The 69,357-nt window shown below is 42.5% G+C and overlaps 2 protein-coding genes across 5 annotated transcripts; one reads left to right on the top strand and one right to left on the bottom strand.

The window, feature by feature from the left end:
- Window positions 1–16,298: 16,298 nt before the first annotated feature.
- Window positions 16,299–48,646, top strand: rnf10 (ring finger protein 10). Of its 4 annotated transcripts, none has more exons than XM_080208453.1 (17): window positions 16,299–16,739; window positions 23,383–23,573; window positions 26,058–26,266; window positions 26,867–26,957; window positions 28,131–28,315; window positions 31,617–31,750; window positions 34,568–34,728; window positions 35,289–35,429; window positions 36,112–36,346; window positions 37,092–37,225; window positions 39,463–39,580; window positions 39,670–39,771; window positions 39,871–40,041; window positions 44,474–44,574; window positions 46,447–46,504; window positions 46,618–46,773; window positions 47,807–48,646. In XM_080208453.1, exons 1-17 carry the CDS (start codon window positions 16,646–16,648, stop codon window positions 47,878–47,880), a joined length of 2,355 nt encoding a protein of 784 aa, XP_080064579.1. In that variant the 5' UTR covers window positions 16,299–16,645; the 3' UTR covers window positions 47,881–48,646. The 4 variants fall into 4 exon arrangements, with proteins under 4 accessions (XP_080064579.1, XP_080064578.1, XP_080064577.1 ...); XM_080208452.1 differs by having other exon boundaries at window positions 46,615–46,773; XM_080208451.1 differs by having other exon boundaries at window positions 34,565–34,728.
- A 1,254-nt stretch (window positions 48,647–49,900) lies between these two features.
- pop5 (POP5 homolog, ribonuclease P/MRP subunit) lies at window positions 49,901–59,440 on the bottom strand. The gene is made up of 5 exons (XM_080208708.1): window positions 59,371–59,440; window positions 55,683–55,825; window positions 52,817–52,966; window positions 52,542–52,625; window positions 49,901–51,367 (listed from the first exon to the last, which is right to left on the bottom strand). Exons 1-5 carry the CDS (start codon window positions 59,388–59,390, stop codon window positions 51,297–51,299), a joined length of 468 nt encoding a protein of 155 aa, XP_080064834.1. The 5' UTR covers window positions 59,391–59,440; the 3' UTR covers window positions 49,901–51,296.
- Between the last annotated feature and the right edge of the window lie 9,917 nt (window positions 59,441–69,357).

The following is a 69,357-nucleotide window of genomic DNA, read 5'->3' as shown; positions in this document are numbered from 1 at the left end:
AGCAGAAAGTATAGACAGCGTCAATGGTTGGGAGTTCAGTGTGCTTGATGGACTGGGCTTTGTAGTTTCTTGCGGTTTTGGACAGAGCAGGAACCATACCAAGCTGTGGTACAACTGGAAAGAATGCCTTCTGTGGTGCATCTGTAAAAGTAGGTGACAGCGTAGCAGCGATGCCAAATTTCCTTAGCCTCCTGAGAAATTATCTTTTTATTATTGAGTGAAATACAGCAAAATGTATAATTCAAAGTGACTATGAGTAAACTCAGTAGGTCTTATTTACATTAGTTTGATATTTCTATTTTTTTTGTTAGTTTTTGGTAGGCTAAATGCAGAAACTGCTATAAATATTTGCCTGGTCTGGCAACAACAGTTTCTCCTGAGAGAAACGGAATTAATATTTCAGGTCAACAAACCTTGAAAGGTGATAACCTTTCATGTTAAATTTGTTTCTCCTATGACCCCAGACTTGCCGAGTGCATTTTCTGTTACATTTCAGATTTCCAGCCTCTGCCATACTTAGCATCCGGGCCTTGGGTAGAGATGGTGTCGGAATGTCAGGTTCTAACATGTTGCGCTGGCAACAGGCTACACACATTGCATGGTGCAGAATTCTGGGTGTGCTGTTGATGCCACACCGAAGCTCTGAAAGACATCTGAGGTCCATCAGAAGAATTTGATGGTAAGAGAAAATCACAGATAACATTATGCTGTACTCAACTAGCATGAAGAGCACCTTCCAGAAATTTCAAATTTGATGGGCGGACCATGTCTCCTGCATGGACTACGACAGAATCCTCAAGCAGATCTTTTATGGCACGATGGCACAGTGGTTAGCATTGCTGTCTCACAGTGCCTGGGACCCAGATTCAATTCCTGGCTTGGGTCACTGACTGTATGGAGTCTGCGCATTCTGCCCGTGTCTGCGTAGGTTTCCATCCTGGTGCTCCAGTTTCCTCCCACAGTCCAAAAGACTGGTTGGGTGCATTGGCTGTGCTAAATTCTCCCTCAGTGTACCCGAACAGGCGCTGGAGTGTGGCAACTAGGGGACTTTCACAGTAACTTCATTGCAGTGTAAGCCTACTTGTGACTAATAACTAAACTTTAACTTTGAAAGGTAACTGTCTCAGGGCAATTTTTAAAAAATTCATTTGTGGGACGTGGGTGTCGCTGGCTGACCAGCATTTATTGCCCATCCCTAGTTGTCCTTGAGAAGGTGATGGTCAGCTGCCTTCTTGAAACACTGCAGTCCATGTGCTTTGGGTTAACCCACAATGCTGTTAGGGAGGGAATTCTTTGCAACTGCAACAGAACGGTGATATATTTGCAAGTCAAGATGGTGAGTGGCTTGGAAGGGAATTTGCAGGTGGTGATATTCTCATGTATCTGCTGCCCTTGTCCTTCTATATGGAAGTGGTCGTGGGTTTGGAAAGGTGCTGTCTAAGGATCTTTGGTGAATTGTTGCAGTGCATCTTGTAGATAGTACATACTGCTGCTACTGAGTGTAGGTGCTGGAAGGAATGGATTTTTGCAAATGTGATGCCAGCCAAGCAGGCTACTTTGTCTTGGATGGCGTCAAGTTCCTTGAGTGTTGTTGGAGCTGCACCCATCCAGACAAGTGGGGAGTATTCCATCATACACTTGACTTGTGCCTTGTAGATGGCGGATGGGCTTTGGGGAGTCAGGAGGTGAGTTTCTTGCTTCAGTATTCCTACTCTGACCTGCTTTGGTAGCCACTGTGTTTATGTGGTGAGTTCAGCTGAGTTTCTGAAATCAAGACTCTCTAAAAAAGAGTCTTACAAACTTCTGCATTGCAGACCACCTCCCCTGGGAAATCATTGCACCATCTAGCCCATATGGGGGCAAGCACTGAAACTTGTTTGTACATGTTTCAAAGACCATCAATGCAAACTCATAACATCTGATGTGGATGGCCAGAGGTGGCACACCTCTGAAATTCCTTCAAGCACCAACAACGACAACACAAACTGCAAATTGTGGATGTCCCTTGCCAATCTTGCATCACACTGCTCCTGTCTACATCAATGGAGATGAAGTACAAATGGTTGAGAGCTTCAAGTTTTTAGGTGTCCAGGTCACCAACAACCTGTCCTGCTCCCTTCATGTGGACGCTTTAGTTACCAAGGCCCACTGATGCCTCTACTTTCTCAGAAGGCTAAGGAAATTTGACATGTCCACTACAATTCTCATCAACTTCTACAGATGCACCATAGAAAGCATTCTTTCCAATTGTGTCATAGGTTAATATGGCTCCTGCTCTGTCTAAGACCACAAAAACTACAAAGGGTTGTGAACAAAGCCCAGTCCATTATTCAAACCATTGACACTGTCTACACTTCCCGCTGCCTCGGAAAAGCAGCCAGCATAATCAAGGACCTCGCGTATCCCGGACATACTCTCTTCCATCTTGTCCTATTGGGAAAAAGATACAAAAATCTGAGGACACCTATCAACCAACTCAAGGACAACTTCTTCCCTGCTGCCATCAGATTTTTGACTGGACCAACCTCACATTAAGTTGATCTTTCTCTACACCCTAGCTATGACTGTAACACTACATTCTTCATTCTGTCCTTTCCTTACCTATGATGTGGAGATGCTGGCATTGGACTGGGATAAACACAGTAAGAAGTCTCACAACACCGGGTTAGAGTCCAACAGATTTATTTGGAATCATAAGCTTTTGGAGCCCTCTCCTTCACCTGATGAAGGAGCAGCACTCTGACAGCTCATGATTTCAAATAAGCCTGTTGGGCTTTAACCTGGTGTTGTGATACTTCTTACTGTCCCATCCCAATGTGTGGTATGTTTTGTCTGTTTTGCGCACAGGAAACAATACTTTTTACTGTATACCAATACATGTGACAATAGTAAATCAAATCACTCGTTGGTTATTGGAGAACAAAGAAAAGCAAATAAATCACTTGCAGCTTGGACAAACTCAAACAACGAGGAGAGTCTACCACAATGGGGCTACATCCCACACTTTTTGATATAGATGTGAGAGTGCTCCCAACTGAATTAATTTGGTAGAAAAATTGATCAAATCTAACAGGACGAACTGAGTACTTGTTGGCCAGGGAAGGAATTTTGTAAAATGTTCCCAATTGGTTGGCTTTTATTGGTCAGCATATAGGGATGAGCCAAATGGTAGGACTGAATGTTCTGTCCCTTGACCCTCTATCTTTTTTGCAAACATAAAATGGGCCTTTGAGCACCCCACTCTGGAAGATTGTGTACCCGCGAGATAGAAGATCAGCTTTGTCTTTGCCAGTGGAAATCCGGAGATATTCAGGTGACCACTAAAATGTTGAGACTCATGTTGGCAATGATGACCCACTTTTTCAGAGTCTTATGAAGTACCAGTGGATCCAATGGTTCGATTTCTGCCTGCCATCTGATGGAGAAAGCAAACAATGGGTAGTGACGCCAGGAAGCTACTGTAGACTGCTATTAAACTGAATGTGTTAAGTAATTCTGCGTACCATTTATGCTGCAAAAAAATCAATAATGTGGCCTCATATTATTTCAATAAGTAAGTCTAAGGACTTGCTCTTTTGAAGCCAAAGGATTGCCATCCTATTACCTTCCCTTAACAGAGATGAGAAAAATGATGCTGAGGTATATTTTCTGGAGTAAATAGCTTTCAAACTAACTTTGATTTTTTGACTTTGTGATCATTTAAGGATGCTGTCAATAGATGATACATTAGAAAGAGAAAAAATGTGTATTTACATAGTGCCTTTCTAACCTCAGGACCTTCCTCAACACTTTACATCCAAAAGCATGAATTAATTTCAAAAACATTTGAAATTAAGTCATAGCTGTAATGAGAAATGCTGTAGATTATTTGTGCGTAGTAATGTGTGGCAAATTTATCAGATAAATGACCAGATAATTTGGTTTATTAAGGTAAGTTGAGGAATAATTTTTGGGTAAACTCTAATGCAAAATCAATATACTGCGGTTGCTGGAAATCTGAATTAAAAACAGACAATTTCTCAAATACTCTGCAGGTCGGACAGTACCTGTGAAGACAGAAACAGAGTTAATGTGGTCACCAACCTATCATCAGGTTCTGAAGTCAGATTATTGACCTGAAACATGAGCTGTGTTTCTCTACTAAAACTTTCTCTATTTATTTTCTTTAATTAGTGCCATGGGATCTTTTGCATCCACTGGTGAGGTCATATGGGGGCTTGGTTTAATGTCTCATCTGAAAGATGGCCCCTCTGGCAATTTGACTCAGAGGTGACCAAGGCAGCATTGAAAATAAAGTACCAGCTTGCCAGACAATTGGATTGCTAATGTTGATAATATACTATTTCTTAAGGAAGGACTTGAAAACTCTAAATGGCTTTGAAAGTTTTTAGAAACTCCTAAACATAACAGTTTTAGCACCAGTGGGAATTCAGAGAAATTATAAATTAATTCCTATGCACTATGCCCTTGTTTTGGATAGGCGAGCTGAAAAGAAATTGATAAGGAGATTGCAGACTGTACTTTTATAAATTACTTTATCAATTCCTGAAGGTTCCAATGTGTGGTTGATAACCACATGTGGAGCTGTTGATGGCGCATTACTGGGCCGAGACCATATGTTTACATGGAGATAGGAGTGTGCCAACATACAACGTATGCAGAAAATATATGCTAGGTCATTCAGGGTGTGCAAAGAGAAAATACAAGCTAACTTTAAGGTCTTCAGGACTCGCAGTTTTTTCACTTCGGCACAGTGGTTAACACTGCTGCCTCACAGTGCCAGGTACCCATGTTCGATTCCTGGCTTGGGTCACTGTGTAGAGTCTGCATGTTCTCCCTGTGTCTGGGTTATCAACAAGACCAGGCAGCGGGTGATCGACGGGGTCATCCATCCTTGCTGTCTGCCCCTCTACCGTGGCTATATTTGCAGCCAAGTGTCCCTGGAGAGAGAGCATGTGGTGTCCATGGGCACAGTTGACGCCTTCTGCGTCCACTGGGCACCACAGGGGCTGGGGTGCATTATAAACCCCAACAATCACATTTGATTTGATGTTTTAAGTTTCCTTTGCACTTTGTTTCTGTTTGGGCTGTTCCCCCTCCTTTTGGGAGCCTGCCCCTTTTATTTTATTCCTGAGTTAATTTGAGTTGGTTTATTTGGTTCGCCTGAAAGAGGAAAGATATCCATGCATCTGGGTTTCCTTTGGGTACTCCGGTTTCCTCCCACAGTCTGAAAGAAGAGCTGGTTACATGTATTGGCTATGTTAAATTTTCCCTCAGTGTACCTGAACAGGCACCAGAGTGTGGTGATAAGAGGATTTTCACAATAACTTCATTACATGGTTAATGTAAATCTACTTGTGACTATAATAAATAAACTTTAAGGTGGGCACAGTGGTTAGCACTGCTGCCTCACAGTGTCAGGGATCTGGGTTTGATTCCCAGCTTGGGTCACTTTCTGTGGAGTCTGCACATTCTCCCCATGTCTGTGTGGGTTTCCTCCAGGTGCTCTGGTTTCCTTCCAGAGTCCAAAGATGTGCAGGTTAGTTGGATTGGCTATGCTTAAATGTTAAGGGTTAAATCCATAAGACTATGAGGATAGGCACTGGGTGGGGTAGTGGTCGGTGCAGACTCGGTAGGCTAACTGGCCTCCTTCTGCACTGTAGGGATTCTATGATTAGCTATGTAATTTGCTTATTATGATATAAATGTAAGAAGTCCTTGATATGTATGTCCCTGTCAGGCAAGGAGGAAATGGTCGAGCTAGGGAACCGTGGTGCACTAAAAAAGTTGATTCGCTGGTTAAAAGGAAAAAGGAGGCTTATGTCCGGATGAGACTTGAGGGCTCAGGTAGTGCACTAGAAAGCTTTAGATTGGCTAGGAGGGAGTTAAAGAGTGAGTTAAGAAGGGCTAAAAGAGGACATGAGAAGACTTTGGCTGATAGGATTAAGGAGAATCCTAAGGCGTTCTATAGAAATGTTAAGAACAGAAGATTGGTTAGGGCAAGATTAGGGCCAGTTAGAGACAGCAGTGGGAAGTTATGTGTGGAACCGGAAGAGATTGGAGAGGCATTGAACCAATATTTCTCTTCGGTATTCACGCAGGGGGACATAAATGTAGCTGTGGAGAACACTGGATTACAGGGTTGTAAGCTGGACAGTATTGCAGTTGATAAGGAGGATGTGCTTGATATTCTTGAGGGTTTGAAAATAGATAAGTCCCCTGGGCCGGACGGGATTTACCCTAGGATTCTCTGGGAGGCAAGAGAGGCGGTTGCAGAGCCTCTGGCTCTGATCTTCAGGTCGTCGTTGGTCACAGGTATAGTGCCAGAAGATTGGAGGATAGCGAATGTTGTCCCATTGTTTAAGAAGGGGAACAGAGACTTCCCCGGGAATTATAGACCGGTGAGTCTTACTTCTGTTGTGGGCAAGGTTTTAGAAAAAATTATTAGGGATAGGATTTATAGTTATTTAGAGAGTAATGAATTGATTGGAGATAGTCAGCATGGTTTTGTGGAGGGTAGGTCGTGCCTTACTAACCTTATTGAGTTTTTTGAGAAAGTGACCAAAGAGGTGGATGGGGGTAAGGCAGTTGACGTGGTATATATGGACTTTAGTAAGGCGTTTGATAAGGTTCACCATGGAAGGCTTCTGCAGAAAATGCAGATGTATGGGATTGAGGGTGATTTAGGTAATTGGATCAGGAATTGGCTAGCAGATAGGAGACAGAGGGTGGTGGTTGATGGTAAGTATTCGTCATGGAGTTCAGTTACAAGTGGTGTGCCTCAGGGATCTGTTTTGGGGCCACTGCTGTTTGTAATTTTTATAAATGATCTGGATGAGGGTATAGTTGGGTGGGTTAGTAAATTTGCTGATGACACCAAAGTGGGAGGTGTGGTAGATAGTGAGGAAGGGTGTCATTGTTTACAGAGAGACTTGGACAAGTTGCAGAGCTGGGCCGAGAGGTGGCGGATGGAGTTTAATGCGGAAAAGTGTGAGGTAATTCACTTTGGCAGGAATAATAGATGTGTAGAGTATAGGGCTAACGGTAGGACTCTGAATAGTGTGGATGAACAGAGGGATCTAGGTGTATGTGTACATAGATCCCTGAAAGTTGGGAATCAAGTAGATAAGGTTGTTAGGAAGGCATACGGTGTCTTGGCGTTTATTGGTAGGGGGATTGAATTTAGGAGTCGCAGCGTCATGTTGCAACTGTACAAAACTCTGGTGCGTCCGCACTTGGAGTATTGTGTGCAGTTCTGGTCCCCACATTATAGGAAGGATGTGGAGGCTTTGGAGAGGGTGCAGAGGAGGTTTACCAGGATGTTGCCTGGTATGGAGGGGAGGTCCTATGAGGAGAGACTGAGGGATTTGAGGTTGTTTTTGTTAGAAAGAAGGCGGCTAAGAGGGGACCTTATTGAAACATATAAGATGATTAGAGGTTTAGATAGGGTGGACAGTGATAGCCTTTTTCCTTGGATGGAGAAAGCTTGCACGAGGGGGCATAGCTCTAAATTAAGGGGTGGTAGTTATAGGACGGATGTCAGAGGTAGGTTCTTTACCCAGAGGGTGGTGAGGGATTGGAATGCCCTGCCTGCTGCAGTTGTAAATGCGCCTAGTTTGGGGGGGTTTAAGAGATCCGTGGATAGGTTTATGGATGGAAAGGGATTGGTTTAGGTTAGAGGGTCATTGCTTTTTAATTGGTCAGCACAACATCGTGGGCCGAAGGGCCTGTTCTGCGCTGTAATGTTCTATGTTCTAAGTCTCACAACACCAGGTTAAAGTCCAACAGGTTTACTTGGTGGCAAACACCACTAGCTTTCGGAGCGCTGGTCCTTCATCACCTGATGGGCGCAGTTGAAGCCGTTTGCGTCTGCTGGGCACTGCAGAGGCAGGGGTGCATTATAAACCCTGAAAATCACATTATGATTTAATGTTTTAAGTTTCCTTTTGTCTTTGTCAGGTGACAAAGGAGCAGCACTCCGAAAGCTAGTGGCGTTTGCTACCAAATAAACCTGTTGGACTTTAATCTGGTGTTGTGAGACTTCTTACTGTATATATCTGTACACCAGTCCTTGGTCTATTGTTAATGTGAGCAATAGGTAAAGATGTTGTTAACACATATATTTGTAGAGCATAGAGAAATAGCTTGAAGTTAAATAGATTGGATATAGTTAGGCATATTGATAACCCACTTTATGGAAACAACTGTGAGTTTAGTCACAAACATAGGACATAGGGTTCGATGCTGCTAACACAGCAATAATTAGGGATAATAAAAAGACTGCCTGTAATGTAGAGATAACATCAGAGATGTGATGTGCAGTGAAGCATACACCACATCCTGCAGGAATGTAAGAGGCCCACGTTATAAAAAGCAAATGGTCTGCAAGATGTGTTGTTTCTACAACTAAGCATAAAAGGGGAAAAGGTCACTGAGATGGTTGGGACAGCAGTGATTAAGTTGGCAAAGGATTGATTACCGCCAATCTGAACTGGACATGTAACAGTATTGGATAAGATGGATGAGTTTGCTAATGCACTCTTGTGATAACAGGAGACATTGTTAGATGGGATAGGAACTTAGGGCACCTCGAGCCAATAGGAGAATGTCAACACATAGATGGGACAGGGACCACCAATTAGGAGAGAACATCACATTGCAAAGCCATCACAATGCTTGTAAAAAAGGTATAAAATGTGCTGTAAATCTATGTGAGGTGTGCCTATTTCGCTAGACACCCGGTCTTGCAAGAACGTCAAATAAAATCTTGCTCCTTCAGAACTTGACTTGACTAAATTGTTTAACTGTGAGCTGTGTTTCTCACAATTGGGGGCTCGTCCGGGATCCTAACATCCCTGGTAGGGAGGTTGCCGGTGGCAACTGGGAAGACGCGTCCCGTTCCAAATTGAACGGTCCCAGGTGCTCATCGGTGGGCTTCTCTGCCACTGACTGTTAAGAATCCTAGGAAAGTTGTTCTGAACGAGTAAGTGGGATACGATAGGCACCGTCGTGTGGTCGGGCAACGCTGTGCACGGACCAAGGTAAGAAAAGTGACTTTTAAGTATTGCCTTGGCGACCGGGTCGTGGTCGGTAAACCATGGAAAAATGGGGGTAGTTGGAAGAAGTCCCCCGGGAAAGGTGTCAGGATTGGGGCCCCAGGTAACATCCCTCCAGAAAGTCCGTTGGGAAGGATGTTGGAAGGTTGGAGCACTAGTAGCTGTACTAGGGATAAAAACAAGACGACAATGAGAGGATATTGTTGTCTTGTTTGGGTGAAAGAAGCAATCCGGAGTCCGTCTGTCTTCTGGCCAAAGTACGGATCGGAGGAGGATTGGGTTTGTCATATTCTTAATGAATATGTGAGATAGAAGCAGCCGGTGTCCCAGAAAGGAATTGACTATGCAAGTTGCTGGATAATGTTAATTTCGGGGCTGCGGGGGAGGTTATGTGATGAGGAAGCAGAAAGAGTAGAGAGAAGTATGTCAGTGGAACTGGGAACCCTGACATAGGCTTTTACTGAGGTGCGGGGTGAACGCTAATAGCAGTTATGTATTTGGAATTGTGCATGACTATATGACTGTTTGAGAGAGAAGGGGATTTGTCACGGCATGGGGCACCCAAATCAAACAGGTCAAATTTATTAGAGGCCAGTGAGCTCCCACCAGTAAAGGGTTAAAAAAAGAGACAAGCAGGCTGACTCTGTATGGTACAGAGAGAGAGAGAGAGAGAGGGTGTAACTGTGTAATTGAGACCCTCAGGTGATGTAATAGATATAGCCAATCAAAGTGAATTGCTTTAAGTTTAATAAATTAGGTAGGGATCAGACAGAGATTTGAATTCTGCCAAGTGGGAAAGGTGGCATTATATTGCATCTTAAAGTTGTGAGGAGAGATAACCATTTAGGCAAACAGTAGATTTGATTTTGTACTTGCCTGTGTTGGTTACAAAGGCAGAGCTGTAGAAATAATTAAACATGTAGATTGCACATTAGAATGCTTTCAGTATTTCTTCGTGCATCTGTGTTCCAAGTGATGTTTTGTTTTATTGTACCAGAATTGTAAGAATGTGCAAGGGTCTTGATTTAGTGAGGATATTTAAAGGTGATAAAAATAAATCTTATTTTGGATTTTCTGAATCAGGCTTTTGTTAAATAAACTGCTGTACTTTGACTCACAATTGGATTCAGAGGTATCTTTACCTACAAGAATTGGTGCTGAAACCTGGGATCTGTTTACGGGTCCGGTTGAATGGCCACAACCGGAGCTCCGGAATAGATTACCGAATTTAAGGGAGTGAATCAAAGTACAGTAGGTGCTCATCTGTGATGAAAGAGTGTGAGTGTGTGAGAGGTCTGAGCTGAGCACGTGCAGATAAGGAGGTGTCTGTCTTTACACCCAGCCTTAGACCAGTTGTTAAGAGGGGTAGCCCCCTATGCGAAGCTCAGAAGTTTGAAGTGAGTGTAAAGGCTAGAAAAGGATGCCTGGGATGTGATGTTCAGATGAGAGTAAGAAAGAATCTGTCTGAGAGATCGCCGGAGTAGAAGGGAAAGCCGGCTTAATAGTGTGAGCTTAAGGGTGTAAGCCCACGAGTGTAAGCGGTGGTACGGAGGGGACTGATCACCCCTGATAGGTATCACCGGACTGTGATAAGAGCGACCTAGGGGTGGGATCCATTTCACCCACTAGATCAACAATGGAAATGATTGGGAAAAAAAAGGACGGAACTAAGATAATTGGAATTCTCTTAGTTTGAATTAATTAAACAGGTTTAAACTGGATTAATTGAACACATCTCAGTCTTGGGTAAAAAATTGGGCTGACGACAAGGAGAGAATTGAAACGTCAGAATCACAGATTAGAGAGTTAGAAAAGAGAAACCAAACAAAGAAAATAGCAGTATTGTTAATACATCAGTTAGCTGGACTAATTGAACAAGTAGTCACTTCCACTAAGAAGTGGAGTGGGGATAAAAAAAAATTCAGAAAATAGAAGGGTGGAGTGAGAAGCCACTTGATGAATTGTTAAGAGAAGCACAGAAGGTATTTGTGAAGAGAGATAATGAGACAGAGAAACAGAATGCAAAGATAATGGTAGCGACCGTAGATGAGATTGTGAGAAAGAGGGTAAATCCCCTAACTGAGGAAAGGACACGAGGGTATCAGTATGTTGAACGGAAGGTGCGCGGAAGTAGAAAAGGTGGGGCACTAAAAGGTGGGGTAACACAAAAAACCCAAAAGGGGTGTTATCACTGTGGAATGGTTGGACATTTTAGAAGACAGTGCCCTGAATTACAAAGAGAAGAGAGGGTAGTGCCTCTCATGAGTATGGATGAAGATTAGGGAGGTCAGGGGTTCCTACCCCCGGGAATCCACCGGGAACCCTTGATAAATCTGCAGGTGGGTCCCCAACAAGAAGATGCGGTGTTTCTGGTGGATACGGGGGCCACTAGATCCTCTCTGAATTATATACCGAGAGGAATAAAGTTAATCGATAAAAAATTAATGGTATCAGGAGTGAAAGGGGAAGGTTTTACAGTCCCCATGTTTGAACCGATTATGCTTAAATATCAGACTGAGCGGATAGAGGGTCAACTCTTATACATACCAGCAGTTGGCAGTAATTTATTAGGCAGAGACTTAATAATTAAATTGGGTTTGGCAATTGGAGTAGAAAAGAACCAATTAACAGTAACCATTGGCAGTATTAACAGACGAACAGGAACAGCAAATAGACCCGATAGTCTGGGCAGGGGAGGAAAACCGAGGGGGATTAGACGTTCCTCCTCTGCAAATAAATTTAAAACAAAAGGAGAGACGGTGTGTGTTAAGCAATACCCTATACCTTTGCAAGGAAAACAAAGATTACAGCCAGTAATTGAAGGATTGGTTAGAGATGGACTGTTAGAACCCTGCATGTCCCCTTATAATACCCCTATATTGCCTGTAAAGAAGCCTGATGGAACGTACCGCCTGGTACAAGACCTAAGGGCCCTGAATCAGATAGTGCAGACACGACACCCCGTTGTCCCTAATCCTTATACTTTATTAAGCAAGATTCCTCCTGATCATGGATGGTTCAGTGTAGTAGACCTAAAAGATGCATTTTGGATATGCCCACTGGTGGAAGAAAGTCGAGACTTATTTGCTTTTGAGTGGGAAAATCCTATCACAGGACGGAAACAACAGTTCAGGTGGACAGTGCTCCCACAGGGGTTCACAGAGTCCCCAAATCTTTTCGGTCAAGTCTTAAAGCAGGTGTTAGAAAGATTTAAAAAGCCTGATGAAATCACGTTACTACAATATGTAGATGACCTACTAGTAACAGGAGGAGGAAAGGAAAAGGTAATAGAAACCACAAATAGCTTATTGAATTTTCTGGGACAACAGGGATTCAGGGTGTCAAAGAAAAAGCTGCAGTACGTAGAGAAGGAAGTTAAATACCTTGGACACCTAATCAGTGAGGGAAGGAGAAGAATAGATCCAGAAAGAATACAAGGAATCCTAGATCTAAATATACTACGGACTAAAAAAGAACTTAGGAGGTTCTTGGGATTAGTAGGATACTGTAGATTGTGGATCAAAGGGTACGCACAGAAAACTAAACAACTATATTTGAAACTGTTAGAAGAAGAACCTAATGTTTTAGAGTGGACAGAGGATCTAAGCTGATAATAGAAACGAAACTCCCTTGGACTAAGTGCTTACCAATAGCGCTTTTGCGTATTTGTACACCTCCTCGAAAGGATTTGGGTTTATCCCCCTATGAAATGCTATTTGGACTGCCTTATATGGGGACAGTCGGGGAGTTACCGGTTCCTGAAATGAATGATCAATTTGTAAAGAAATATATACTGGGCCTGTCCTCCTCGATATCTTCCCTTAGGAAACAAGGATTATTGTCGCAGACTCCAGCCCTCGACTTCACGGTACATACAATTCGACCGGGAGATTGGGTCCTGGTAAAGTCATGGAAAGAAACTAAGCTGCAACTGGAATGGGAGGAACCATATCAAGCACTCCTAACAACTGAGACAGCAAGCAGGACTGCTGAAAAGGGGTGGACACATCATACTAGAATCAAAAGGACTGGTAAAACCTCCAGATAATTCCGACACATGGAAGGTCGAACCAACTGAAGAACCTTTAAAGCTGAAATTTAAAAGACTCTAAATAATCAATTTCTAGTAGCGGCGTGAGCGCGGGAAAGAAACTGTTTTGAATAAGTTCTCTCTTAAAAGGTAACGAGAAAGGGATAGAATGGAAGGGGTAACCTGGATAATGCTTTCCTTCCTCTTGTCTCAGAAAGTACTTACAAGTATGGGATATAATTCAGATAAATTAGAAAAGGAAAGGAAAAATACTATAAGCTCAATTACGATTCTGGATCTCCCTACAACACAGGTGGTAGAAACTGACCTATGTTCTTTGGTAGTGTGTGGAGATCTGGTGAGCCAGCGAAAATATTCGGTAGAATCCTTACAATTTTATGCTGATGGAAAATATCCTTGGGGTGGACACCCTTCCATAATATCCCTTCATCAGAAAAATATGCAGTCCAGATCAGAATGCTTAGATAAGAAATGCAATCCTATATATATAAAACAATAAAAGGGACCAAATGGACCGAAAAAAAAATAAACGGTCCAGTTCTAGATCCTAAAAACCTCTCCCGGTACTCCATAGCTGGTGGACCCTTCCTTACGGTTAATTGGACCAGAGACTATCAACTGCACCAGGCAGTATTTAGAATCAGGGTAAAGGAGGGAGGAAAAGACAGCAAATTGAAATGCTGTTTCCGAATCTATGTAGATAAAAATTTGAAAACACCCGACCGAAATGATCAGGTTCCCCAAAATGACCCAAGGGCAGTAAGAATGGTAGAAGTAAACAACCTAAAACAAACCCTTGAAATAGAGACTGGGTATGAGGAGACCAATGCCTGGGTAGAATGGATCAAATACACTGTAAAAAGCTTAAATAAAAGCAATTGCTATGCCTGTGCGTCTGGGAGGCCAGTGGCTCAAATAGTACCCTTCCCTCTGGGATGGAAACGCGACAGAAGAGGTGTGGAGTGCATGTTAGCCCTGTATCAAGAAAAGGAAGCATGGGGCAATCCGAACTGCACATCCCTATCCCTGATGTTCCCTCCCGTGGAAGCAAAGAACTTAAAAACTCCCCCTCAGTTTCTCACTGCTGTTGTGAATCACACTTCATGTGTGAACCGACAAGGGGCAGAGTTAACTCATAATATGGGGGAGTTAGAATCATGCTCAGAGATCAGGAGCATTACAGAGAACGGAATGGGAGGGAACTATTCATCATTGAAAATCCCCAGAGCAGATATATGGTGGTATTGTGGAGGAAGGGTACTGAGGCCAACTCTACCCCCCCAGTGGAAAGGTACATGTGCAATTGTCCAATTGGCTATACCATTTACCCTGGCATTTGAAGAATCGAAAAAGATAAGGAAAAATAAGAGATCAGTGATAGGAATTTCTTTTGATGAAAAGATATATCTAGATCCCATAGGAGTGCCTCGGGGAGTCCCGGATGAATTTAAAGCTCGAAATCAAATTACAGCTGGGTTTGAATCCTTGTTTTGGTGGGTGACAATAAATAAGAACGTAGATTGGATAAATTATATATACTATAACCAACAGAGATTCATTAACTAAACCAGGGATGCTGTCAAGGAGTTGGCGGAACAACTAGACGCCACTAGTAGAATGGCGTGGGAAAATAGGATAGCCTTAGATATGACGTTAGCAGAAAAAGGAGGTGTATGTGTAATGTTGGGGGGAAAGTGTTGTACCTTTATCCCAAATAATACGGCTCCTGATGGCTCTATAACCCGAGCCTTACGAGGACTAACAACCTTAGCAGAGGAAATAGCAGAAAACTCTGGGGTAAACAACGTATTCACTGTCTGGTTAGAATCCTGGTTTGGAAAATGGAAAGGAATGGTGGTGTCAGTACTAACTTCCTTAATAATAATGGCGAGGATATTGATAACCGTGGGATGTTGCATAATCCCCTGTGTAAGGGGACTTGTCCAAAGGCTTATTGAAACAACACTAACAAAGAAAATGTCTACGGTAGATCATGGAGAGAGAATGAATTTATTGAAAATTGGAAATGAACTGGATGATGAAGTAAATAAAATAGCAGAACAAATGCTCCAGGAATTTGAAATGTGAAGATGGATGGATGTGTCAACAACAAATTAAAAAGAAAAGGGGGGAATTGTGAGCAATAGGTAAAGATGTTGTTAACACATATATTTGTAGAGCATAGAGAAATAGCTTGAAGTTAAATAGATTGGATATAGTTAGGCATATTGATAACCCACTTTATGGAAACAACTGTGAGTTTAGTCACAAACATAGGACATAGGGTTCGATGCTGCTAACACAGCAATAATTAGGGATAATAAAAAGACTGCCTGTAATGTAGAGATAACATCAGAGATGTGATATGCAGTGAAGCATACACCACATCCTGCAGGAATGTAAGAGGCCCACGTTATAAAAAGCAAATGGTCTGCAAGATGTGTTGTTTCTACAACTAAGCATAAAAGGGGAAAAGGTCACTGAGATGGTTGGGACAGCAGTGATTAAGTTGGCAAAGGATTGATTACCGCCAATCTGAACTGGACATGTAACAGTATTGGATAAGATGGATGAGTTTGCTAATGCACTCTTGTGATAACAGGAGACATTGTTAGATGGGATAGGAACTTAGGGCACCTCGAGCCAATAGGAGAATGTCAACACATAGATGGGACAGGGACCACCAATTAGGAGAGAACATCACATTGCAAAGCCATCACAATGCTTGTAAAAAAGGTATAAAATGTGCTGTAAATCTATGTGAGGTGTGCCTATTTCGCTAGACACCCGGTCTTGCAAGAACGTCAAATAAAATCTTGCTCCTTCAGAACTTGACTTGACTAAATTGTTTAACTGTGAGCTGTGTTTCTCACATTAATATTACGAAAAGTCACTGCAGTGCATTTGTGATGTGTCTATACCCCGGCCTTGCTCCCACTCCCATAACTAGCAATGCTCTGTAATGTTGGGTCACCAGTGTAAGAAGGGGGCTGACTGTGACGGATATCATCACGTGATCAGCGAAAGCTGCCTGTCCATTGGCTGCCCGGGGGGGCAAACGACTCGCTTTGGGCTGCGGGTGGGTGGAATAAAACTACATTTCCCGGCGTGCCGCGTGGCAAGTGCGCACGCGCCGAACCTGTCACCAGCCTCTATAAAAGCCGCTTCGATCCGGGTCTCGAGCTTACTCACTGGCGACTCGTCGCCATTTCGGAGCGGCGTTAGGAACAGGCGGGCTCGGCCTTAACCAAACCGTCAGGGGCGCGGCGCGGGGGTGGGGGCCAAGTGATAGAGCTGGACCCTCTCCAACTCCACTTCAACCGGCTTGTTTCAAGCCAGCTTCGTCCCCCACCCCTTCCCGCACACACACACACACACACTCCCTCCTCCACCCGTCTTCACTTTCGCCATCTTTAGATTGGTCACAATGCAGAGGTCGCCATGATGAAGATTAAAGTTAGGCCCAGTTACGCGATGCCCTGTGGAAAATCGGTTGGCCCAACCAGCCCCGTCGTTCCCATCGAGCTGCTGGAAGCTGATGCTGGAAGATCCAGACATGGAGAAGAAGTCTGCTCGCTCAGCTTCGGCCGGACCCGCCAAGGCGCCGCCCTCCGACAGTAAAGCCAAGCAAGGTAAGGAAGGGTACTATTTACACTGAGTGTTTACATGGCGAATCAAAGACGCACCGAACTCTCCATTCTCCCCCCCCGCCCCCCAACCATGAACTATCACTCTGGGTAGGATATTGGCGCTTTGTTGTATGTTGCCAGATGGATCACACGCTCATCTTGTTGTCATAAGCTCTATTTTCAAAATACACCCAATTTGTTATGTCAACTCATTATAGTAGCAGTTTATGAGGGGTAGATCGTTAAACTGTTATAATTTCACTAAGATCGAGCCAACCCATCAGCTGTCTCTGCTTTTCCCTGCGTGTCTTCCTTTCTACTAGCCCACTTCACCAAATTCCCTTTAATGTTCCTCCCCTTACTACCCTAGCCCTGAAGTTGCATCTTTCTCTTTCTTTGTCCTCTTATCCACTCAACTTGCCCAGGAGAGGGTGGCACAGTGGTTAGCACTGCTGCCTCACAGTACCAGAGACCTGGTTCGATTCCTGGCTTGGGTCACTGTCTGCACGGAGTCTGCATGTTCTCTCCTTGTCTGCATGGGTTTTCTCTGGGTGCTCCGGTTTCCTCCCACAATCCAAAAGATGGGCTGGTTAGGTGTATTGGCCGTACTAAATTCTCCCTCCGTATACCTGAACAGGCATCAAAGTGTAGTGGCTAGGGGATTTTCACAACTTCATTGCCGTATTAAGAACGTAAGAAGTAGGAGCAGGAGTAGGCCATCTAGCCCTTCGAGCCTGCCCCGCCATTCAATAAGTTCATGGCTGATCTGAAGTGGATCTGTTCCACTTTCTCCCCATAATCCTTAATTCCCTTGTTGATCAGAAATCTACCTACTTGTGACTTAATATATTCAATGAGGTAGTCTCCACCACTTCAATGGGCAGAGATTCACCACCCTTTGACTGACGAAGTTCCTCCTCAACTTTGTTCTAAACTGCCCACCCTGCTATTTTGAGGCTGTGCCCTCTAGTTCTGTTTTCCTTTCTAAGCAGAAAGATTCTCTCTACCTCTACCCTATCTAGCCCCTTCTTATCTTGTAAGCCTCTATAAGATCCCCCCTCAGCCTTCTAAACTCTAACAAGTACAGGCCCAGTCTATTCAATCTCTCCTCATAAGCTAACCCCCTCATCTCTGGTGTCAGCCTGGTGAACCTTCTCTATATGCCCTCCAAGGCCAATATATCCTTTCGCAAATAAGGGGACCAAAACTGCACACAGTATTCTAGTTGCGGCCTCACCAGTGCCTTGTACAGTTGCGGCAAGACCGCCCTGCTTTTATATTCTATTCCCCTCGCTATAAAGGCCAACATTCCATTCACCTTGATCACCTGCTTCACCTGCAGACTGAGTTTTTGCGATTCGTGCACAAGGACCCCCAGGTCCCTCTGCACTGTAGCATGCTGCAGCTTTTCACCTTTAAATAATAATCTCTCCTACTATTATTTCTGCAAAAGTGGATAACCTCACATTTGCTAACGTTATACTCCGTCTGCCTAATGTAAGCCTACTTGCGACCAATAAATAAACTTAAAACTTTAAAAGGTGACCTCTGTGCCCTCGGTCCTATTCCCACTGAACTGTTGACCATCTTTTCTTTGTCTAGTTTTGTGAATGATCTCTTCAGGGACTGTTGTAAAATCTGCCACTATTATTGCTTTTGTCACTTACAGCCCTCCCACCTCCAAAAAAAACCATGATTTCTCCACCTTTGCAAGCTACAGTCCCATCATGAACCTCTCTTCTGGCTCCAAAGTCCTTAAGTGTTGCTTTCCAAATCTGTTCCAATGTTGATTGGAACTTGTGTCTGAATCCTTGTGATCATGTTTCCACCTCTGCTGAAATGCAGAAGTGGCTTTTACCAAAGTCACGTATGTCATCTTGTGTATTATAATTCAAGTCAGAAGTTCCAAATATATTTTGAAGTCCACCTGGGTAACTTTGCAATTTGAATTTGGCTAGGATTAGCACGAGATGTTTCACTTCAGATATTCAAATGGCCCACTTGACAGCTTTAATCAAACAAAATTTATTTAAGAATACAGTTGACAGTTAGCAATGACTCTTATCAATTATAGACAAAAACCAACCATGATATTTTATAAACATTAACTATTTGAAATGTTCCAAGCAAACCTCCTTAAAGCACACTCTTGCCATAGGTTTAAGAACATAAGAAATAGGAGCAGGAGTAGGCCATCCAGCCCTTCGAGCCTGCCCCGCCATTCAATAAGATCATGGCTGATCTGTCGCTGCTCAGTTCCACTTTCCCGCCCTCTCCCCATAACCCTTAATCCCCTCTCCTATCAAAAACCCATCAACCCGCGTCTTAAAAATATTTAGCGAGGCAGCCTCCACCACTTCAATGGGCAGAGAATTCCAGAGATTCACCACCCTTTGAGTGAAGAAGTTCCTCCTCAACTCCGTTTTAAACTGCCCCCCTTTTTATCTTGAGGCTGTGCCCCCTAGTCCTATTGTCCTATTTTTTGAGCGGGAAGAGTCTTTCCACCTCTATCCTATCCATCCCATTCATCATCTTATACGTCTCAATGAGATCTCCTCTCATTCTTCTAAACTCTAACGAGTACAAGCCCAGTTTATTCAGCCTCTCCTCATATGTTTAACACATAAGAATGCTCACATGCTGCTGGAACTTAGTCCTTTGGTTGGAGAATTGAAACTCTGACGTCCCAGCCTAGTAACTTGTAGCAGCCTGCGATAAGAGGTAATGCTGCTGCTGGGTTTTAGCCAGCAAGCCGCTTCAAGAGACAGAATTCTCACTCCAGGAAGGCAAGAAGACCGGCTTCCAGCTAGTCAACAGAATTTGTAATACCAGGGAGAGCGAGAACCTGCCTGCAACTTGAAAACCAGGCAGCTTCTGACTCTGAACCAAAACGGAAAGCGAATCCTTGGATTCTTTGACTTGTCAATCAATCTTCCCCCTTAAAAATTCAAAAGGTTGTAAAAATCCGGACATTGCATGAAGCCCAGAGTAAGAAAAACAAAATCCCATTTAAACCAACAATAAAAGGACTGCTAAGTAGGCAGCTGGTGCCACAACGAGAGGCTCACATTCTGCAGAGAACATGGTTTTTAAAAAACATTTCTTACAGGCGCACTAGTGTCATGTGTGACAGTGATAAAGATGAACTTTCCCTTGTCCTCCTCAACCTGTCAACATGGTTGACCAGCATCCTTCACCAACATGGTATCACTGTTATCTAGCTGAGGAGGACTGCTCTCGAGTGATTGCAGTTTTATCTTAGCCAGAGAACCACTTGCAACTGTTTTTTTTTCAGTCTCCTGCACTGTTATCCTTGTTCCTTCAGGATCTATTCTCTGCCCTCTTGTTTCTCTTATACTGCTGCCCCTTGGTGACATCAGTTGAAGGCAGTGTTAAGTTTTCACCTTTGTGCTGATCAACACTCAGCTCTCCTTGCCACCACTTCTCTCAACTTTATTGCTGTTAAATTATTAAAATGATTATTTAAAATAAGTAGATAATGAGCAGAAATTTTCTGCGATCAAATATTGGGAAGAGTGAAACCTTTATTTTTGGCACCTTTCCAAGCCTGCTACCTAGCTGCTGACAGCATCTCGCTCCCTGGCAGCAGTCTGAGATTAAGCCAATCTGTTCACTACCTTGGTCACAATTAATCCTGAGTTGAACTTGTGATCTTTTATTTATGCCATCACTAATATACTTTTTCCTGTAAACTTGAGTATTCCAACACTTTTGGCTGATCTCTGAAATTCTGCCCTCTAAGCTTGTGGTCACTAACTCTCTGCTCATGACTTAGTTTGCAGCAATCCATTCCCCTCTTGGCACTGTGCTTGCTTAACCTGAACTTGCTCTGGGTGAAGAAGTATTTTGATTTTAAGTTCCTCCCATTTTTGAATCCCTCATTAACCTTGCTCAATAATCCCCTACAATCTTCTGAGACATCTATCCTCTAATTCGGGTCTCTTGCGCATCCCAATTGTAATTGCCTTTCCATTGGTGGCTGTGCCATCAGTTGCCTTAGTGCCAAGCTCTAATTTTCCTCCCTTTACACCTCTGCCTCAACTTCGGTTTCTTCCTTAAAATCTATATCTTTGACCAAGCTTTTGGTCATCTGACCTAATGTCTTCTGATGTGACTCAGTGTTATTTTGTTTATAATGCTGCTGCAAAGCATTTTGAGATATTGGATTACATTAATGGTGCTATGTAAATAGTTTTGTTTGAACTTGTTTGTGTGCTGCAGGTTGTGCATATTTCTGCTTGCACCATGTTCCAACACGCGTTGAAATGATTTGAGAAGTGTTGGAGTGATAAGAATTAGTTAAGAGTGCTTTTGCGTGATCAGAGCAGGTGAATATCAATAATGCATTGTCAGAAAACTAAATATGTTGGGTAATGGCTTGTTTTCTAAATCCTCCTTTATTTCAGTTGGTTGACGTTGGGTTTTGTTACCCTTGTTCATTTGGATTTGTCAATACAAGGCTGTTACAGGTTTGAATCCTTCAGGGACTTTTCACTTGAGGAGAAACACCATTCTTCAAGTGCAACATTGCAAAGGGGAAGAGAAAAAGCAGGTGGACTTGAATTTTGTTTAACCCAGTCCTCAAATTTCAATATTACATCAACATTTTGTATGGACTCTTCTCCATTCTTTTCTGCTGGTGTTAAAATTAGCAACTTTTTTTCAAGCTAACAGTTAAATTGCATGATGCCGATTTCTTGTTCACTTTTTATTCTCCACCTGTTGCAACTCATTGATATTAATACTGATATTCTTGGGTTTGGGTGTGACCCACTTCTGTTTTGGTACATTTCGGTTGACCTGATAATTGGAGATGTAGATGAAAGGATGTTGGATTAATCTGGTGCTTTCCAGATGCTGGAAAAGAGTTGATGTGAGCTCCAGGTAATATTTTGACCATTTCCTTTGAGAGGTGAATATTTTTTAGTTTTAAGCACTCAAATTACAAAGGAATCTGGTTCATGGAATCTTCAACACAGTAGCTGTCAAATCTTTGTCTACCTAATACTGCTTCTCAATGCAGTATAAGGCATTGAATTTGTGAATATCATTGACACACAGAACCTGTTAACTTTTGGAGCCGTGTTAATGAGAATGACAGTAAATGGAGTTTGAGAAGCTTATTTGAGTGCTGTTATACTGGAGCTCCTCTTGGTGAAAATTTCATGTTGTGCTAAACTCATTTAAATTGTCAGGAATTAAAAGTGTAAATGTATTCCATATTGCAGCTGAAGGACAGACCAGTGTATGCTATTTAAGCCCCTTAACTTGTTTGGCCATTTGATGACATGGCTGGTTTGCAGCCCAACTCTACACTTGCATTTGCTCTATATCCATTATACTTAGCCTACTGAAAGGCTGTCAGTCTTTAAGATTAGCAACTGATCTGTCATCATCTGCACTTGCCCTTGAGTTCTAAAAGCTTACTACCCTTTGTGTCTTGTGTTACAGAATTTCACTCCTTAAGACACCTATCTCTAAATTTTGAATGTCCCCTAAAACTATACTCCTTAACTAGCATGGATAGGGTAGATTGGGACAAAATACCAGTTCTGCTAAATATATTAAACTTCAATAAAATCACTGAAATGTCCAGTTTGCAGGGAATTCCACTTTATGCAATCATTTGTTGTAACTTGAGCATTGAGTCCAGATATTCTACTAAAACTATGCTGTATGTCTGCTGAGGCCTACAGTTCAAAGTATAGTGAACAACAACTTTCCTTTCTAATAAAGAACCTAAATACATCATTAAAACCTTCAAATAGAATGATTCAATACTCCACTACTCTTTTGTAATTGTTTTAATGGCTTCTTATTTCTAGTAGAGGAGTTGAAAGAGGTCAATGGCTTTTATTTTGATATTTGCCAATCTGATGCATTACTGCTCCTTGTACCTTAATGGACCATCTGCAAGCATTAATTAAATTTGCCCTTGATGTCTGCCAGGTCACTGAAGGAATCCCTGCTTTACATCTGAATTTACATAGATACTGGAGTTGTTCTACGTCAAATTTATTTTGATTATGGAAAGAAGCATCTTGTGGAATCTAAATTGAACGTGATTAAAATGTAGAATTATTTGCAGATTGCGAATTTACCTGCAAGAGTAACTATTTTAATATTTTCATCATAATGAAGTTGAGATTTAAGCATCTAACATTCATAGAATGATAGAATCCCTAAAATGCAGGAGACCATTCAGCCCATTGGGTCTGCATCAATTCTTAAAGCATCCAGCTCCCCCCACTGCCTGTAACCCCACACGTTTAAGATGGCTAATCTATCTAACCCAGACATCTTGGGACACTTTAGAGGTAATTTAGCATGTCCAATCCACATAACCTGCACATTCCCAGACTATGGGAGGAAACCAGAGCATCCTCAGGGAACCCACATAGATATGGGGAGAACATACAAATGCCACACAGTCACCCAAAGCCAGAATTGAACCCAGGTTCCTGGAGCTGAGGCAGCAGTGCTAACCAATCTGCTGTCTCTGGCAGTTGGTGACATTTGTTTGTACTAATTCCTCTTCAGCAGCGTGCTTAGTATTATTCTGGGAAAGTTGACGTTCTATTTGTGTGGACTAAAAATTAATATATCTTTAAACACATTTCTGCAGATGGTAAAGGTGGAACTGGATCAAGACGTTACAACAGGAAACGAGACCCAACTTTTCCCAAAAACGAAAATGTACCTAACCAGACGCGCCGCACCAATCCACAGAAAAGCAAAGCTTTTGACAAGAGACCCCCTGCACGTGGTGGCAACAAATCCTTTAGCACTTTTGGTAATGGTGGTAGACGGGAAGAGGTGAGTGACTATTTTACAGTAATGTTTTAATGGATGTATGTTGCAGTTTGAGGACTTATTGATCATTGATTTGAAGAGAAAAGATTAACATGTGAAATCTTAAATACATGGTGCAGCTTGAGTTGTGTCTTGGAATGTATACCATGCATGTTCAAACCTGAAGAGTTTGTCCCTCAACAGTTGAACTGACAGATGTCTGGCCATCAGTTTTGTAGAGGTGGCAAGGTTCTGGGCCTGATCTGTGTGCTGAAATAGCCATTTTCAATAAAAGTATCATCTTAATGCCTGAACTTGGATCAGAAGAATTTGATGCATTTATCTAATGTAGTGACTTCAGTTGTATGGTGCAAAGATGAAATTATTCAAGCTCTGCTGTGATAACCCAGTGTCAAATACCCTGTTATACTGTTTATGAATAACTACTTTGTAGATCACTTAGCCTACCTAGAATCTTCCACCATTCAATGAGATCATGGCTGATCTGAGACTCAACTCCATATACCTACTTACGCCCTGTATATAACAATTAGTTTGGCCTCAGTTGCTGTTTGTGGAAGAGTGTTCTGAACTTGCATTACTTTGGTGTGTAGAAGTATTTCCTTCCTGGGAGAAATGTTAGACTCCCCAGCCAGTGGAAATAGGATATATAGAGAAAAAGTATCTACCCTGTCTGTCCCCATTAAATCCTGATAACATCAAATCACCCCATTAAACCTCAATACCAGCAAATACAGCCTGAGTTTGTGATTCTCATTGAATGGTATCTTGCCTCCAAGGGTTAAACTATCATTCTGGTAAGTCTTAGCTGCGTTTCCCCCCAAGGTTAATTTATGCACCTTAAGATGTTATGCTCAGGACTCCTGACAACACTCCAGGTATTTCTAGCTAAGACTTTTGCTCCTTGTGTTCTGGTCCCTTTAAAGACCAGCTTTCCATTAGCCTTGTTTGATTATTTTTTGTACTTGTATGTGACATTTATTTGCCACAGTTCTGTTAATTCAATTAGCCTGTCAATGTCTCCTTGATTTTATGCTTCTATCTGCACAGCTTACTATGCCATATATAGTTGTCATTGGCAAATTTGAATATGCAGCTTTCTAAGCTATTGAAGAATGGTGAATGCTTAAGCTCCTAACATCAGTTCTTGCAGGATGCCACTAGTCACGTTTTGCCAATTTCCCTACCTCTTCCCCATATTTCTGCACATTGTTTCTGTTCAAGTATTCATCTAATGCTCTCTTGATTTCCTTGGTTTTAATCTGCCTCATTCACATTTCTAGGCAGCATATTCCAGACCTGAATCGCTCATTAAGCGAAAGTTTTTCTCATCACATTTTCTACTTTCGCAAATCACTTTAAATCTGTGCCCCTCTTTTCTGATCCATTTACTAATGGGAACAGTTTCTCTCTCCACGATTTTGAATGCCTCTTAATCAAAATTCATCTTAGCCACTTTGTCTGAGAACAGTCCCAATCTCTTCCAACCTCTCAACTAAAGTTTCTCAACCCTGGCACCATTCTTGTAAATGTCTCCTGGATCCCCTTCAATGTATTCACACCCTTTCTATTGTGTGGTGTGCAAAACTGCACATTACTCCAGCTCAGCTGAGATCTAATGTCTTGTGTAAGTACAGCATAACATCCTTGTTTTGTACTCTATGCCCCTATTAATAAAGCCAGATAGCATATGCTTTAACTGCTCTTGTCATCAGTCCTGCCACCTTAAATGATCTATAACATTCACCCTGGCCTCTATCCATGGACGTTACCCTGTCCACTACTTTACGAAAAAGAATGCAATCATGTTTGTAAGCTTATCCTTTTACAGCAGGATATTTTGGTCTGCAGAACAATTTCTGTTGAGTTACAGATTATCATTAGATGTTAGTTGCAACATAACTGGTCTATAATTCTCTGATGTAGAATTTTCCAATCCAAGAGAATGGTTCCAGAATTTGGAAAACCTTGACAGAATATGCATGTTCACACCTACTCCCTTCAAAACAGAGATACAAGCTATCTGGTGATCCTGGGGTTTTGTTGCTCGAGTGTCGTAATTTTTCTTTTTGTTACATTATTCTTGGAGCTTCTCTTATCTGTATTTATTTCCTTGGCATTTTTGATGTGCTAAACTCTTCCTCTGTTGTAAATATTGATGCAAAGTAATTATTTAACATGTACCATTTCCCTAGTTTGCATTGACCAGATTACAGTTATCTTAGCATTTCTCCTCACCAACCCATTTCCTAATATATTGATAGAGCTTTTTAATATACTCAACAGATTTTTTTGTTCTTTCTGTAGCTCTTATCTGTTTTGGTACTTTGAGATACTTGAAGGTCTGCCATGCATGGAACTGATGTAGAAATGAGTCCAGATCTTTGTAAGAATATGGGGAGGGAGATGGTATAAAGACAATATACTGGGATGTCCTATTGAATCATGAATTGCAACATAAAATAAAACTCTTCTGTCTGTTTACAGGTAGCAGAGGTGCAGAGGGCAGAGTTCAGTCCTGCCCAATTTGCTGGTCCCAAGAAGATAAACTTAAACCACTTGTTAAACTTTACATTTGAACCTCGTGGACAGTCAGGCTCACATTATGATGGCAATTGCCATGGAGGCTGGGGAAGAAGAAACAAATGGGGGCATAAACATAAGCCTTTCAACAAAGAGCAGTTTTTGCAGGCCAAGTAAGTAAAAGAAACAACATGAATCCAGTGATCTGGGTTCTTGATGCTTAAGTGTCTGAATCACCCTAGGTCCAATTTGGCAGGACATAATCAACAGTAGAACTTATCGCACACTACTAAATGGCTGTGACACCAGTGAGATTTCTTTGCTGCACCAGCTGCCTTTCTTTTGAGTGAAAAGTGTTATTGAATATTCATTAGAAAAGTGCTTCCCATCTATTGAGGTGGGGGACAGAGGAGCATGAAGTTTATATTTTCTAGATATAGTTTTCTCAAATTCCAATTCATGAGGGAGAATTTGAAATGGCTTAGTTTTTACCCTATTTGTGGTAAATGGGGTAAATTTGAAATTTGTTCCCAAGGGCCCAGCTGTTTGTTGCTTTCTGTAGATAGCTGCTGTAAAATGCATATGACTTATTTCACCATCTTCTCAAAACAAATATGTTACTGTGCACTGCTAAAATTAGTGATCCTGCACCAAATAGTTTTGAGATGAGGACTAAAGTAATAGGAGTAGAATCAAAAACTCTTGAGGAGCTGTCTGTAAAGGCTGATTTAAGCTTCATGTTTTAAGTGACTAATGTTAATGTTCTTTTCAAGCTGTCAGTTTGTGGTCTCAGAAGAGCAAGACTACAGCATTCACTTTGCTGACCCAGATACATTGGTGAACTGGGACTTTGTACAGCAGGTGGTGAGTATTGTATATGTGTAGTTAGGATGTAGTTTGGCTTTACTAATGATAGTGAATTGGAGAGCAGAAAACACAACAGGCTTGGAAAAAAAAATGATTTTGGAGGGTTTAAGATACTTTTTGCAAGCTTTTCAATTTGCTGTTCTCTGCAGATATATTCCAGTATCCATAAGCCAGAAATTTCTGCCTCCACAAAGAACTTTAAGCCTTAGGATTTGTATCATATTTGCCATTGTAACCAGCACTCTAGTTGCTGAAAATATCAATGCATCATAGTTAATTAGATGCTTTTAATTGCAGTTGTGTTAGTGATACTTCACACTGCCTTGCATATCTGTTGTTCTCTCCCTTTACATTATTTGTCTTGTACTCCAATTTGAATCAATTGCTTGAGACTAGGTTAACAAGCAGGTTGTACACCGTTTCAAAGTGCATGTTTGAAGCTAGGAAATTGATTGAATTTCATTGACGACAGCAGATTAGATTTATCAGATGGATTGGTTCTTTGAAGGCAGTAAGAGTTAATTGGATCTGGAACCTAATGTACAGAAGTTGAGAAGCCTTTGAGGTAGGTTAAGTAGCAACATCATTGTTCTTAGGAAATAAACTGGGATAAATAGCAAAGATTCTAGATAGTTAGAAACAATTAAAAATGATAGCTGATTATTTCTATGGATTCAAAACTGAAATAGTATTAAACTTGTTAGAACCTGTGCATAGCTCTAAACTCCATACTACAAAAAAAATCATAGCACTGGAGATGGTATAAACAGGATTAAGACAAAGGTACCAGAACTTAGCAAGTACAGCTATTGGAAAAGATTAAACAGGTTGGGGCTTTATAAACTGAAAATTGTGAATGGGTCAGACAGGGATAGATGCAGAGAGAATGCTTCCACTTCGGGAAGAATACAAAACCAGTGACCAAATAGGGAGGCGAGAAGTTTCTTTATTTGGTGGTTTGAATGTGATGTGGAACTTGCTATCACAGGAAGTGATTGAGGCAAATGGATGCTTCAAAGTGAAATGAAGTAATGTCAGAGAAAAGGGAGTACAAGATGTACTGAAGAATACAAGATATGCTTTCTGATACTACTTGGTACTGTTTCTTTATAGGATCAAAATTGGTCTTTTCTGAATAAGATTACTAAAGTGTGTGTCTTTATTTTCCAGCGCATTTGTAGTCATGAAGTTCCTTCGTGTCCAATCTGCTTGTATCCTCCCTCTGCTGCAAAGATAACTCGCTGTGGACACATCTACTGTTGGGCTTGTATTCTCCACTATCTCTCTCTCAGTGAGAAAACATGGGGGAAATGCCCTATCTGTTATGAGGCTGTACATAAAAAAGATCTCAAGAGGTGAGAATGAGAACTATTTTTAGACAATATAATTGTCTTCTGTTTGCACATAGTCTTGCATTTGGAAGATGAGTCATGTGTAATTGTACTAATTTGTCAAAATAATATTTCTTAGAATTGTAATTTTTGTGTAATGCTAACATGTAATTTTAAGTCTTAAGAATTTGCCTTATTAGAATGACTGTAGTTTAGTATAATGTTAAATGAACTGATTATCATACTTGGATGTGATTTTCTTCCCTCCAGCATTATAAGAACATAAGAAATAGAAGCAGGAGTAGGCCATCTAGCCCTTCGAGCCTGCCCTGCCATTCAATAAGATCATGGCTGATCTGAAGTGGATCAGTTCCACTTTCTGCTTTCTCCCCATAACCCTTAATTCCCTTGCCTAACAAAAACATATCTACCCATGTTTTAAATATATTTAGCGAGGTAGCCTCCACCACTTCAACAGGCAGAGAATTCCAGAGATTCACCACCCTTTGAGTGAAGAAGTTCCTCCTCAACTCCGTTCTAAACTGCTCCCCCCCGCCCCATCTTGAAGTTGTGCCCTCTAGCCCTGTTGTCCTTTCTGAGCAGGAAGAATCTCTCTACCTCTACCTATCCATCCCTTTCATTATCTTATACATCTCCATAAGATCTCTCTCTCTCTCTTTCCACCCCCCCCCCAATCCTTCTAAACTCTAACAAGTACAGACCCCGTCTATTTAGTCTCTCTTCATAATCCGACCTCCTCATCTCCGGTATCAGCCTACTGAACCTCCTCTGCACTCCCTCCAAGGCCAAAATATCCTTGCGCAAGTGCGGCGACCAAAACTGCGCACAGTACTCCAGCTGCGGCCTCACCAGTACCCTGTACAGTTGCAGCAAGACCTCCTGCTTTTATATTCTATCCCCCTTGCTATAAAGGCCAGCATCCCATTCGCCTTTTTGCTCACCTGCTGCACCTGCAGACTGGGTTTTTGTGACTCATGCACAAGGACCCCCAGGTCCCTCTGCACCGTAGCATGCTGCAGCTTTTCACCCTTTAAATAGTAATCCCTCCTACTATTATTCCTGCCAAAGTGGATAACCTCACACTTGCTAATGTTATACTCCATCTGTCAGGTCCTCACCCACTCGCTCAGCCTATCTAGATCCCTCTGCAGACTTTCCATACCCTCTGCACAATTTGCTTTTCCACTCATGTTCGTGTCATCAGCAAATTTCGTCACCCTACACTCAACCCCCTCCTCCAGATCATCTATATAAATAGTAAATAGCTGAGGCCCCAGCACTGATCCCTGCGGCACTCCACTAATTACCAACCGCCAATCAGAATAGCACCTATTGATACCAACTCTCTGCCTCTTATTAGACAACCAATCCTCTATCCACACTAACACCTTAGCCCCAACTCCATGCCCCCTAACCTTTTGAAGCAACCTTTTGTGCGGCACCTTATCAAATGCCTTTTGAAAATCGAGAAACACCACATCCTCCAGTTCCCCTCTGTCTACCGCACTAGTCACATCCTCATAGAATTCCAATAAATTTGTCAAACACGACTTCCCCTTAACGAATCTGTGCTGCATCTGCACTATCAAACAATTCTTCTCTAGGTGCCTCGCTATTCTTCGATGGACTTGAGCATTTTTCCAACAACAGATGTTAAACTAGCTGGCCTATAAGTCCCTGAAAAGATTATGAAAAGATAATATTGTGCTGAGATGCTAATTGGCAGTTGTATTAAAGAGCAGATGGGAATTTACTTTGTTAGAGGTATATAGATTTGAAATTCTAACTCCATTGCCCAATAGAATTAGTGGATAATTTTAATAGATTGCTGTAATCTTGTAAAATGTGGTGCAATTTGAAGAGGTTATTTGCATGTTTTGTGCACGAGTCATAGAACATTACAGTGTGCTTTGATTAAACACCTTGAGCATGCAAGGGCTTATTTATATCTGCAAATTGATATTGAGTGGGGAGACAGTGAATAAGGACCATGCATGAAGCAATTTTTAGTGTAGCAGACTGCATTGAAACTGGTTGTAATCTCTAGTTCATCTCATGCTATTATGCATAACAATACTGAGTTGATGAATCATGCTGTTAATAAGCAGTGTGCTAATCTGTGGCCCATAGTGCCAGAGTCATACCATTGGATTGTAATCTCTCTTTACACCATGAGGTTGATTTGTGTGGTGGTGGAAAGCTGTTTCTGTGCATCTTCCACATCTGCCCTGTTAAAAATATAATTGAAAAATCACAACTTTATCATTGCCATACCTGTCCCAAGGGCCAGGTAGGTACAGCATTAATCACCAAGTTCACAAACATTCAGAATGTAGTTTGTTTCACCAAGTAGAATTTTAATTGATTTACTACTGCCTCTTGCTTTCAGTACCCCAGTGGAGTGTTTTCTTCTGTGATGGGGGATCTTGTATTCAGATTGTGTAATACAAAAGTTTTGAAAGCATCCCTGTTTGGTGTCAAAGGGCCAGTCTTCTGCACTATTCAACACTTGTTACTTGACAGGCTGCTCAGATATTGTTTTTCTTAGTTGCCAGGATATGCAGGATGCTGCCTTTGTAGTTCCACTTCAGGCCTTGGTCTGAAGTGGAACACGGCCAAAAAGGTTGATTTTATCAGCCTGTAAATCCTTCCAGTGTGCCTGATGGCAGGTGCTGAGAATGTTCGTGGTCAGCCATATTTCAGTAGGGATGGCAAACTACTGCAGTATTTTGTCCAGCATAATCATGGATTAATTTGAAGTTCATGGTCATCCTCATAGAACATGGTGCCTGAAGAGAGTGTGCCTGTATATAGAAGCTTAAGCAGCAGCTGACCTACTGTACTGTCCATCTGAGATTGCTTTGCCTTTAACTCATCTTTCCTAGCTTCACCAAAACATTGGTGCCTTGAATATTTATTCTAGCACTGACCAATAATTTATAATAAACAACAATTTCTTCAATATATTTTCCTTTTCAGAATTTCTTGTTTAGGGTGATTCTCAATTAATTTTTTTATCCCCTTTGTCGTTTGGTTTTAGGTTTCATCACAGTTCATTAAGGCAGTACTTGCAAATGTCTGGCTACCCAGTTAACTATGCAGCTGTAAGAGTGCCAGGGCTGTTGTATTACTGAGGCCTGCCTTCTGCTCTGCATCTCATTTTGACAAGAGCTAACCTCAGGATGCTGTAATACTAAAATTGTGGATGTGAGCCTGTCTACTTGGCACTACAATAAGATCCCTGTAAATGGGAAAGTTGAAACCCTTTGTTCATCATGGAGTTTAACCAGTGTTGCTTTTTCAGTGTTGTTGCCATGGAAACCCATCAGTACAGCGTGGAGGATATGATCACCATGCAGTTGATGCGTAGGGAGAAGGGTGTCTTGATGGCTTTACCCAAATCCATGTGGGCTAAAGTTGAACCAATTTACTTGGGAGGTGAGTGGAAACACTGCTTCATTTGGCTCATTTTTCCAAAGAGTGCTGATTTTAACAGTATATATTGCACAGTAAGACAGTCCAGGTTGCATACAGAATTGGTGGTTGGGAAGGAGCAAAAATGCTTTGTTTTGTGCAACCTTGACCGTAAACATGCGACAAATAGCATGTAGAGCTGTACAAACTACCACTTGACTAAATGTTGAAATAACTTTCTTTCTAAAATATTACAATGCCTACATAATTTTGTAGTGTCTGGATGGTGACAAGGCAGAAATAAATGCCAGTTTTTTATTGCTATTACCAGAACTATTCTATAGTTCCCAAGTGAATCCAAAGCAAAAAATGCTTCGTCTGAAGTATTTTCTGGGCTAGTTGACCTATTTTTGTACTAGAAAAGGATATTTTAAATCAGTGTTATACCATAGGTTTGTGATTATGCTTTTGATGTACTTCATTAAGTATATCAGAAGTATACTAACTTGCTTGGTTCCTACAGTGAAACCTCATATTTATCTAGCATTTTGGTGATAGAGAGACAAGTGGAAGTTGTGACTACTTTTGTGTGCTATTTCTAATCATGTGATTTGATCTTGTTGCACTGTTGATATTGTCCAACATTATTCCTGTAGAATTACAAAATGATATTGAATTCTCATGGTAACTTGGTTTTATAATACAGAGGCCCTTTGGCCCATGTCTGCACCAGCCACCAAACACCTATCTATTCTAATCCCATTTTCCACTGTCTGGTCTGTAACCTTGTATGCTATGGCATTTCAAATGTTCGTCTTAAATGCTACTTTAAATGTTGAGGCTTCCTGCTTCAAGCAGCGTGTTCCAAGTTTCTACCACCCTCTAACATAATTTCAGTGCAGTAAGTTATGTGCACTTTCAAGCCCGATTCTTGCCTGTTTTGCCCTGTTGCCTTATGATGGGGAATGTCCTTTGCAGTTGAAAATAGTGGAAAAATGTTGCTGCCTTGCCCAATGATCAAACCAGTGAGCAGTCAAGCTTCTACCATTTCTGAAACATGTTTGGATGTAGCTGTCGTCAATTTGCTACTGAGATGATTAACTTGATTGAATTGTTTAGGGAAGTAATAGGGAGGGTTGAATGATGCTGGTGCTTTTTTTGTAGCCAGCATGGATTTTAGCAAGGCTTTTGGGAATCCCACATGGCATGATTGTCAGAAAATAGAAGCTTGTGGGATCTGAGGGAAGTGTCAGATTGGGTCTGGAATTAGCTTACTGGCAGGAAGCAAAGGGCTATCATTGATTATGTATTTTTGACTGAGTCTGATCCTGGTGTGCTCTTGGCAGATGCCTTGCTGTTTGTGGTATTATCAGTGATTTAGATTTCAGTGCAGAGGGCATGATTAAGAAATTTGCCAAGCACTGACCATCTCCAGCAAGATCTAACAATTGCCCCTTGGTATTCAATGGTATTATCACCACTGAATCCCCCCTAACAACATTCTGGGGATTACAATTTACCTAAACTGACCAGCTATTTAAATACTGCAACTGTCAGTGCAGGTCAAAGGCTAGGAATCCTGTAGCAAGTAACTCAATACCTGATTCCCCGGATCCTGAGCACCATCTACGTGGCACAAGTCAGGAGTATGATGGAATACTCTGTCCTTATCTGGATAAGTGTAGTTCTAACAACACTGAAGGAGCTCAACATAATCCAGGACAAAGCAACCGGCTTGATTGCTAACCCTTCCACAGACATTCACTCCCTCCCTCCACCACTGATGCAGTGGCAAGTGTGTATTACTACAAGATTCACTGCAGAAACTCGCTGTTATTTCTTTACAGCACCTTCCAAATCCTCAACTGCACCATTTAGAAGGATAAGGGCAGCAGATTCATGGGAACACCATCTGGAAGTTCCCCACCAAGCCCACACTATTCTGATCAGGACATGTATTGCCTTTCTTTCACTGTCACAATCAAAATCCAGGAATTGCCTGACAGTTCTGTGGGTGTACCATGTGAACGGCAGCAAGTTAAGAAGGCAACTCATCCAAATGCTGGCCTAGCCAGTGATGCGCACTTCCCAAAATAAACATCTTTAAAAAACTATTTAAACTGAAGATATCTTATGGGGCACATTTCTACTCACCACATTATTGAAAGAATGTAATTGCACAGGAGAGAGTAACAAGAGTTTTAAGAGAATGTTGCCAAGAATGTGGAGAATTTTAACTAAGTGGTAAGATTGGGTAGACTGAGATTGCCTTTTGAACAGGAGGATGAGGGGAAATTTAACTTGTGAATTGAGGGGGGGGCTAGATAGTGAATAGGAAAACTCTATTTCTGTTAGTGGTGTCAATATTAGAATGGATGAAAAGTTTCTTTTCACTCAGCTGGTGGGGTGTGCAACACTGTTTCAACGGGTGGTAGAGGCAGAAGCCCTCATTGTTTTGTTGTTAATTTCGATGTATGCTTTAAGTGCTGTAACTAAAGGTCAGTGGATCAAGTGCTGGAATTTGGGATTAGACTAAGTTTGAAATTTTTTTTGCTCAGTGTGAACAGCTGCCTGTTGTGCAGTAAGTTTGCTTTTGTGCTTGAAACCCTGGAGGATGATTCTCATGACTCCATTAGGTGTGCAGGGACTGGCATGTCTGTCCAAATGATCAAAATGGAGGTTCCAATTTGAATAAAGTTAACTAAATGAAGCTGACTTGGGTAAATTTAGTTTTCATTGACCACAGCTGAACTACTAGGATAATGTTTTGTTGTTCACTGAATTAACTTTTTTACTACTCACTGTGTGAACCTTGATGTTTAATTTGAATCTTTTCAGTAGATGAAGAACACAGCCGATACTCAAAGCTGCTTCTGGCTACAACGCAGCAAGTTTTGCAACTTGTAATTGACAAAGAGCGAGCAGCTTTGTTGAAACAGTATGAAGAGGAAAAAGATACACCTGAATCCTGCTTCATTGAAGCAGCAATGCAGGAGCTCAAGGTATGAAAAACTAGCCTTAATGGGCTGTATCTCTATCTGCGTGCATTTGCAGAATATCCCTGAAGGTTATCTTTATGCAGCAATGGGAGCAGTGGCTCTATCGATATCCTGGATTTTTCCCACTAATATTCTTTCTCACTCTCCAAGGTAGAAATCATATTTGAAATGTAGCCACACAAATAATTGTGGTATTTTGTATTTGGCTATTTTATATGCTCTGAACAGTGCTGTTTAAGGCCAAAACAGCCTGTAATTTAGTTTTGATTTTAAACTTCGCTGTTTCTGGCCTTTGCAACAGGGACACAGGAGATTGGTTAATCAAAGATTTTATTGCTTCAGCGCCTTTAGGTTAGGAGTGGGGAAAATTAGTGGTACCTCTCAGCCAGAGGCTTAATTGCTACAGTGTAATGCAAAGATTAAATTTTTGACCTACTAAAACTCCATCTGTGTTAAGTTTGTCCTAATGATAGGAATGTGAATATTCAGTTTGACAAGTTTAGATCTGAAACAGAATTCTGTTTTAGGTTCAAGCTGAACTAATTAGATTTTTAAAATTGCAGAATCGAGAGCAAGACTTATTGGGCTCTGCTCCAGAGAAGGAAGTTACTGGTGCAATGGTTAAACTTGAGGAATTAACCATTGCTGAATCAACCATGGCTGCAGAGAATGAAAAAAATACCACTGTTTGCTGCAAAAACCAAGTTAGTACCAATATTGTGGGCTAATTTTAATTTTGTCCTTTGTCATTCCCCCCAAATGACACCCTGAGGAAATTGAGGCAAAAAGAATTTGAAATAAATAAGTTTGCTGCTGAGGTTGGTGAGTAGAGGGAGTCATGAACATGATTTGATGTAATTTAGGACATAGTTAATAAAATTTTGGATGACTAATTTGCAAAAGGTAGGATAACCAGGAGTATTAGAATATTCAAGATGTAACAGTCATGGATCACTAATTCATTATAGATGAGTTGGGGGTTGGATAACTTATGGAAATAGTTTTGGTAATGGTTGTGGGAAGCTTATCACTGGGTCAGCCATGACAATGTAGTTCTGACACAGTAAGAAGTCTCAACACCACATTAAAGTCTAACCAGTTTATTTGACAGTAAACCCACAAGTTTTTGGAAACACTGTTCATTCATCAGGTGTCACCTGTTCAGTCTTGCGGTTGGCAAGGGGTCAGTGGTCACAGTACTGCCTTAATGGCAGGGACTGATGATGATGACTTTGGTTTTTTTCCAGTATTAAAGGAAACCCTTGCTCATTCAGTACTGACTGGTGGGCAAGCGCTAAGACATCTTTGTGATGTTTAGTAGTGCTAAAAGGTTTAGGAGGATGATGCAAACTCTAATCTGACTTTTATCTGCTTATCTCTGGATAGAATGTATTGGCATATTCGTCTGCATTTGATGAAATTATTGATGAATCTTCAGAGGATACCATTGCTGCAGAATGCCCTGTTTTAGATGAATCAGTCAGTGCCCCTGGATCTGTCAGCAGTTGCAAAGTGGTAGAAGGAGCTTGTGGTAGAAGTGGTTGTGGAGAAGTTGAAAATAGACCTTCAACAGAGGCTGCTAAACCAAGCTCAGAAACAAATTACTACTACTACTACCAAGGTACCTTCTGTTTGGACAATATTAAGTGAATCTTGATGTACATCCTCATTAAATAGCTAAATTAATTAAATTATAGCACAACTGAATCATTAAACTAGTCTAAGATCTGCTGGCTTGTTTCTATAATGTTAACACTTTTGAAACAAAGGGATAAAACTAGTATTGAAATGTAACAAGTTTCTAAACCTAACTCATGAAAAGGTGGCTATCTATGAATTATTGGAAGGGGTTTGATATCAGTGAGGGATCCTTTCATCTGAAATTTGTCTTTATGAAATGTAAAAGTTTGTCCTTGATGTGTCCTCACCATGTTTTGGAATAAACAAAATGGATACCCTAATGTAAATAAAACATTCTGGCTTTATTGTTTCTGCCAGACTAGGGAGGCAATACCCAAGTGGTATTATCGCTAACTATTAATCTGGAAACTCAGTTAATGTTTTGGGGACCTGGGTTCAAATCTCACCATGGCAAATGGTGGAATTTGATTCAATAAAAAATATCTGGAATTGAGAATCTACTGATAACTGAATCCATTGTCGGAAAAACCCATCTGGTTCACTAGTGTCCTTTAGGGAAGGAAATCTGCTGTCCTTGCCTGGTCTGGCCTATGTGATTCCAGAGCCACAGCAACGTGGTTGACTCTCAACTGCCCTCAGGCAACCAGGGATGGGCATGAAATGCTGGCCTGCCAGTGATGCCCATGTCCCATGAATGAATTTAAAAAAGTTCCATTGTTTTTCAGCGGAGGATGGACAATATATGTTTCTGAGCCCAGTTAACGTGCGATGTCTGGTGAAGGAATATGGGAGTCTGGAGAACTGTCCAGAGAAGATCACAGCGGCAGTGGTAGAGATTGTTGGGCATTCAATGACTGAGGTATTTGCATTTATAGATTTGAACACATTGTACTCCTGATGAACATCACCAGAGCATTTCTATCACTTTCTGGAATCTAGTGTTGGGATCCACTGTTGTCAGAGTACAGGCAGCAAAAGGATAATCTTGTGCTTTCCCACTGCATACATTAATTCTTTTGGTTTACGCTGTGCACAATAGCAGCACACATCAACTATCCCATGATTCTTTACTTGGCAGTTTGTGTTGAAATTAAACTTTTTTGAACACCTTGAATTCCGCTTAGAAACTGCTAAGATTACCAGTCCAGCTTGTGATAAAGTAACTAAGGCACCTGCTGCAGTGCTGAAAAGAGCTGGATTCTAGAGATGAAGTCAAAGTTGGCTTCCTTTGACATTGAGGTAACGTATGAGTGTGGCATTAAGGAGCCAGGGGGAATGGGTTGGTGAGGAAGCGCTTGAGCTGAAATCTTTCTAGGGTAAATTGATTGACTTTCTGCAGTGATATCCTGGGGATTAAGAAGTTCCTTGGGGTAGTATCCAAGGCCCAAAGATTTTCTGCTTCATTAATGACTTTCCCTCCCAAGATCCAAAGCACCATCTGAAAGTCAGAAGTAGGAGCAAAGAAAACTATAGCACAGGAAAACAGGCCCTTGGCCCTTCAAGCCTGCACTGATTACTAGCATTTTTAGGACAAACTGCCTTTTCAGCTAGCTTGCTGAGAAATTTGAAACGGAGTACACGTTTCATTGTCTATGACAGTAAGGCATTGCATCCTATCTGAACTAAATGTTTGATTGAATCCTTGTTGCATTTTTACTCTTTCATGGATATCAGTGTTTGTTGGTTGGGCCAGCATTTATCGCCCATTCTTAACTGCCCGTGAACTGACATGTCAACCACATTGCTGGGGATCTGGAGTCACATGTAGGTCAGACCAGGTAAAGACAGCAGATTTCCTTCCATAAAGGACATTAGTGAACCGGATGGATATTTACAACAAATGACTGGTTTCATGATATTCCATTTTTCATCAAATTTCACCATTTGCTTGGTCTCATACCACTATGCTATCACCTAGATAATACAGCTCCAAGAATGAGTTCGACACCACCAATGATCAGCAATAATCTTGACTGACATCCCATACTACACCCATATAGTTTGGTCAAGGCTTCAGCAGTGCCTTAAAACCTGTGACTCCCATCACCTTGAAGCACAAGGGCAACGGGCATGTGGGAATACCACCATTTACATGTTCCATTCCCAACCCTCACTATCCTGATTTTAAAAAAAAATTACACTTCTTTCAATGTCACTGGGTCAAAATCCTGGAACTTTCTCCCTAACTACTGTACCTTCACAGCATAGACTGCAGCAGCTCAAGGTGGTTATCAACCTGAAGGCAAATAAGAATGGGCAATAAATGTTTGCCTTAACAATGACATCCACTTCCTGTCAGTGAATGTTAAAACAAATCTTGCCAATTTCAGCTACTTAGAACATAAACGTTAACTAAACCTGAGAAATTAGTTTTGTAATGCCTGTTGTGATACTTAAATTGGAGTGGCTATTATCTATATCCATATGTAAGGTTGATTTTATTTTCAATCACTTTTTTTAGCAGTATGATCTAAATGATAATTCAAACCCTTCCGAAATTTATTTTCAGATTTCTTACCGATATTAGATATTGAACAAGGTTGGAGTGAGTTGAGGTTCTATCTGTTGTATTTCCAGAATTCAATGAATTTGAATTTAATAGATAAATGGTGTGGCACTGAACCATCCAGATTAATGAAGCCTCAGATTTGAGGACTGGCCCCTCATCCAGGCCCAAGTGGAGGCAGTAGTAATGAAATGGCTGTGTTCTCTCCATCTGTTAGAAATTAATAGAAAACAATCGGAATCAGAGCACTCTGTAGCTCAGGTCGTAAAGATTAGTTGTTTTCAAGCTCCAAATGGTATTGCATGGCTTAGAATCTTCCATCACGCCACTGGGTTAGAAACAAAATGCCTTGCTCTAATATGTACCCTTGCAGCTCTTTTATCTTAGTTCTTTATTCCAGAAGTCTCGAAATAACTTGCTGCTATAGAATTGACTGATCAGGGATTCAGCTTCCTTGCTTGTGGTGCATTTGCCTGTCTAATCAGTACAAGGGGGCCTCCTATTGGGTGTTTGCTATATGTAAATCTAAGTATTGTATGGAAGACTGCTGTATTGAATGTCATTCAATGACATTGTATCTTTGCCCGCAGGATGTACGACACAGACACCGCTATTTGTGCCATCTACCTCTTACCTGCGAGTTTGGTATTTGTGAGTTGGCTCTGAAGCCACCTGTCATCTCTAAGGAAACTTTGGATGTGTTTTCAGGTTTGTTCCTGCTACTTGAATCATAAACTTGTACTGTGTAAGACCTGTGTTTGGTGCTTTGAAGTTTGAGATCATATTTTCCCCTACAGATGATCTGAACAGAAGGAGATGTCTTCGCTTGAAAAAGGCTCGAGATGAACGTCGAAGAGAGCGTAGGATTGAAATGGAAGAAAACAAAAAGCAAGGCAAATGTGAGGCTCTGGTTTTACCTGAGTAACCTTCTCTTTGCTTCAGTTCCAATTGGATTGTGTGGAGTGGCTCTTTAATGCAGTTTCATTATTCTAATTTAGATCCAGAAGTTCACATTGCCCTGGAAAACTTCCAGCAGTTCCCAGCATGTGGCTCTTCTCCAGAGACTGCACCACTTATTGTTTCCCCACACAGTCCTGATGCTGACCCTCTTCCTTCAAGTTGTCTTGCGGTCAACACTACCCTTAGCAGCAGCCCCAATTCTTTGGCAGGTAGAAGCTTTATACTTGCATACTCAGGAGAAAATATTGTTTTCGAAAATTTGTATAGTGCCTTAGTGAATTCCTTAAACTGTTTTACATAATGTCCAGTGTCATGCAGGAAGACATGGTACCAGTTTTGTTTGTAACCAGATTTCTCGTCAAGTAGAATGACCACTTGAAGTATTTTGGTAATTGAGTGAGCAGTGTTGGCCAAGATGCACAACTAATCCATCCCCTACCCTACTTTGTGTTGAGACTTGCCTGAATAGACAGACAAGGTGATCATTGTTCAAGTTCTTGTTGGTACTAATAACAATATGGCACAATCTTAGTACTGCTATAGAAGCTTGGGTTGTGCTTTAATACTGCTCTGCATAAACTTTCCTCAGCAACATTTTTTAATACAATTTGCAAGTGGGTTTTCATGGTTCATATTGTACATGTTTGACTTTGTGGTTATTTGGATGAGCTGGAAATATTCAGGCCAGATAGCATCTGTGGAGAGACTTGCATTTAATTTTTTGACATGAAACATCAACAGCCTTTAAGCAAAGACACGCAGGGGGGAGAAAGCTGAAAAGAAGGCCTGTAACAGAAAAGTAAAATACTACAAGTACTGGAGATCTGAAATCATCAAAAAGACAGGAAATAGCCAGTCTGGCAACAACTGTTGCTTTGGTGGGGGTGGGGAGAGGGAACTGACATAGGATTAATGTTTTATCAGAACTAGGAAAAATTGATGTAATAAGTAAGTGAAAGCGAGGAGAAAAAGCAATAAGGCAGATAGAAAGGCCAGAATGATGAAATGATAAAGGAGGTGATGCAAAGCAAAAGTGGTTGATAATCCAGTGAAGAAACAAGAGATGGGTTCAGAGGAAGTGAAAGCATGAATAGCAGAATCATAACTAATATCTGGTGTCCAGAAGATTTGGGAAGTGGTTAGTCAGTTATAGCACAGAAAAAGCCCTTCAGCCCATTGAGTCTGCACTGACAATTACCATTAAAGGTGCACTAATCCTGTATTTTAGTACCTGTCCTATATCCTTGAATGCTATGGTATTTCAGGTGTTCATCTAAATATTTAAGGGTTGGTTTCCCACCATCCTGTGTGTAAAAGCTTTCTCAAATTCCCTATGAATCTACCTCCTCTCACCCTAAAACTATATCCCCCTTGTGATTGACCCGTCAGCCAAGGATAACCAACAGCTGCTCCCTACGCCCCCTGTCCATTCTCCTCCATAATCTAGATGATCAGAATTTTTTTTTTGTTTAGGGGCATCACTGGCTGGGCCAGCATTTATTGCCCACTCTAATTGCCCTTGAATTGAGTCCATTGCAATGTGTATTTAAGTCAGCCACATTGCTGTGGTTCTGGAGTCACGTAGGCCACACCATGTAAGGATGGCAGATTTACTTCCCTGAAGTACATTAGTGAACCAGATGGGTTTTAATGACAATCAACAATGGTTTCATTGGAATTAAAAATCTAATGATAACAGATATTTAAATTAAATTTAAGTTTTATCATCTACCATAATGGGATTCAAACCAAGGTCGCAGAGAATTACTGAGTCGCTGGATTACTAGTCAAGTGACAATATCACTACACTGCTTCCCTCCCACGTTGTTTAAACCCTATACTGAAAGGGATGCCTCCACATTACCCAATCAAAAGATGAGTTGCTGTTTCAGTTTGTTTGGTTTCAGTGGAACCATCTGTTTCTCATGGGACAAGCTCAAACCACTGTCCCATTCTCCATGCTAGAAGCTGAAGATTGAGGTGAGGGTTGGGAGTGCGATGGAAAGTTGAAATGACTAGAAGCTCAGGGTCACACTTGCAGACTGAACAGATATTCAGCAAAGTGATCATCCAATCTGCATTTAGTTTCCCCAATGTAGAGGGAACTGCATTGGCAGCAGCAAATTCACTAATCTGAAAAGCAGTGTTTTTACCCCCTCCTTTCCTTTCCTTCCCACCATCCAGGACTCCCAAAACTCCTTCCACATGTAATGTCCATTTATGTGTACTACTTTTAATTTAGTGTATTTATATTTGCTGCTCACTGTGCTCTCCCAGATAAACAGAATTTGGTGATTTCTTTTGTGGCACATCTTTGCTCAGCCCACAGGTCTTACTGTGAAGTTCTGGTTGCCTGTTATTTTAATTCCCTGCCACACTCCCACTATGCTCTGTGCTTGGCCTCCTACACCATTCCAATAAAGTTCAATTCAGAATCGAACAGTTCCATATCTTTCAGTTAGGCACATTGCAGCCTTCTGGACCTGACTTTGAATTTAACAATTCCAAATGATAACTGCTGCCCCTATTTTTTTTAGATGGTTGGTCTTGATTCTGTTTCACTCATTTATACTTCCTCTAGACCCATTTTTTTTTTACTTTTCTTGGCGCTATCTCCTTTTGCCTTGCATCATTATGCCTTGCACCATCATCCTGCCATCTTCGATCATAAACCTTCCCTTTTGTGCTGCTTAGGATTTGCTGCATTTGTAATTGTTTCCTGTTCTGATGTATTTTGTATTTAGCTTGGCTGTTCGTCCTCTAAAACTGGATGGTGGAGAAGCTGATTTGCAGCACTGACTGCCTTTGAACGTTTTTGTACCTAGCTGTTGCAGCCTGACTTTAAGCTGTTCCTGGTACTGCTTAGAATAGTCTCCTCTTGAGATCCAGAACTCCTGTAGATTTCCATTGACACTCTGCTACAATGGTGTGTTGGAGCACTAACCCAGTGTCACCTTTCTTATTAACCCTGACATTTGGGGTTAGCAAATGTTGTTTTACCTGATTGCTATTATTAACATCACTGACTTAGAGCCATCTGCCTAAAGTCATGTTTAAACTAGTTGCAACATTTCTCAACATTCCTTTTAAAACCTGAGGTTTGCTTCTAGCTGAGTTTTCTGAGCAATAGATTCCTCATTGCTTTTGATACTTGGACTTTTAATATTTCAGTATCATATTTTGAAAACTGACTATTCATCTTAAAGTTCTGCTACAGATGCCAGTGGTAGTCCTTTTAGATATGCTAGCTAACATTTCAGTGGTGTCACCCCATTGCACTCAATTGCCCAGTAGACAAGGCTTGTCTGGCCTTTTTAAACAGTTTTTGACTAAGTTTATGCAACTCCAGTACTTTCCCTGCACATTAGCCAACAAATTGTGTAATTGGGTATTTTTCCCACATTGAAATGAAGGAGGATTTCACATCCAGTGTCGTACTTAGTCATAATCATTGAGGCACAGAGGTTTACAGCATGGAAAGAAGTCCTTCAGCCCAACTTGTCCATGCTACCCTTTTTTTAAACCCCTAAGCTAGTCCCAATTGCCCTCATTTGGCCCATGTCCCTCGATACGCATTATACCAATGTAACTGTAAATGCTTTTCAAAATACAAAATTGTACCTGCTTCTACTACCTCTGGCAGCTTGTTCCAGACACTCTCCATCCTCTGGAAAAAATTGCCCCTCTGGACCCTCTTGTATTTCTTCCCTCACCTTAAACCTATGTTCTCTAGTTTTAGACTCTGCTACCTTTTGAGGAAAAAGTAAAGACGCTGTAGCTGATTTGTGCCCCTCATTATTTTATATACTTCACTGAAATATTTTCTTGACTGCGCTACCATTTATGTCTCTGGCTGGGTGAGGTTGCTGAGCAAAGAGCTTCTACCCTCAATGTGATTTTTGCAGCATTTTGTTGATCCAAAATACTAGTGCCTCAGTGCCAGGAATCCAGGCTCGATTTCCTGGCTTGGGTCACTCTATGCAGAATCTGCATGGGTTTCCTCCCACAATCCGAAAGATGTGCTGGTTAGGTGGATTGGCCGTGCTAAATTCTCCCTTGGCGTACCAAACAGATGCTGGAGTTTGGCGACTGGGGGATTTTCACACTAACTGCATTGTAATATTAATATAAGCCTACTTGTGACACTTACTTTATCAACTAATCTCTTTAATTAAGAGGGCATGTGGGGACTTGAGGAAAGATAAGGTGTTGCTTGAAAAGCCTTAATTGAATTGCAAATTCACAAGAGTTGCATAGTTTAATCCTTGCACAATGTTTGCTTCACAGTAGGTGTTTGAATTTCCATGTCTTCAGTGTGTGAACTGAGATCAGTCAGGGAACAATGGACATTCATTGCTTTCTGTCCCTAGGATTGGGATTTGGTTGGGCTGATAAATAACCAGCTGCTGTGAATCTTACTAGTTGTGGATGAAATGTAAAATAAGCCAAGAATGGAGATATGGCACTCAGCACAAATCCTTGAACGCCTTCTAATCTGTCCTAGAGTGAATTGTGCAGGCACTGGGAATAGATACTAGTGAAGTGTCCTGGCTGTAATTAATTTTTTGTAATGTTTTCACCTAGCTGAAAATGATAGAACTGAGTGAAGTAAACATTTCTGAATCATTTATGTTCCTGTAGAATCAACGTCGAACCAATCCACCCTTGCTTTTAGTCCAGGGAGTCCTTCCCCATGTGTTGGCAGCTTGGAAGATGACGCACACTTTCCCTCATTTGCTCAGGTAATTTCAATTCAAGTTTAAATGTAATGCTGTACAGCATAAAGGTGCATTTCTAATGACTGTGTTGGAATTCCCTGATTGGAGGAGAATGATCGAATTTGGTAGTGTTTTGTTTCAAGTGGTGATGAACTCCAAGGATTGTAATGCCATCTAACTACCTGGCAATTTGACAGTAGCTTTTTATTTTGAGAGAAGTGGTTAGTATAATTATGGAGACTTGCACAAAATGATGCTCTTTGCCAGCATTACTTTATAACCAGTTTTTAGGTTACTTTTTAACCTATTTGTATTGCCTAGCTTCAGATTCAAATTTGAGATGAGAATGAAAACAGTCCAACTGTTGACCACTTAGTCCCTTAATTTTATATTGTATTTATTTTTGTGGAACTGGAAGTTGTAAATCACTTTTTATTGAAATTGAATGTTCTGGGAGAAAGCTCTGTTCCAGTTAAAATGGGTCTACAGCACAAATGGAATTGACAAATTAGCAAAATATTGCTTATAAAAAGCAGGGGTTTGTGCTGGAAATTATTCAGTGAGAATTGGTGCAGAAGGAGGCCATTTGACCCATTAAGTCTGCACTGACACTCAGCGCCCTTCCCCTTGCCTCTCTCTCTCTCTCTCTCTCTTCCCCCCCCCCCCCCCCCCCACAAAATCCCCATAACCCCACTCATATTTACAATGGCTAATCCACTTAACCTATACATCTTTGGACACTATAAAGGAGCACTTTGGCATGAGCAAGCCACTTAATTTGCACATCTGTACTCAAAGATTCATTTTTGGTGGCATCTGTTCAGACCTGGACAGTTAGGAGGGGGGTTGATTTTATAATGTAGAAATATTAAGTGGAATGATTTAGCAATTCATCTTACTCATATATCAGTCATAATTGGGTATGTGCTGGAGTGCTTAATGAAACCTGTGCTTTGCCTCTGACCCATATTGGGCACACCTGAGCTGTTTTGTTCCTAAATTAAACCTATTTTATTAAACAAGCCTATAAATAACCAAACTTGCATTAAATCAAACCTTTCCCTTGTCCCTGCTGGTTTTGAAATGCCTGGATCTCTTGGTTAGTAAGTTGAAAAAGGATCTTAAACTCTTCCCCCTCCCCCTTCTGGCTTTCACTTCTGACTTTGCCATCCACAAGCTGCTGTTGCCTATAAGAACCATCCACTTACTCCCAAGCTGACCTTGTAACTTGTTTCCTCGTACTGTCTCCCTGTCTTAAAGCTGCCATCAACCCCACCTCCCAAAAATCACCCACTTCCTAACCCACAAGCAATGAGAATAGGCAATACTACTCCTCTATCCCTAACATCAGTGCTCCACAAAGCTGTTCCTCAGCCCTTGTATCCTTATACTTAGGATGTATGGATAAATTCCACTCCAACTCCATTTCAAGTTTGTAATTTCGCCTTATTAAATTCTTGTTTCTGTTCCCATATGTTGTATCTGAGGACCTGCTTCACCAGCTACTATCCATTCAGCTACCATTTCAACCTTCTTTTGTTGACCCTGTCTTCCATGTAATTGTCATTGCCCAGATCCCATTGTCCTGGTTGGTTGTCCCTTCCCCGTTTCCTGCATAAACTACAGATCACCTCACCTGATGCTTTTGAATTTTTTGTATTTAAATCTCCAAGTATGACCCTTCCTCAAACCTGATAACTCCCCCCAGTATCTATGTTCTTTGGCTTGTGTGCATTTCCTTCTGCCTGTCTACCACCTTTAAGAACCTCCTTTAAACACCACCTTGATCCACCTTTTTCTCTCCTACCTTCTGATCTCTCCTTTTTTGTGTATATTTCTTTAGTCCTCCAACACCATTCTTTCTATGCTGAGTAGTTAGTATATTCTTTCTTACAGATGCTGAAAGATGGAAAGGCTAAAGCAGAAGTCCGGCCCAAAGTAACTCCAAGAAAAGGTGATTTTTATTTCTTTAAATGTAGAAGCATTGAATAGGACTTCCATTAATTGTGGTGATGTTTCATCAGTGTGAAGGTTGGAATACTGACTGAAAAATTGTTTTGATAACAGAAACCAGTTTGATGCCCCCACCTACAGCAGATAGCGATGGAGAGAGTGATATCTCGGACCGTGTACCTGTACCCAGCTTTCAAAATTCCTTTAGTCAGGCTATGGAGGCAGCATTCCTCAAGCTTGATAAAGTCCCAGTTCCTGAGCTCTGTGCAGGTAAGAGTTAGGGTGGTTCACTGTCTTTCAGGTAGAGCGGAGTAGAGGTGGATGGTGCCTGATTTAAGGACATGAATAAATGTTGATACAGTAAACTTTGTTATTGGCAATCTACTAATCAATTTCTGATGTATTGCCAAATAATTGTCACTTACCAACTGGAAGTAATTACTAAGTTATCTGGAACCTGTACCTGCATTATCTTGTACTTTCATTTTTGGGGTTTCTTGGTACTTCAACTGTTTACATGTCTCCATTACGTTCTATTCCAGAAAGCCAGTTGAATGATGAACTTGGGAGCCCTTTTTACACACTTGTATATTTTCAAGTGTAACAAAATATACCTAACTCCAACCATCACATTTTCTGCCTATCCAAGTGATCCTCAGTTAATTTCCACCACAATAAAATGCAATAAATTTACAATTAATACCTTGCAGAATTGTACTGTCTCCTTGTTTTCTCCAATACTTATTGTTTTAACAAGTAGGAAGTTGATCACTTTCTTACTTCGGGTTGTAGAATGTCCAGTTATGGTTCCATTGTAATTGGGACTTATTTGAGTCTCCATGTATTTCAGTAGTGGACAACACAGATTTTATCTTAATGTTCAAGAGCTAAAATGGAAGTTGTTCTCCCCACTAAGTTTCACTGCACAATTTGGGGTGTTTGACAGCATTTTATGTTTAGATATCTTAATGCAGATGAAAAGGTAATTCCCAATTGTCAGATATTGACAGTATAATCTAACCCATCTGTGACACAGTTCATTTTTTTAGTTTGCTAGCATGTAGTTAAACTTATTCCTACAGAATTCTTAATGTGCTGAGGAGCTGTAAATAGTACAGATTTTTATTTTAAAATCCACTTTTGATGTACATATCAGTCTTTGGCTTTTGTGTCTCATTTCTATGTAGTCAGTATAAGTATGCTGGTGAATAATGTTCCTAGTGTATTAAGTAAGTAGACCAAACAGGTTTAAAAGTAGGGTGTGTATTGTTTCTCTAATTCTGGGTCCTTTTTTTTCTTGCAGAAGAGAGGAATGGGAAAAAGAAGAAAAAAAAGCAGAAGCTTCTCTTCAGTACTTCAGTAGTTCACACAAAGTAACTTCGGCAGTCATTGTCTCTTATTTTGGCACCATAGGCAACCACTGCCTGTATTTGCGTTCACTGCTGTCTGTGCAAAAATGACTTTGTTTTTCTTTTTGCTGCTATAGTTTTAAGAATTTTTGGTTGCATTTCAAACCCATAACACATTACAGTGAAGGCAATTGTTTTGAGTGGTTTGTAAATGAAAGTTTGCCTCCTGTTTATGATGTATACAAATTTATTACAGCTTTGTGGTTGAACATCTTAACCAATTCATACAGCTTGTGACTTGAGGTTCTTTTCAAATGAGGGAAATTCCAGTAAAACCTAAGCTTAACTTCTGCTATATGTAGAAGTTCACCAGGAATATTTTTCGTACCCTCTACCATGGAGGCAGCTATCTTGTAAATAATTGGCACATGATTTTCTTCTTAGCTAAATCACCAAGTTAGTCAAATGGTGTTTTGTCTTCAATATGACTAAAGTTTTGCAAGGTATTCTTCCCACACCACATGGTTTCATTAATATTGGACATATTGAATTGGCCTGTAATTATATCACACTCATTTGCACCCCAACCATATTGTCAGGTGTTATAGTGTCAAAATATGAATTCACAATGGCTGGAGTTTCCCTTTTTTTGAAGATTTATAATTTGAAGTATCTTTTTAGAAAGTGAATGTAAAGAATCTAATGAAGTGTTGAGTCTGGCTTTGTTACTTCTACTCATCACTTTTCTTTAATGCAACAGCAGAGAAATAGATGCAATAAAAAAATCTTGTGCAGTGTGTTGTTGATTTTCTGGCTTGAACCATAAAAGGAAGGTTTTGGTCAACGACTACATGACAAACCACAGCCCTCAGAGAAACCACTTGGAATGACAGGTTTTTTCCCCCAGAGTTAGTGCTTTTAGTTTTTGAGGGAACATTTAAATGAACTGTTTAATTCATCCAGACACATTGGGCCAGGGAAACCTCCTTGCCCTAGTGAAATTTTAATTTGCATGAGGGAAAAAACACTTCTGTCTTTTCCCCTGGGCCCTGGCACCCACACTCTGCTGAAATGAAATACTTTACAGGGTATGCCCAGCTACTAGCCCAGAAGATAAGTTTGTCCAGTGAACTGTATCTAGATACATAAGAACATAAGAACATAAGAAATAGGAGCAGGAGTAGGCCATCTGGCCCTTCGAGCCTGCCCCGCCATTCAATAAGATCATGGCTGATCTGTCGTGGCTCAGTTCCACTTTCCCGCCCTCTCCCCATAACCCTTAATCCCCTCTCTTATCAAAAACCCATCAACCCGCTTCTTAAAAATATTTAGCGAGGCAGCCTCCACCACTTCAACGGGCAGAGAATTCCAGAGATTCACCACCCTTTGAGTGAAGAAGTTCCTCCTCAACTCCGTTCTGAACTGCCCCCCCTTTATCTTGAGGCTGTGCCCCCTAGTCCTACTGTCTTTTTTGAGCGGGAAGAGTCTTTCCACCTCTATCCTATCCATCCCATTCATCATCTTATACGTCTCAATGAGATCTCCCCTCATTCTTCTAAACTCTAACGAGTACAAGCCTAGTTTATTCAGCCTCTCCTCATAGCTCAACCCCCTCAACTCCGGTATCAGCCTAGTAAACCTCCTCTGCACTCCCTCCAAGGCCAAAATATCCTTGCGCAGGTGCGGCGCCCAAAACTGCACACAGTACTCCAGCTGCGGCCTCACCAATGCCCTATACAGCTGCAGCAAGACCTCCCTACTTTTATATTCAATCCCCCTCGCTATGAAGGCCAGCATCCCATTCGCCTTCCTGACCACCTGCTGCACCTGCAGGCTGGGTTTTTGCGACTCATGCACAAGGACCCCGAGGTCCCTCTGCACCGTCGCCTGCTGCAGTTTTTCGCCACGTAAGTAATAGTCCTTCCTACCATTCTTCCTACCAAAGTGGACCACCTCACACTTGCCAACATTAAATTCCATTTGCCATTTCCTGGCCCATTCACCCAGCCTATCTAGATCCTTCTGCAGACTCTCCACACCCTCTGCAGCCATTAGTAAATCTTATTGAAAGACATGTTAAGCACTGGTATTTCTCTGGCCCCTAAACACAACATGCAGTAGTTATAATGCTCTTTGTTGTAAATCAAATTGAGACCTGGGTTTAAAGGAATTTATATGTTGACATTAAGCATATTCTCACATGGAAGTTCTTATGCACATTTAATTTCTAACAGGCTGGTACATAGTGAGAATTAACACTAGATGCCATTAGTTTTGTTGCCTGCTGAAAATTAAATGTTTGATCATTCTGTAGTTTGTTTAATTTTACACTGATAATTCAATATCTGTAGGCAGTAGCTAAATTAGTAAAGCTATAAAGTCCTAACTAAATTCAAGATATTTTGTAGAGGATGGATAGGGAAGTTGTGGTAATCCAGGCTAATTCTCAAGGGCTGTTGGTTTAATTTCCACCTCAGCAGGTGGTGGAATATAAATTCTGTTAATGAAAACTTGAATTAAAAGCTTGGCTTAATGGTAAACATGAAATTGATTTGTTGAAACCAATGAATTCACTAATGCCCTTTTGAGGGGGAAAAAATCTACCATCTTCACCCAGTCTGGCTTCTGGGACTTTAGAAGTTGACCATTTACCCACTAAAATGGCTTACCAAGCTGTAACAGAATGAGATGCTGGTTGTATCACTGCACTCTAACATTAATGGGCAATGACTTGCCAGCAACACCCATAATCCCATGAAATAGTTTTTAAACTTGCTGTGCTGGAAAGAAATAAATAGCCAAGAAAAAGCAAAAGTGTGAAGACTCATGTAATCAATCCTTGCAGTATTTTTAATCTTGGTTGCTCATTAAAATTTACAAATGTAATAGTCTAATTCAAATTAAAACATCTAATTTCATAGCTGTTTAAATCCAATAGTTTGTACATAAGGCAAGATTTGCAAACATGAAACTGCAGTATGCTACAGATTATCACTTTCTCACAAACCAGTAGCATTTACATGTTTTAAAAAAAACACTTGCCTATCATGGCCACTGTTAGCTGATCTTCTGAAGATAATAGTGCTTAGGTGTCAACATCTTTGTAGAAGTCAAAGGCTAGCAAAACATTTAAAACAAATGGTTGCAGACCAGTGATTCCACATTCCTGGGTGGGATTAGCATCCAGTAATGGTGTGCTGCACTCTTATTGATGTTCCTTATTGGCAAGGATTCTTGGAATGTTCATATTGTAGCAACAAGACAGCCTTGGAGTTGTGCCGTTGGAGGTGTTGCCTTTTGTGCCTGTTCATAGATGTGAGCTCTATAAATCAGTTGTAAATTACACATCTTACACACTGTTTGTATCACAGCCAAACACCTTGAAATTGTACAAGGGTGGAAGTAGCTCTTCAGTTACCCAGTGATTTTGTTTTCAAAAGATATTTAATCATTTGATTCCTCCAGTTGCTTTACTGAACAACTCAAGATAGATCTTTGAACAGATTCCCTTTCCCCTGAAAAGGAAGGAACAAAAAGGTTAAGGACTATCAACACCTGTTTGGATAAGTGGAAAGATACAAAAGTTACTTTTATTTCAGTCATCCACTTTAGGAGCTCTTTCTCCTTTGTTTTTCTTCACCTCTGGAGCAGATGCTGCATTTATTGGACAGTTTCTCTTATAGCAAGCCCAACTGCTAACTAAGCACAGAAAGCATATCAGTAGCTGTTTTATCATAGCCAAGATACAATCATACTCAATTCTTACAGAACTCTGGTTGATTTATTTCCTTAACATTGCTTCTCTCAAACAGCCAAGTTATTGGGAGGTCAGCAGAGATTGTAGGGCAGGGAGAGGGGGACATATGCTGTTCTGTCACCATAACCACTTATTGAGCCTGCTAATCCTCCAACACTACACATGTTGGGGCACTAAGGGCCAATTTAGCACAGCCAATCCACCTAACTTACATACTGTGAGGGGAAGCACCTGGAGGAAACCCACACAGACACAGGGAGAATGTGCAAACTTCACACAGTTACCCAAGGCCAGAATTGAACCTGGATCCCTGGTGTGGCGAGGCAGCAGTGCTAGCCATTGTGCAATCATGCTGCCTATAATTATTTAGCTTCCTTTAGCTCTGGGTAGATGTGATAATAATTTGCACCAGAAGGTACCCTGTAAACAGAACCCAGACACATCACAGCATTTAAAACAACCAAGCTGGTTTTGAACCTAAAGACAACATACTGGCAAATCTAAGCAGGTCTGGCAGCATCTGCAAGGACAGAAAAGAGCTGACATTTTGAGTCCACATGACCCTTAGTCAAAGTTAAAAGGCATAGAAAGTTGGAGATATTTATATTGTAGGGTGAGGGAATGAAACATAAGTCATAGCCACAAAAACAATAGCCCCCTTTCCTCTTGTTCCTGTGGCTGTGACTCATCTTTCATTCCCTTACCCTACAGTATAAATACTTCCCATTTTCGGTGCTTTTTAGCTTTGACAAAGGGCCATCTTTTCTCTCCTTGCAGATGCTGCCAGACCTGCTGAGATGTTCTAGCAATTTCTCTTTTGGTTTCTGATTCCAGCATCTGCATTTAAGCTGATTTTGAAGTTGTTGTGAAGGTGACAGGCAGCAGGAACGGGCAGCCTCTGAAAACACTAACTCAAAGTAAAATTTCCTCACCTTTAGTTTTACAATCTTTTAGGAGAAGCAGCAACTGCTTGCGGTTATACTGGATGAGGAACTTCTGACAGGTTCGGATAGTACCTTAACAGGACCAAAACTCATTATGATTAACAGTGCTCACTTAAAAAGAACAGATCTTTACAAATATTAGGGATTTAAGACAAAAAAGGTGAAGAAGCAGCAGTAGATATACCCAGTGGACAAGGCAATAATGGAACAAGTGCAATAGTTCAATGGCAAATTCTGGTTAAAAAAAAAGCCAGCATTCTTACCTCCAACATACAATGTGTTAATAAAGCATGGGAATTTTTGGTTCTTGTTTTCCAAGAAGGTGATAAACGGCAGGGATGACCACAGCAGTCGATAGAAATCTTTTCGACATCTTATGAAGATGATCCCTGTGTAGGCATTTAGGTACTTGACTGAGAGAGGGAGACAGAAAACACAGTCGGTATCATCTGGTGTATTTTAACAGTGGTTGTTTTGGGATTCAAAGCAGGCTGACTAAAAGAAGGTTCCAAACAGAATCTGTGCACTGTTAATCTTTACTCTCATCTCAAGAGAAATGAAAACTAGCTGGGCCAAAACTAGTTACCTTTTGTACATGTTAAAAATAAAAGAGACAAGACCATTTATATAATCTAATTTGAATGTTAAATTCTAGAGCATTTTCTTAGTTGCATCGAGTATATACACACACACACACACACACATTACAACTGAATCCGTTTTTGCCATTCTTTCAGACAGTGTATTCCAGAAAGCAGCAATTTTTTATGTTAAGAAGTTTACCTCTGGAGTGCAGTGGTAAATCTTAAGTTCACTACCTCTGGTTACTACTAGAACCAGAGGGAACAACCTCAGGCTAAAGGGATGATCCTTTAAAACAGAGATGAGGAGGGATTTCTTCAGCCAGAGAGTGGTGAATCTGAGGAACTCTTTGCCGCAGGAAGCTGCGGAGGCCTGTCACTGAGTGTCTTTGAGACAGAGATAGATAGGTTCTTGATTAATAAGGGCATCAGGGCTTATGGGGAAAAGGTAGGAGTGTGGGGATGAGAAAGTTATCAGCCATGATTGGATGGCACAGCAGACTTGATGGGCTGAATGGCCTAATTCTGCTCCTATGGTCTTACTGACCCTCCTCCTGTGGAAACAGTTTCTCCACATTAAAAAGGTTAAATCACCAGCAGTCAGTTCTCCCCCTTGAAGCAGGAGATTTAATATTCGAGGTTCTCCTCCAGTCTTTAGGCAACACTTGGGTTACAGACCCCAGAGAGGTGCATTCCTGAAGGCTCTCCGTAATTTGTGTAAGAAATGAAAGTGGTGGAAGGGAAAAAAAAAACTTGCATCGAAAGCCAGTAGATTCATCCTTACCCTAGGATTCAGGAATTAATCAATCAGAGGGAGGAAAATCCTAAACGGCACATGCACGCAACCATTAATAGACACAGAATGGTGAGGAGTACTGATGTGGTACTACGGAAGTGATCTTTCTGAGTTGTCACACTGGTTGATAAATGAGGCGGTAAGATTGGGTGCAAAAAAAAAAATTTAAAAAAAAATTAGGCTAGCACCTGGTTTCTTGCCTCTCGCGATCTTGCCATTCTGCCGGTCAAATCAGGCACAAGGCTGATTTGAATATTCATTTGTCAATTTAAATGTGATTAGTGAGGCCTGGACCCACTTGTACTTACTCCCTCACTGGTGGGGGTCTTCATCAGCAAGGATCATGCAAGTTCCCCACTAATGGGGACCTGATGTGATGAAGTCACCAGTGGGACCAGAGGCCATGGAAGCCCCACGAGTGGTCGGGACAGGGCCCAGCAGTGCCCACTCAGCAGTTGCAGCCCAGTGGTAGAGCACATGCTTTGCATGCATGAGGCCCCAGGTTCAATCTTTGGCATCTCCACTTTGGGGCGATGCAGTGGTTAGCGCCATTGTCTCACAGCGCCAGGGGCCTGAGTTTGATTCCTGGCTTGAGTCACTGTCTGTGTGGAGTTTGCACGTTCTTCCCTGTGTCTGTGTGGGTTTCCTCTGGGTGCTTCAGTTTCCTCCCACAGTCCAAAGGTGTGCAGGGTAGGTGGATTGGCCATGCTAAATTGCCCCTTAGTATTAGGGGGATGAGCTAGGGTAAATGCATGCGGTTATGGGGATACGGCCTGGGTGGGATTGTTGTCAGTGCAGACTTGATGGGCTGAATGGCCTCCTTCTGCACTGTAGGATTCCATGATTCACATGTAACCTCATTCTTTTTCTAAATTCCATAGAATTGTGTCTGAAATCTCACCCAAAGTAAAAAAAAACGCGTAATTCCCTCATTTTCATGTTCGTTTGGCACTTCGGCTTTTTTTGGTAAGATTGCCTTCCTTACCTTCATGTAGTTTTTCTATTTTACAAAATAATGGTTGGAATTCGTGTCTTTACAGGTAATCAAGTCTTAAAGGTACAGACAATGTGAGGGGAGAGAGGGTTAAGCACAGGTTAAAGAGATGTGTATTGTCTCCAGCCAGGACAATTAGTGAGACACGAACCCAAGATCCCGGTTGAGGCTGTCTTCATGTGTGCGGATCTTGGCTATCACTTGGCCTACGTCTTGCAAAATCTCACTAACTGTCCTGTCTGGAGACAATACACATCTCTTTAACCCGTGCTTAACCCTCTCTCCACTCACATTGTCTGTACCTTTAAGACTTGATTACCTGTAAAGACTCACATTCCAACCATTATTTTGTAAATTGAGTTTGTGTATTTCTATGCCCTGTTTGTGAATAGAATTCCCACTCACCTGTCGAAGGGGCAGCACTCCGAAAGCTAGTGGCTTTTGCTACCAAATAAGCCTGTTGGACTTTAACCTGGTGTTGTAAGACTTCTTACTGCGTTTACCTCAGTCGAACGCCAGCATCTCCACATCATGAGAACAGATAACTCAGTGCAAACTGGGGAAATCGCAACACAGGCGAAACACAAGATACAAACAAAAAATGCCCCACTAATGTCTAGTCTAGGAGAGATGACAATAACTGAACAGGAGATACAACTTCTTCAGTGAATTTTACAGCAATACACCAGCTTAATACAGTGTTCCAAACTAATACATTCAGTTCTTAGTTTAATTCTTGTGGAGCTTCCATTACAAACCTGCCAGAGATACGGAGCAACAGCCAAAGCCAAAATCACCGTGTGCTCGGACGATTGCGTCTCTAACTGTCTTATAGATGTTCTTCTCCTCAATACACTGGCGGGACTGTGGGTTCTCGAACACTATCTCGCATAGGAGGTACCTGCGTGTGCAGAAACGTCACAAGTTCGCTCAGACATTTTAGATAATTACTGTTTCACACAATTTTACACAGCCGCTGTTTTTAGTAGCCAACCAATGTGGAGGTGGTGGCGTCATAGTAATGTCACTGGAAGGCAAGTTCAACGTTCCCTTTCATGTCAAGAGGGATAGAATACAAGAGCAGGGATGTACTTCTGAGGCTGTATAAGGCTCTGGTCACACCCCATTTGGAGTACTGTGAGCAGTTTTGGGCTCCATACCCAAGGGAAGGATGTGCTGGAGGGAGTCCAGAGGAGGTTCACAAGAATGATCCCAGGGCTGAAAGGTTTGTCATATGAGGAGCGGTCGAGGAGTCTAAGACTCGATGGAGTTTAGAAGGACGAGGGGAGATTTAATTGGAACTTACAGAATACTGAGAGGTCTAGATAGAATGGACACGGGGAGGATGTTTCCACTAGTGGGAGAGACTAGAACTTGTGAGCCCATCTCAGAGTGAAGGAACGTTCCTTTAAAACTGAGATGGAGGAGGGATTTCTTCAGCCAGGGATTGGTGAATCTGTGGACCTCATTGCCACAGGGGGCTGTGGAGACCAGGTCATTGGGTGTCTTTAAGACAGAGATAGATAGGTTCATGATCAATAAGGAGAGAAGGCAGGAGGATTGAGATGAGAATCATATCAGCCATGATTGAATGGCGGAGCAGACTCGATGGGCTGAGTGGCCAAATTCTGCTCCTATATCTTATGGATTAGTAATTCAGAGCCCAGGATAATTCACTGGGTTCAAATTCCACTATGGCAGATGGTTCAATAAAAATCTGGAATTAAAAATTTAATGATTTCCATTGTTGATTGTCACCTGGGTCCACTATGGGTACCCCGGTGGCACGGTGGTTAGCACTGCTGCCTCACAGCGCTAGGCACGCAGGTTCGATTCTCAGCTTGGGTCACTGTCTGAGTGGCGTCTGCATGTTCTCCCCGTGTCCTCCCACAGTCCAAAAGACGTGCTGGTTAGGTGTATTGGCCATGCCAAATGCTCCCTCAGTGTACCCGAACAGGCACCGGAGTGTGGCAACTAGGGGACTGTCACAGTAACTTCATTGCAGTGTTAATGCAAGCCTACTTGTGACACTAATAAATAAACTTAAAATTAATGTCCTTTGGAGAAGGAAATCTGCCAATGACAGGCACAGCCAATTAATAAATGTTTTTAAAAATAATATCAGCACCCTGTCCAACGCCCTGGTTCATCTCACTGCTGTTTGTCGGCACTGGGATTTTTGGCAAGAAGACAAGGAAGATCGAAGTGAGCTTCATCCCTTCACATTCCCAACCAGACAAGTCGGCACCTTGGTAACGGACACCAGTAGGAAGGTAGTTACTTGTACATAAAAGTAGCATAATCGCAAAGGATCACCTCGGGACACAAGGGGGTGACTGTTGCCTTGTGATCTGTTCAGGGTAAGTCTGCAATACAGCAACACCTTTTTCAACTTTTCGAATTCTGCCTACCACTGTTAGTCCTTCTCGAGTTCAGAAACAAAATAATAGAACCACAGAACATTACAGCACAGAAACAGGCCTTTTGGCCCTTCTTGTCTGTGCTGAACCATGTTTCTGCCGAGTCCCACTGACCTGGACCATATCCCTCCACACACCCCTCTCGTCCACGTACCTGTCCGAGTTTTTCTTGAATGTTAAAAGTGAGCCCGCATTCACCACTTCATCTGGCAGCTCATTCCACACTCCCACCACTCTCTGTGTGAAGAAGCCCCCCCCCTAATATTCCCTAATCAGATGTTCATGGAGTTTTTGTTTTATTATTTCATGGGATGTGGGTATCGCTGGCTGGGCCGGTGTTTGTTGCCCATCCCTAATTGCCCCCGAGTTGAGCATCTTGCTCGGCCATTTCAGAGGGTAAAGAGTCAACCACATCGCTGTGGACTTGGGAGTCACACATAAACCAGACCAGGTAAGGACAGCAGATTTAAACAACCAATGGTAGTTTAATGGTCACTAACGCTGAGACTAATTTTATATTTCAGATCACACTAACCAAATTCAAATTCCACCAGCAGCCCTGGTGGGATTTGAACTCAAGTCTCTAGATTACTAGTTCAATGACGTCACCATTGTGAATAGATATACAGGCATTGCAGGCAGTGAAGGGTAGGTTCACAAGAAAATCCCTCCATATCTGGGATTAATCTGACGAGAGGTTGAGTAGGTTGGGCCGGTACTCATTGGAGTTTAGAAGAACAAGAGGCGGCCACACTGAGACATGTAGGATTCTCAGGGAGTTTGACAGAGTAGATGCTGAGAGGTTGTTTCCCTTGCAGTAGAATCTAGGACCAGAGGGCATAATCTCAGAGTAATGGGCCACCCTTTTAAGACTGTGCTCAGGAAGAATTTCTTCTTTCAGAGGGCAGCGAATCCATGGATTTTTTTACTGCAGAGGGCTGTGGAGGCTGGGTCGTTATGTCTTTTCAAGGCTGAGATAGAATCAAGGATACGGGGATAAGGTGGGAAAGTGGAGTTGAGAATTATCAGATCAGTCATGATCTCATTGAATGGCAGAACAGACTCACTGGGCCAAAAGGCCTACTTCTGCTCCTACGTCCTGTGGTCTGGTCCATCATCTTCCCCAGCTGCGACAAATACATTCTAGAATATCACTGAGGTCCAAAATCGTTGGTGCTTGGACATTTGAGAGAAAGGAAGAGAGGGTAAAACATCCTGACATTCCAGTTCTGATGAACAGTCCCAAACCTGAATGTTAACCTCCCCCCCACCAGATGCTGCTTGACCTAGAATTATAGAATCCCTACAGTGCAGAAGGATTGCTGGAATCATTTAAGACTTATCTGGATAGCCACGTGAACAGACTGGGAATGGAGGGATATGAATGAATGGTCTAGTTGGACCAACGAGCAGTGCAGGCTTGGAGGGCCGAACAGCCTGTTTCCTGTGCTGTATTGTTCTTTGAGGCCATTCAGCCCAATGAGCCTGGGCTAACAACAATCCCACCCAGGCCCTACCCCCCTAACCACATGTATTTACCCCACTGATGTCCCCTGACACTAAGGGGCAATTAAGCATGGTCAATTCACCTAACCCGCAAATCTTTGACCTATTGAGCATTTTCTGTCCTTATGCTCAACACAATTTGTTTCATCCATCCAGAGGGTCCGTGTGCTTTAATGGAACATGGGCTGAGATTTAAAACTATCTAATCAAGATGTAGAGGTCTGAAACTCCAGAAATTTGGATTTATTGAATCAATTTCCACTTGGTAATTTAAATAAAATATCTCTAATGAACGTTCTCTGGGCAGTTCAAATGAAATTTCTTTGACTTTAACTTAGCAGCTGCAACATTTGAACACTTTAGATATTCTGCCTTCTCGAGGGAGGTTACAGCTTTAACACTGAAAACATGCTTCAGGGACTGATCACAGCTTATTATTAATAAGCTCCTTAACTCTCTATATTCCATCAGGATCACTACCCCACAAGTTACAGACTACATTACCCACGTTCACAATTACCTGGACTTGAAGCGGACCATGTTGCTTTCAGTGACTGGGATCCACACTGCTACACAGGAAATGTAGCCATTTCACTGATTGACAAGGCAGCTGACCACTCACAGCAGCGATAGTCACCGCCCTCAGGCGCCCTGCTCCAATGGGCGCAGAGTAGAGGCGGGGCTTCTGATTTGCTTCCGGGTCTGGGCGGGGCCTGCTGGATCCAATGTTTAAGAGCGCTGAAATGTAACTGATTCATTCTCGGTTGATTCTATCCCACCTCTAACACAGAGTAGTTTATGTAGGCGCTTGGCTCAGTTCTTCCCAGTGCCCAAGCCAACACTACTCTAACCGTTCCACCACAAAACTGTCTGGGGTGTTGCTGAAAGATTGCTGCTTTGTTTGAGAGTTATTGAATCCCTACAGTGCAGCAGGAGGCCATTCAGCCCATCAAGTCTGCACCAACTCAGAGTATCTTACCCAGAGTATCTCTCCCACCTTATCCCCATAACCTTACACATTCGCCATGGCTAATCCATTTGACCTACACATCTTTTGATTTGATTTGATTTATTATTGTCACGTATTAACATACAGTGAAAAATATTGTTTCTTGCACTCTATACAGACAAAACATACTGTTTATAGAAAAGGAAACGAGAGAGTACAGAATGTAGTATTATAGTCATAGCTAGGGTGTAGAGAAAGATCAACTTAATGCAAGGTAAGTCCATTCAAAAGTCTGACAGCAGCAGGGAAGGAGCTGTTCTTGAGTCGGTTGGTATGTGACCTCAGACTTTTGTACCTTTTTCCCGAAGGAAGAAGGTGGAAGAGAGAATGTTCGGGCTGCGTTGGGTCCTTAATTATGCTGGCTGCTTTGACGAGGCAGCAGGAAGTGTAGACAGAGTCAATGGATGGGAGGCTAGTTTGCGTGATGGATTGGGCTACATTCACAACCTTTTGCAGTTCCTTGCGGTCTTGGGACACTAAGAGATAATTTAGCATAGCCAATCCTCAAACCTGCACATCTTTGGACTGTGTGAAGAAACCAGAGCAAACCCATGCAGACACGGGGAGAATGTGCAGACTCCGCACAGACATCCGAGGCCAGAATCAAGCCCAGGTTTCTGACAACATGAGGCAGCAGTGCTAATCACTGTGCCACCATGCCACCCTGTAGTGAGTGAGTGTTCTCTAAAAAGATAATCTGATGTATCAGGTCTTGAATGTTAGAAAGAAGGGCGATATTCCAGTGAAAGTACTTAATTTAGAGGAAATTTGAGGGTCTTTTTCTCCTGGATATCAGTAGCACAACTCTACCGCAAGGTGTCATCAAGAAGGCACCATTTCAGTATTTTTTAACGGTATAATTTTCCTGCCTGAATGTCTGGCAGAGTGTTTTATCCTTGATGAGGCATTGCTAAAATTGTGTTGGAACAAATTGTATGGGAAGAAATTGACTGTGTTGCTTGTGGGAGCCTGCCTCACAGCGCCAGGGACCCAGATTTGATTTCTGGTTTGGGTCACTGTCTGTGTGGAGTTTGCAGGTTTCCCCCATGTCTGCGTAGGTTTCCTCCCACAGTCCGAAAGACGTGCTGGTTCGGTGCATTGGCTGTGCTAAATTCTCCCTCAGTGTAGCTGAACAGGCACCGGAGTGTGGCGACTAGGGGATTTTTCACAGTAACTTCATTGCAGTGTTAATGTAAGCCAACTGGTGACTAATGAATAAAGTTTAAATGTTTTAAGTCATCCCGATCTTTCCATTGATGTGGCCAGATGTTGCTCCCAGCAGGAGAGGATGGTAGCCACCAGATGGCAGCACAGCACTGTAAAACAGCCATGGGCCCATGTGGGGTCCCTTCTTCATCTCTCTGGGTTGCAAGATTGTAATCAGGTTTGTTCACTAACCAGAACCCTATGATTAAGATTAAATACATTTAAAACATGCTGAATATTTCATAAAGAGTTATAGAAAATGTTTAATCATTCATGTATTTATAAGTTTTTTAGAAGTTTATTTATTAGCCTCGCCTGCCTCTGGAACAGTGTGCCAGTAAAATTCCGGCTGTTGTCTCTATTCCCTTTCCACAGAAGCTGTCAGACCTGCTGAGATTTTCCAGCAGTTTCTGTTTTTGTTTCCGATTCCAGCATCTGCAGTATTTTGCTTTTAACATTTTTTTAAACCCAACCTGATGCTTTTAATTTGGATATGCAAACTAACCTCATTTTAAAAACACGTAGTACAAGATTATATCCTGGCTCCAAATATTTGTATTAATGAGGGTAAGATTCAGCACCTACAGGTTTAGTTAATTTTATAGATCGTAGAATTTATCACAGAATCCCTGCAGTGCTGAAGGAGGCCATTCGGCCCATCAAGTCTGCACCGACCACAATCCCACCCAGGCCCTATCCCCATAACCCCATGCATTTGCCCTAATTAGTCCCCCTGACACGAAGGAGCAATTTAGCACGGCCAATCCGCCTAACCCGCACATCTTTGACTGTGGGAGGAAACCAGAGCGCCCGGAGGAAACCCACGCAGACACAGTAAAGTTTATTTGTCAGTCACAAGTAAGGATTAAATTAAAACTGCAATGACGTTACTGTGAAATTGCCCTCATGGCCACACTCCGGCACCTGTTCAGGTCAATGCACCGAACCAGCACGTCTCTCAGATTGTGGGGGGAAACCGGAGCACCTGGAGGAAACCCACGCAGACACGGGGAGAATGTGCAGCCTCCACACAGACAGTGACCCAAGCCGGGAATGGAACCCGGGTCCCTGGCACTGTGAGGCAGCGGTGCTAACCACTGTGCCACTGTGCTGCTCCTTTGTTGTACATTTTTTTCTATTTAATGTTTTCCTTCCTCTGGTATTTTAATGTGTTTCACAGTTCTGGGCCCTTTCTGTGTATTCTCATCTAAATGCAGAACGGATTGCCCACACAGTTACCCTGATTATAGCTGAAGACTTTAATAATATTCTAGATGAAGCATTGGATTTAGTTAGAGTTGTATCATTAACAGTAACTGCATTTTTCCTTCAATTTCAGTTTGGTTCAAGCCCATATACACATCACACAAAGTGACAGCTCCAAAATCTGTTGAAAGGAATTGGTAAGAACACAAAGACGAACAATGGACCATTCACCCACCACTTAGATTATATTCTCTGTCTTCATTGTTCTGTCCCGTGAGATTTCCACTGGCCCAATTTTGAGAAACATTTCTTCTTGTTACTGTATCCCCCGGCCTGTGTTACTGTAGTCTTCGGCCTGTGTTACTATATCCCCCGGCCTGTGTTACTGTAGTCTCCGGCCTGTGTTACTGTAGTCTCCGGCCTGTGTTACTGTGGTCTCCGGCCTGTGTTACTATATCCCCCGGCCTGTGTTACTGTAGTCTCCGGCCTGTGTTACTGTAGTCTCCGGCCTGTGTTACTGTGGTCTCCGGCCTGTGTTACTATATCCCCCGGCCTGTGTTACTATATCCCCCGGCCTGTGTTACTGTATCCCCCGGCCTGTGTTACTGTAGTCTCCGGCCTGTGTTACTATATCCCCCGGCCTGTGTTACTGTTGTCTCCGGCCTGTGTTACTATATCCCCCGGCCTGTGTTACTGTTGTCTCCGGCCTGTGTTACTATATCCCCCGGCCTGTGTTACTATATCCCCCGGCCTGTGTTACTGTATGCCCCGGCCTGTGTTACTGTATGCCCCGGCCTGTGTTACTGTATCCCCCGGCCTGTGTTACTGTAGTCTCCGGCCTGTGTTACTGTAGTCTCCAGCCTGTGTTACTGTAGTCCCTGGCCTGTGTTACTATATCCCCCGGCCTGTGTTACTGTAGTCTCCAGCCTGTGTTACTGAATTCTAAGACCTTTGTTACTGTACTCTAAGGCCTGCGTTGGTGTAGTCTCTGGCTTGTGTTACGAGCGCCCTGACCTGTGTTAGTGTAATCTCTGGCCTGTGTTACGAGCGCCCTGACCTGTGTTAGTGTAATCTCTGGCCTGTGTTACGAGCGCCCTGTCCTGTGTTACTGTAGTCTCCAGCCTGTGTTACTGTAGTCTCCGGCCTGTGTTACTGTAGTCTCCGGCCTGTGTTACTGTAGTCTCCAGCCTGTGTTACTGTAGTCCCTGGCCTGTGTTACTGTAGTCTCCAGCCTGTGTTACTGAATTCTAAGACCTTTGTTACTGTACTCTAAGGCCTGCGTTGGTGTGGTCTCTGGCTTGTGTTACGAGCGCCCTGACCTGTGTTAGTGTAAACTCTGGCCTGTGTTATGAGCGCCCTGGCCTGTGTTACTGTAGTCTCCGGCCTGTGTTACTGTAGTCCCTGGCCTGTGTTACTGTAGTCTCCGGCCTGTGTTACGGTTGCCTCCAGCCTGTGCGCTGGCAGCCTCTGGCCTGTGTTATGTCATCTCTCATTCCATCACTAAAAAATTGCCAGGAGTTGCTTTTGGACAACAGTTTAAAAAAAAAATTCTCAGGATGTGGTGGTCACTGACAAGGACAGCGATGGTTGCCCTGACAACTAAGAGGCCATTTAAAAGTCAGCCATGTTGCTGTCCCGCTGGATAGGCCGGCCAAGCTAAAGGCAGCAAGATTCCTTCAGTAAAGGCCATCAAGCTGCCACAATGGGAGCTGAATGTCGAGATGAATTCCAGCCTTTGCAATAACACGACTGAGACATTACCATAGTATCACCTCCTTCTCAAGAAACTGGCCGAAACCAGAGATTAAAATCCAATATTATTGACAAAGTCCCACCCATCCCCCTAAATCTTGCTGTACAGCCTTGGACTTTAGGGGAATCTTCCAGAACGGTTTAATATTTTTAAAGTTCAAGATTTTGCAAAACTGAAAATGGACAAATTCACAATTGTTTAAGGGATGTGTTCTATTGTGTCCTACATCGTTCACTCTGATCAGTGCCTTTTAGTCCATTATTGATATGTATCTAATGCTAATTAAACTTGTGCAAACTCATGTTCAAAGTCAGCAGTCCGGAATGTCAGGACTGTACCAGTACGGGATGAGATGCGATCCAGTGCTGCACTCACTGGAATCAGTAATGGCATTGATAGAATCATAGAATCCTACAGAACACACCTGACTCATCCAGTCTGCACCGACAGCAATCTCTCAACCTATCCCCGCAACCTCACTCACCCTGCTAATCCCCCTGACACCGAGGTCAATTTAACGCGGCCAATCAACCTAACGCACCCGTCTTTCAGACTGTGGGAGGAAACTGGAGGACCCCGAGGAAACCCACACAGACACGGGGAGAATGTGCAAACTCCGCACAGACAGTGACCCGAGGCCGGAATCGAACCCGGTTCCCTGAGGCAGCAGTGCTAATACTGCGTCACTGTGCTACCCATTCTGAGCAGCTCCAGTTAAAAGATACAAATTAAGCTTAGATTGCTGAGGGGGTGCCAGGAGCACTCTTCCCATTTGTAAATATTGGGTTGGGAGTTGTTAGTTGTGTTGATGCAGGTACGTACTTAGCTAAATGTTGCAAAGCCACCAGCAGAAAGGGTATAAACATCACGGCACATCATCGAGGTCATTGTCCTTGTCAAGTGTTAGTGTTTGTCACGGGACCCCCTCACTGGGGCACTTGTCAGGAGAGAGCTGGGAGTGAGGCACTTGCCAAGAGCGCATTATCCGGGAGTGGGGCGCTTTCTAGCAAGTTAGCCTTTATATTGGACATTGCCAGTTGCTGGGTATTTGTCACGGACTGAAGGGAACCCAGTATTAGGCTCGATCAGTGACTAAGTCACAGGGCAGAAGATTGCTGTAGGAATCCAGTGAGTAAGAAGCCTCACAAGACCAGGTTAAAGTCCAACAGGTTCATTTGGTAGCACAAGCAGAACAGAACTCCCCACTCACCTGATGAAGGGGCAGCGCTCCGAAAGCTAGTGGCTCGTGCTACCAAATAAACCTGCTGGACTTTAACCTGGTGTTGTGAGCCTACTTACTGCGCCCACCTCAGTCCAACACCGGCATCTCCACATCATGGAATCCAGTGGATCCAGTATGGACAGGGCTAAAGTAATTGTTTTAAGAAAGGGAAAGAGAGAGAAAGAGAGAACACTGAGCAGGCAAGTGTGTAGCTTCAGCGGTTAAGGTGGACTGGGAGCTCCAGCGGTTAAGGTGGACTGGGAGCTTCAGCGGTTAAGGTGGACTGGGAGCTTCAGCGGTTAAGGTGGACTGGGAGCTCCAGCGGTTAAGGTGGACTGGGAGCTCCAGCGGTTAAGGTGGACTGGGAGCTTCAGTGGTTAAGGTGGACTGGGAGCTTCAGCGGTTAAGGTGGACTGGGAGCTTCAGCGGTTAAGGTGGACTGGGAGCTTCAGCGGTTAAGGTGGACTGGGAGCTCCAGCGGTTAAGGTGGACTGGGAGCTTCAGCGGTTAAGGTGGACTGGGAGCTCCAGCGGTTAAGGTGGACTGGGAGCTTCAGCGGTTAAGGTGGACTGGGAGCTTCAGCGGTTAAGGTGGACTGGGAGCTTCAGCGGTTAAGGTGGACTCAAAGCTTCAGCAGTTAAGGTGGCCCGGAAACTTCAGCAGTTAAGGTGGACTGGGAAGCTGTGGGTTGGAAAAGCTTGCAATCGAGTTGAAGTCTTCGAACTGTGAGGGTTTTTGTGTGCATGTAAGAGTTAATTCAGCTGAAGTCACAAAGGACACCACAGGTGGGATATTCTTGCTGCGTTTGCCCGAAAACCAGAAAATCCTGCCCGAGGTCAACGGACCTCCCATGAGTCAGGAGACTAGGGTCAAGAAACAAAGGAGAGAAGAACCCAGAAGTCCTGGGATCCACAGAGTATTGAACTTGTGTGTCTTCTCTAATGAATATAGTTCATTATTGTCCGGTAAATCTTAGTTTGCATTCTAAATTAGTAACGATCATTTTCGCCATTATGGTTACTCTCAACAAAATCTTTCCTACTTGGAGGTTCAGTATAGAGTCCAAATCCTGACATCATCTTACTCTGTGTCTCCATCTTGCTGTTAATCTTATTTTACTTTTTTATTTCTGTCCCCTTGTTTCCTCTTCTAATCCTTGCTAAACATTTTGGGGGCAAACCTACCAAAAAGATTGAAGAAAATGGCAGAGAATTGCATGCATTTTTTGGGTGAGCTCTCAGATGCAATCATATAGCATTTAGTGAAGAGAAAGAGTCCAGATGTGATTCTCGCCAGCAGGGGAAGGGGCGGAGCCTATTCATGACAGGAAGCCGGCTGCTAAGCTCTAGGGGTGCCATTGCACAGGCGACCCGATCTTCCAGGGCATTGTGAACAGTATGCACATAATGGACTGAGAGATCCGTCAATCCCCCTCCACCCACCCCCCCCCCCCAAAGACTTTGTCTCCCCTTCACGGCCAGCCCCCGGACATCGACCCCCACCCTCCTTGATCGCCTCGATAGACATCGTGCCCCCCAATCGTAGCCCCAGCTGATTGCTGCCCACACACCTGCCAGTGCACAGTACCGCCCCCCCCCCCCCCTTTCCTTCCTACCTGCCTCCCTGTCGTGGCCCTGCCCTTCAGGCCCCGCCCCTTCAGCAGACCCCTCCGCTTCAGGGCCTGACCCCTTTAACAATGCCTGGTGGGCACTGTCAAGGTGTCAGGCTGGCACTGCCCAGCCTTGCCCTGACCAGCTCCAATGGTCTTTGGTCCCACTGGCGTGGCCCTCACATCAGATCCCCGTTGATGTGAAGTGTACATGATCCTCGCCGGGAAGGACATGGACTGACGACGGGGTAAGTAACATGAGGTGGGATGATAATGTGCGGGACTCACTAATGATATTTAAATTGCCTCTTGCATACTGAAATCGGTTTTATTCCATTTTTGGTTGCCATCCCTATTTCACCGGCAGAACGGGGCTGATAACATCGCAAGAGGCGAAAAATCAGGTGCGAACCTGATTTTGCCCCGGCTTCTTGATCTGACCAGCTTGCCACACCGATCACCGAAACCAGTTAGACTTACTTCTCAGTTTCAACCGAGACTTACCCACATTCTGCCCGAGGCTGTCCATCCTCTGATCTGGATAGGCTGAGCGAGTGGGCGAGGACCTGGCAGATGGAGTATAACATTAGCAAGTGTGAGGTTATCCACTTTGGCAGGAATAATAGTAGGAGGGGTTATTATTTAAAGGGCGAAAAGCTGCAGCAGGCGACGGTGCAGAGGGACCTGGGGGTCCTTGTGCATGAGTCGCAAAAACCCAGTTTGCAGGTGCAGCAGGTGGTCAGGAAGGCGAATGGGATGCTGGCCTTCATAGCGAGGGGGATTGAATATAAAAGTAGGGAGGTCTTGCTGCAACTGTACAGGGCACTGGTGAGGCCGCAGCTGGAGTACTGTGTGCAGTTTTGGTCGCCGCACTTACGCAAGGATATTTTGGCCTTGGAGGGAGTGCAGAGGAGGTTCACTAGGCTGATACCGGAGTTGAGGGGGTTGGACAATGAAGAGAGACTAAATAGACTGGGTCTGTACTCGTTGGAGTTTAGAAGGATGAGGGGGGATCTTATAGAGATAATTGAGATAATGAAGGGGATGGATAGGGTAGAGGTAGAGAGATTCTTCCCGCTTAGAAAGGATAGCAGGACTAGAGGGCACAGCCTCAAGATAAGAGGGGGGAGGGGCAGTTTAGATCAGAGTTGAGGAGGAACTTCTTCACTCAAAGGGTGGTGAATCTCTGGAATTCTCTGCCCATTGAAGTGGTGGAGGCTGCCTCGCTAAATATGTTTAAGTCACGGGTAGATAGGTTTTTGGTAGGCAAGGGGATTAAGGGTTATGGGGAGAAAGCGGGAAAGTGGAACTGAGCCACGACAGATCAGCCATGATCTTATTGAATGGCGGGGCAGGCTCGAAGGGCCAGATGGCCTACTCCTGCTCCTATTTCTTATGTTCTTATCTTTCCTGAGTCTACATTATAATTTTCAACTTTGCTGTAGGTACGTGTCCTGTTTATATTTTAAACAGTTAATGCCAATTCCCCCAGTGTTTTAAAATACGTTTTACAATCCTCGTTTGTATCACCACAGCCAGACGCCTGACTTTTGTCCAGATAGATATGCAGCTTATGGCTGATGGTTTTAATAATGTCGGGATGTAGTTGAAGTGGAACATTTAGCTGGAGGGTATCATTAAAAATAACTGCATATTTTCCTTCAATTTTGTTCAGTTCAAAACATCCACGTCATGCAGAATGACAGCACTGGAATCTAATCACCCGATGAATAAACAGATCCAAGTATTTAAAGCATCTCAATTGAATTAAAATCAAGATAGTTTCTGATATGATTCATAATTTGCTATTAAAATCACTTCATTTTGCACATTTGTACATCATAAATCTCTGATGCGTTGCTAAGATGATGAGATCCGGATTAACACAGCGCTGATGTGGAGTTTTATCTCACAACAGCTAAACTGTTTACTAATTCAACATTTTATTTTTATAGTGAGGTCTTGTCAACTGCAGGCACAATTTTATTTGCAATTATTTCTTACTGACTGGTTAGCCCTGTTTCAGTGGTGTTTGCCTGAAGGTTTGAAGATGGTTATACAACATATGCAAACCAGCGTGAACACGGAATGCAAACTTTCAACAATTCCGACAATTCAAAATTTCAGACCAAGGTTGGCCCGTTGCGAGTTCCTGAACTCCACCTTTGTTGACCTCGGGGGGCCAGGGGGAGAAGCCGTGGGCTCTGGTGCTTTCATAGAATCTCTGCAGTGCAGAACGAGGCCATTCGGCCCACTGACCACAATCCCACCCAGGCCCTATCCCCATAACCCCGCACTTTTACTCTGCTAATCCCCCTGACACTAAGGGGCAATTTACCATAGCCAGTCAACCTAACCAGCGCATCATTCAGACTGTGGGAGGAACCTGGAGGAAACCCATGGGCGGCACTGTAGCACCGCGGTTAGCGCTGCTGCTTCACAGCTCCAGGGTCCTGGGTTCGATTCCCGGCTCGGGTCACTGTCTGTGTGGAGTTTGCACAT

Source organism: Carcharhinus amblyrhynchos, chromosome 20 (genome assembly GCF_965287045.1).
Source record: "Carcharhinus amblyrhynchos chromosome 20, sCarAmb.v2.hapA, whole genome shotgun sequence".
Classification (NCBI taxonomy): Eukaryota; Metazoa; Chordata; class Chondrichthyes; order Carcharhiniformes; family Carcharhinidae; genus Carcharhinus; species Carcharhinus amblyrhynchos.
The sequence above is the reverse complement of the archived record's forward strand: the minus strand, read 5'-3'. Positions and strand labels throughout refer to the sequence as shown.

Excerpts from the sequence above, each read along its gene's own strand:
- rnf10 (XM_080208450.1), top strand. The coding sequence starts at position 16,646 with ATGCTGGAAGATCCAGACATGGAGAAGAAGTCTGCTCGCTCAGCTTCG. Across the intron at positions 36,347-37,091 it reads TTACTACTACTACTACCAAG|CGGAGGATGGACAATATATG; the intron begins GTACCTTCTGTT and ends ATTGTTTTTCAG. Across the intron at positions 37,226-39,462 it reads TTGGGCATTCAATGACTGAG|GATGTACGACACAGACACCG; the intron begins GTATTTGCATTT and ends CTTTGCCCGCAG.
- pop5 (XM_080208708.1), bottom strand. The coding sequence starts at position 59,390 with ATGGTCCGCTTCAAGTCCAG. Across the intron at positions 52,626-52,816 it reads TAACACATTGTATGTTGGAG|GTACTATCCGAACCTGTCAG; the intron begins GTAAGAATGCTG and ends GGTCCTGTTAAG. Across the intron at positions 51,368-52,541 it reads AAAAGATTGTAAAACTAAAG|GGGAAAGGGAATCTGTTCAA; the intron begins GTGAGGAAATTT and ends CTTCCTTTTCAG.